At 40.8% G+C, this 72,089-nt stretch overlaps 1 protein-coding gene across 1 annotated transcript; it reads right to left on the bottom strand.

Moving 5' to 3' along the window:
* Positions 1 to 24,627: 24,627 nt before the first annotated feature.
* Positions 24,628 to 54,170, bottom strand: ANXA5 (annexin A5). Its single transcript, XM_087437676.1, has 13 exons — positions 54,015 to 54,170; positions 53,804 to 53,847; positions 42,577 to 42,661; positions 41,191 to 41,285; positions 39,911 to 40,024; positions 37,993 to 38,083; positions 35,364 to 35,443; positions 34,884 to 34,940; positions 29,712 to 29,805; positions 28,707 to 28,802; positions 26,871 to 26,929; positions 26,284 to 26,406; positions 24,628 to 25,162 (listed from the first exon to the last, which is right to left on the bottom strand). Exons 2-13 carry the CDS (start codon positions 53,810 to 53,812, stop codon positions 25,100 to 25,102), a joined length of 966 nt encoding a protein of 321 aa, XP_087293802.1. The 5' UTR covers positions 53,813 to 53,847; positions 54,015 to 54,170; the 3' UTR covers positions 24,628 to 25,099.
* Positions 54,171 to 72,089: the final 17,919 nt, after the last annotated feature.

Here is a 72,089-nt window from a genome sequence, read left to right as displayed (position 1 = left end):
GGGAAAAAATGATGAGTCTCTTTACTGTACTACCTCTTTTTCTCTTGCCAAACTCTTTGTAGACATGCTCATCCTCCTGGGGTGAACTTAGTCCCAGCTCCTGTGTTAGGGTCCGTGTCCTGCACAGCTGCACACTGCAGCCCAGCACTGGAGGTCTGGATCTAGGTTCTGCTTCCTCGAATATGCTCATTTCTGCATGATTTACTGGATCTTGTCTGGTAAAATGCTAAGATCTGACACAGTTCACTGCTGCTTCTGTATGCTTAACTTACTGCCTCAAAAACATAATGTTCAGGGGCCGCCCCGTGGCTTAGCAGGTAAGCGCTCGCGCTCTGCTACTGGCATTCGGGGGTTCAGATCCCGGGCGTACACTGACACACCACTTCTCCAGCCATGCTGAGGCTGCGTCCCACATACAGCAACTAGAAAGATGTGCAACTATGACATACAACTATCTACTGGGGCTTTGGGGGAAAAAAAAAAAGGAGGAGGATTGGCAATAAATGTTAGCTCAGAGCCAGTCTTCCTCAGCAAAAAGAGGATTAGCATGGATGTTAGCTCAGGGCTGATCTTCTTCACAAAACAAACAAACAAACAAACAAAAAACATAATGTTCATAGGATATCTATCCCCGACTCTGGCTATTTCTTCTCGTCTTGAACAAGATAAATATCATACACTTAGTTCACTCATACTGCCCACATCCAAATTCTGTGCTTCCTTTTCTTTCCTTTTTATATGACTCATATGCTGAAATCTGGTAGTTGGTATAAATACTATGAACCCTAAATAAACTTTGACCAATCAAACTGTGATAACTAAAGAGCAGTCAGATTCAAAGTCAGGGTCAGAGATTCAGTTGACTATGTTGTGTAAGGACTGATTAAATGGGAAATGTCCTTCCACATTGTCTCACATCCCAAGTTATGTATCTTGGCCTTGTGCATAGACAATTGTTCTGTCTCTTGTTCTTACACCACTTGATAAGTAGCTTTTGATCTTCAATACATAGTGAGTGATAACACTTTGACATAAAACCATCAGAGAAGAAGATTCTTTCTGTATTCCAACAAGTCTATGCCATCACTTTAAAAGACTACTGTGTTATCAAGGAAACAAAGATGAGAGGCAAATGTATGTAGTGAATATCTTTTTCAGCATTCTTGACTAAATATTGGAAACTATTTACATTTTTAATTCTAGTCTCATCTTAGTTATAACTTAGTTGCATGGACTTCAAAATTAAGGGCTCACAGGGGCCGGCCCCGTGGCGTAGCAGTTAAGTGCATGCGCTCTGCTGCTGGCCACCTAGGTTCGGATCCCAGGCGTGCACCAACACACCGCTTGTCAGGCCATGCTGTGGCGGCCTCCCATGTAAAGTGGAGGAAGATGGGCAAGGATGTTCGCTCTGGGCCAGTCTTCCTCAGCAAAAAGAGGAGGATTGGCATGGATGTTAGCTCAGGGCTGATCTTCCTCACACACACACACACACACACACACACTAAATAAATAAATTTAATTAAAAAAATTAAGGGCTCACATATTTAGGAAAACAAGAGACAGGTTAAATATATGACGTATTTTGTAAAACTATTCACATTGGAAAATATGGTAAGTGGTTATTTCAAAAGGAGAATGTTGCACACAAATACCAGGAAATCACATGAAAAGACTGATGAGTCCTTACTGGAATTAAATTCCAAATTCAGGAATTTAGTTGGATTATCTGTGCTCAAGAGGATTGCGCCCTCTAGGGGTAAAGCTTGGTGCTTCTCCCTCTTGAGTTCCTCTTCATTCATTTATTAAACAAATACTTTGTAAGCACTTCCTTTGCGCCAGGCACTGTGTTGGGCCCCAGGGACAGAGCAGTAAGTCAGATAGTTGTAATCACTTCCCTAAAAAATCCTGCAGTCTAGTTTTTCACTCTGTTCCTTTCTCCGTAGTAAAGATAATTCCTGGGTCATATTCTTCACCCCACATTTAGCAAGAATCTCTTCTCTATATACAATCCACTTAAAATAATAATAGATATTATTATGTTCCAGCAATTTTAGAATAGTTAAGTTAACTTATAGGTGGGAAACTGTGCCAGAAGAATTATTCTACAAAAGATCTTTTGTTTCCCCCCCACAAAAGCAGAATTGCACAGGACAAAATAATAGCCATTTCATTGCTAAGAAACTCAAATAATGATTTTCTCCCTCTTTAAAGATCATATTTAATGAACAGTCATTTGAACTTTTTAATTGGAAAAAAATGCAGATATTATTTGTCACCAAGTGTATTTTCATATTGTTTTACATCCAAGACTGTTTCTTTGTTGACTATACCTTAAAATTAACTCTTATTGCAAGTAAATATATGAAAATGTTCACAGAGTTGACAGAGGGCCTTAACTGAATTTGGCTTCATTGTCCTCTCCCTTCTGTATCCTTTCCCCTATCAAACAAGAACTTACTCCCAAGGCCTAGAATATTTTAATTCAATTTTCTTTCTCTCTCCAAAGCTTGCATTGCAGGTAGTCCAGAGCTAAACAAATGAAATAGAATAGTACACAACAGAGTGTTCCAATACCTACATAAAATTAATACCACAGAAAGATAAGGGTTATTTTCAAAGTTTAATTCAACTTCACAAAACCCTTTTATTTTCAGAATAATTAGACTAACTGCCCAAATAATTTTTGCCAAAAATTTAGGTCTATAAATTATGTCTAACATACCCAATGCGAAGTATTCTGCTGCCATTAAAGATGACATGTACACAGAACTTGTAACAATATGGAACTTCAGGAGACTGATCAACCTGGTTGTCAGGGGAACTGTAATAATCAGGGTTTGATCAGAGAAGCAGATCCACTAGGAAATATATGTAAAAGGCATTTATTTGGGGGATTTATCCCCACACAGCTGTGGGATCCAGTTAAACAATCTATGTGAGTTTGTTGTTTCTTTGTCTGGTGCCTGAAGCTCACAAGACAGGAAGTCAGAAAGGCAAGATGGACACAAAGTGGAGGAAGCTAGGATAAACTAGAACCCGCTGTCAGAGTCTAGAATTTTAACCTACTTATAAGCTAATAAGTTAACTTTCTACTGTTCCATGGATTCTGGCAGAAGACATGAGACTCCGGGGTCAGAGATAAAGTACTCTGTTACCCATGCAAGCAGCATGAACATCATGTTTGTCTTGGCTTCCGTTGCCCCCAAGTCCCATAGGGTAATGCAGAGGGACCCAGAGGGATGCTGCACATACAGTGAATTTGCAGCACAGCTAAGAAACACTGAGTTTGGAGAATTCAAGTAAGTATAGCAAACAGTAAACAAGTCCATTCTTTGTCCCAGAAGGAGGTATTATCTCATCCTTAGGGTTACCTGCTGTAAACACAATCCTGAGAAATGCGCAGGTAAGTGGAGACTTATATTCTCGGCTTACCCAGCAACATCAAACACACGCAGGGCCCATCATGCATTGCCTCTCCCAACACCTGCGAACTGATGTGGAACCCATAAAAACGGACCGGAACCTGCCTTGGTCTTTCACCACCTCCAAGTCTCCAACTTTGATGATGGGTGTGCCCTGCAGGAGACACTGGGCCCTTCATCATAAAGCTAAACAAACATCTGGCCCAGGAGTTGGGGAGGCTAAAGGGGGATGAGGCAGGAGCGTCTGTTGATGCAAGCCCAGCTGTTGTCCTATGCCAACCAGAAGAGCTAGTGGATGAGCGACAACATGCATGATTACAATAGCGCCTCACTAAACTTCAGAGCCTAAAAAGCAAGATAACTGCTATTCCACTTCCGCCTTCAAACCTTGTGCAAAATATCTCTTGTGACCAATGCTAACTCAGAACTATATAGGAAAGTAAATTCTAGAAAATACAATTTCAGCTCAGCTAAGTTAACCTAATACAATCCACCATAGACCATGGACATATGGCCTCCATGTCATCTTCCTTCCATGTTTGTTAAGCCTCACTGTCCTTCTTCAGACCGTCACTCTTGTTTTGTGAAGGAATGGCTGAGAACCAAAGGCACAATAGAAACCACTAGCCATGTTATTTCAGTGGTCCCCGAGACCACCCTCAGTTTCAACGATTCTCAAGGAGGACTCAGAGGTCTCAGCCTATAGCCATACTCACAGCTTAGATTTATTACAGTGAAAGACTACAAAGCAATAGCAGCAGAGGAAAAGTCGTATGGAGAGAGTCTGGAAGAAACCAGGCACAAACTTCCAAGAGTCCTCTCCTGGTGAAGTCCCATAGGACGCACTTAATTGTCCCAGAAATAAGTTGTAACAACACCTGTGAAGTGTTGTGTACAGGGGTTGCTCATCAGAGACTCACTGCCTAAGGTTCTTAGTGGGGGCAGGTCATGTAGGCACTCTCTTCCTAGCACGTACCAAAATTCTAGACTCCCAGAAGGAAAACAGGTTTTCAGCCCAAACCACATTGTTTGTACAGCTCAGGCACAGTGACCACGCTTACCACTTGTAGCCATGATGGGAACCGTCTCAAACCCAAGTTCCCAGACGCCAGTCAAAGGGCAACCAGGCAAGCCCGCGTTTCTACGGAGAGCAGTCTCAGCGCTGCTATGTGAACTCTTTTCTGCACACATGTCTTGAGATGACAATGACCTTGCATTATACAACTCTTGCATTGCTCTCTTTTTGGGGGGTTTTGAAATTTTATACTCCTCTTTATTTTTTTAAAAAAACTTGAAAAAAGAAAATACCTCTTCTCACTCCCGTTTTCCACAAAAAGGATTTTTCTCTGAGCTCCTCTCCTAGCCTCCTCTTTTCCCTTTACTCTCACTGATCCTGAAGAGGTGGAGTGACTGAAATGACTGCAAAGTTTGGGGGAGGAAAACTGAGTGTGCGTGGTTCAGAGCACCCTTGGGACCATCCTGGCTTCAGGGCACTAGTGCTCCTCTCACGGCCTCCTCCAAACAGTGTGGCTGGCTTATCTGCCTATTTCTAACTCAGTATTAGCAAACCCGTGTGGCAGACCTAGAGCCCCTATCCCAGCAATACAGGTAAATTTTGGACCTCTTCTGCCTCATTTTTTGTTGTAATTTATTAACTTGATCAGAACCAAGTGGGAAGGAAGGTTTCTGTACATTGGAGTCCCTTCAGAGACCCCAACAGGGAAAAGGAAGGACTATTTCAAAAATGCTACACATTAGTTGGTAGAGTGTTATTTTTTTCCTTTCTTTATATCCTCAATCTTCTAAAATACAATCCTATTGTTTTTATAATAATAAAATATTTTTATAATAACTAAATCAAAATTTTTATGCTCAGAAGAAGTTTCTGATGGCTTTAAAGTCAGAGAGGAGCTATATAGCTAATCTTCAATAAACAGGGCAAAAATCACAAGAATAACCCTGAAACCTTCTTAAACCATAATCCCATACGATTAGGATATATGTGCTCTAGATGGATAACTGAATTTTAAAATGCTATGTATTGAAGTTGAAGCTGATTTTAAAACTTTTATGCCAGCCTTAGTTGCCTTTGAATTCCTTCAGCAGAAGATCTGAAAGCAAGAAGCTTTTGTAGAAATGTGTTGTAATCAGTAGATTTACCTTTGTGATTCAATTTTGCAAGCGAAAGTCCTCGTTAACATCTTATCCTGCACTTGTTTATTCAGCTTAGTGTTTATTACAGCACGGATGTCAAGCTTTGATAAAGTTCTCTCTTTCAAGCAGCCAATTTTTCTGAGCCTTGGAGCAAACTGCAATTTCTTCATGTAGAACCATGTTTTATGAAAGGAATGTGTGATTAAACATTAGAACCAGATTCATTGTGGTGAGGTGCTCAGGATCTGAGAAGTACAAGGAAACCCATCTCCCCACCATCTCCCATTACAGGTAAAGAAATATTAAGTGCAATGTTACGTGGAAACACCAAACCCCTTTCCCCCGATATTTTTTTTTTCTCTCTCTCTCTCTGTTAAATTTATATTAGCTAAATGGTGTATGATGCCATTCTCTTAATAGAGCTAGCAGTAGGGATGATATAACTGTTTTTTTTATTGGTACTTGCATGCATATGGTCGGCATCACACCCACTTCATACATTCTCCATTTCCTTTTGCAGTCACACAGAATGAAAGACTAGATGTATATTGATCAGAGCTCAGGGTTACTGTGAAAGAAACTAGCTTAAGCAGGATTCATGTGCCTTAGGCAGGGATGGATCAAATTGCTCAGAGAACTTCATCAGGACTTAACTTTCTCCATCTCTCTGCTCTGCTCTTTTCTTGGCTTCATTTATTGGCTTTATTCTCAGCAGGCTTTCCCCCATGCAATGTAATGACAGCCACCAGCAGACCCAGGTTTATGTGGGTCTTCTCAGCATATAAACTCAGAGAAAAGATAAGTAACCTGTTTTCCCCCAGGGTCCATATTAAAACCTGAAAACGGTTTTAACTAACACTGCTTGGGTCTCCTATCCATCTCTCAACCAAGATTACTGCCTGGAGGAAGGGATAAATGCAGTCACAAGATAAATGGTCTCTCAATATGACATAGTGTCAGAGAAGAACTTACCAAAATACAGAAATACAGAAAGGTCAAAAAACAAATAAGATGCTTACTAAAACATGGGATGGATATCCCTTCCCACTTTCCTCTTCACCGGATGATAAGGAATGTTAATATACTAGACAGCTCTTGGCTGGTTTCCTATGGAGGTAGGCACCCAACAGTCCTAACTGTTCTTTGTAGCTCTGCTACACAGCTATAGTTCATGGGTGCAGGGGTGGTCAGCTGACACAAGCTGGGCCACTCAAATACTGTCATTCTCAATATTTGAAAACTTGAACTGAAAGACAAAGAGACGAGGAGTTGTTGGAATGGAATCATAGTAATGGCAACACATAAGGGAAGAAAAATCCATGTATTCCAGCTGCTGAGGTCCCTAGATCCGCCCTGCTTCCATCATGCCCAGGATTTAGTTGTTCAGTTAGTTTCTCTTGATTCTTTGAGATGAATCAGCATTGGTTGTCTATCCAACAGCCATTTCCTCCCCCACCTCTTCCTTGATAACAGAAGCCCTAATTGGTCACGTGCCCAGGAACCACTGGGCCCCTTCCCAGATGCAAGGCAGTGAATCATGGTCTAAGCCAGATATGGGGGGGGTCTCATTCTCCTTACCACTGATTGGTTTGTACATAGCACATGCATGCCAATAGGATCTGGGGACAGCTGGGAAGTTTTTCTCACCTCGCCCAGCCCCCCTTCTCTGGATGTCATCATGTCTGCAGATGGTTCCTGAACATCTAGAGCCACATTAAAACCATGAGGAGAGACTCACCAACGAGCTGTGGTTCGAGAGAGCAGCAAGATGGAAAGTGTCTGGGTCCCTGATTGAGCTACTGAATTAGCCTGCTCTGGAACCTCCAGACTTCTTGTTACCTGAGTTATTAAATGTCCATTATTTACGCCAGATGCAGTGGGATTATTGCTTACTTTTGGGTTAAATCAAATGAAGTGATATATCCAATATACTCCCAATCAATTCCTTTTCTACGTAAGGTAACCTGAGTTCATTTCTGCTACTTGCAATGAAAGAATATAAACTAGTAGACTGTGTAACCTGCATGTTTCAGGTTTCACCAGCCTGCATGAGCAAATGAGATCACTTTTACATTAGTCCTCCAAAGACTGATGCTCTTCTCCTATGCCTGTTTGACTAGCAGGAAACTCATCTTTACCTGGAATTTCTTTCCTTTAATGTTTTCTAAAATCCCATTGGAATTCTTAGATTTGTTAACAAATTTTTACTAGTTACTTTTCACCTGCCAAGGAGCAAGGAGGTAATTTCAGCAATGATTTTTTCATTGGCTTTAGTTGTCTGGTTCTCTGATGATAAAAGGAAGGTGTAGATTGTAGAAAATTTGGAAAATAGAGTAAAATATATAGAAGAACAAAAATTAACTATAGTTTTACCGTCAAGAAATGATCACTTTTATAAGCTAGCCTATTTTCTTTCTAGTATTTTCCAATATTTTTATTGTCAAATATAACAACTGTATATAAGTGTGCATACTATAAATGTAGATTTTGATAAATAATTACAAAAAAAACTCTTATTAGCCATCATCCAGGTCAAGAAATATAAAATTACCATCACCTCAGAAGCCCCCATATGTCTTTCCCCAATCATAACCTTTTTCTTCCTTCATAAGTAACCACCAACTTGACTCTTGAGATAATTATTTCCCTTGCTTTTCATTATAATTTAATCATTTATATATGTATCACTAAAAATGTGATTTTAATTTTGTCTGTTTTTTGAACTTTATATAAATTAAATCATATTATATGTCTTGTAAATCTTGATTCTTTCACTCAACAATACGTGTGCAAGATTAATCTACACTACTGAATGTAGCTGGAGTTCATTTATTTTCATTGCCATATAATATTGCACTGTATGGCATGTAGAATTTAATTCACCTGTTCCACTCTAGATAGACATATGGGTTATACTGAGTATATTTCTTGAATATTTTCTTTCCATGGTAGAATTACACTATCTCTAGAATTTTATATTCTATTTTCATCATTTACCACTATAGCATAAGTATTTTCTGTGATATTAGATACTATTCAGAAATATTGTATCTAATTACTGCATAACATTTCATTACTAGAGCCTAGTCAAGTACAAAAAAGGCTTACTATATACAAGAAGTATCTAGACGAATTAGATCATCAAAAAGAAACAGCTTTAGACTTAGTAGTATTTAATAGTAAATAAAAAATTAAAATAGCACTGCATTTTAAGAAGAGAGAAAAATAAAAGTAGAAAGGAGAATAAAACTGTAGCAGAGAGTGACCAGATGCTCACCAAACACATTTCCTCTTCTGAGCACACACTGAGGTTTAACTAGTCTCCCTTACAGCTGGATCCATAACAGAATTCTGCCACCAGAACGTGGGAAGTGATGTGTGCTAATAAAACCTCCCACACCTCATTCTGCTTTCTCTTTCCCCATTCATTGGCTGAAGAGAGACAACTCCAAGGACATAGAGAAGGACACAGTCACCAAATGGAAGGAGCCTTAGTTCCAAAATGACCACATGGAATGCTGCCCAACCAGAAATACTCACACTGAAATGAAGAGGGATGGATTTTATAAGGTTAAGCATCTGAGAACTCTGGGTTTATATATTACAGCAACTGGGACTATTTACCTTAACCATTACAAAACATTTATTGAGTAATAACTATATTCTATGCACTTTGTTAGATGTATTACTTAATATTTTCTTATTTAATCCATATAGCAATTCTATGCAATAGTTCTTATTAATATCATCTTGAAGATAAGTGATTTGGTCAAGAAGAGTAAGTGATTCTCCCAAGAAGAGTGAGAATTTAAATCTGAATTCCTCTGATGGCAAAGGCCATGCTCATTACACTATTTCACGTTGCCCCCTTTAAGTGTGTTTTATAAAGAGGTTATACGAAATACATAGGTACTATGGTTCATTCATTCAACAAGCAGTCATTGAGTGCCTACTATGGACCAGGCTCTGTTTCTGGCACATACATCAGGGAGCCTTACATCTTTTCTAAAGTATATCCCTCTTGTAAATACAGAAATTGAAAATTAGTTGTTGGTTATATTTTGCTAATTTGATAATAAATTGTATTTTTGTATTTTAAATATGAGTACCATATATTTCCATGCCTTGAGTGGAGGAAGGTAAGGTGGGCTTCTTGATGGGCTTGGGCCTATACCCCACGTCCAGTTCCCATGAGGTTCCCTGGAATGAGGCAAGACCTTTGATGCAGCAGCTGATGGAAGGCAAGAAGGGGTACAGAATGTTTTAGAGCTGCCCCTTCAAATGAACCACCCAGCAAATTACTACAGCAGTCTATCGAGATCACTATGGCATGTTCCAGACTACCTGTCTGCCTTAATAATAACTTACATAAATAGCAACCTACTTCCTAAGGAGAAAATAATCTGTGAACATACATCCTAAAATTATAAATTCACAAAGCAATGTCTACCATCAAAAATGGATTTTTGGGGCCGGCTCTGTGGCTTAGCGGTTAAGTGCGCGCGCTCTGATGCTGGCGGCCCGGGTTCGGATCCTGGGCGCGCCCCGAGGCACCACTTCTCCGTCCAACGTGAGGCCGAGTCCCACATACAGCAACTAGAAGGATGTGAACCTATGACATACAACTACCTACTGGGGCTTTGGGGGGAAAAACTGAATAAATAAAATCTTTAAAAAAAAAAAAAAAAATGGATTTTTGAAACCTTCCTTGTATGTCCAGCTTCAGCTAATAATCAGCTGAACCGAATACTGTAGACGCTTCAAATTTGCCCCACAACACTAAGAAGTAGAAATTTCTTGCTATTCTCTTTTTATTAAATCAAATTAAGTCTGAATGTAAATTCCCCAACTTTCGTATTGATAAAAATTTCAGATAGCATCATGCTTTGTCCACTCCCCCTCCCTTGACACCAGGCTTACACAAGACAAAAAACAAAAAAATGTTTTAAGGGCTTCAGCGGTGATCAGTTCATCCTAGTTCTGAAAGATGAAAGTTTGGGTGGCTCCTTTGAAGGCTCAGCTCCAGAACATTTCCAACTCTCATCCTCTTCTGCCTTCCATCAGCTGCCCCATCAAAGGCTTTGCCACATTCCAGGGCAGCTCATGGGAACTGGGAGTGGGAGACAAGCCCGATCCCTCAAGAAACGCCCTCTGTCCTGGCTCTCCGTATGGCCCCACCTCACCTTCCGCCACTCACAGCCTGCCTTCCCACTCAAGGTTGATCCTGCATAATCCCCCCATCCCACCTCCATCCCTGCCTCCTTCTTGCTGATAAACAGATGAAACAGAGATGCTTCTCCGAGCTCAAACCTGGAGGAACACAAATGCCAACCTTTCCTTTCTAGGTTGAGATGGGTAACTGAGATCTTTATTCTTTCCTTGTGAGTTTTCAGCAGCAACATCATCATCAACAAAGAAAAACAAGAAACTAGTAGTAACTTCCCTTGTCACATATACATAAAAACAGAATCTAGCAATAGACTTCAATAAATTAACACTAGTCATTTTACTTAAGATTTTAATATTTTAATAAAGAGCTACTGGGATTAAGATCCTCGCATCATCATTCTCCAACTACACAAGAAATGTCTAGTTCATTCCTCCCACAGGTAGTGCCACACCTTTTGTTCAGCAAATATTTATCACATGTTTTCTATATGCCAGCCATTGCACTACAGGCTGGGAGTATAAAAATCCTCATGCTTTAGCATTACTCTGTCCAGGTATATCTTTATGAGTACTAACTCATGTAATTCTCAATAAAGTACACATTACACATGAGGAAACTGTATCAGAGAAATTGAGCGACTTGTTCAGCATCATTTAGCTAGTAATTGGTGGAGAAGGGATTATAACTCAGGAAGTCTGGCTGAAGAGCCATGCTCATAATGAGTACCTTAATGAGATATATTATTTATCTCCTTACATACAGCATTCATATTAGCAGAGTGATTGCCAGAACCCCCATTCACATCTCCACCGCTGCCCCCTGACACTTCCCTTGCCAGCATACCTTCCCCTAAGGCACATCTAACTGAGATGCATCCCATCCTCCAGGCTTCTCCAAACCAAGAGCCCTGGTCTTCACTTCCCCCAGGCAAGATAAAGACCTTTAGCACCCTAAGCATGTTTTGGTGGGCACCCTCACCCAATATGTATTGAAAAACACAACTTTATGTTTTTGAAATGATACATAACTTAGCTATACCATAAGAAAATCATTTTGTTCTAAATTTTCAGATGTAAAAATTCTACAAAAGTTTATTGCAGCTGAATCAATATATCCTCTCCTTCTCTCTTTCCTTCTCCTTTTCCTTGTCTCTCTTCTCTTCTCTTCTCTCTCCCTCCCTCCCTCTCTCTCGTATCCTTACACGAGCTTAATCTTCATGTGGGTAATCCAGTCCAGCCCAGCCCAGCAACAAAATGGACATGCCCACCAGTGGGGACTCCCCCACTAGACTGTAAATTCTTCTTAAGTAGAGATGACCACTCTCCACAAAGAGAGGTGATTCTCAGCATCAACTATTCTCTGAAACTTCTTGAAGTTATTATGATCTCCAAAACTCTGTTTGGCTCTAACCAACAACTCCACTTTAGCTGTTATAATCATTTTTTTAAACAAAGAGCAATGAGAATACCATGACCTATGGCTTCTGTAGAATTTTTGGCTTATTTCTGCCACACACTGTGTTCTGCTTGTTAATAAATGTACACATTATCTTAATTAGAAAGATAAAGAACTATATTTGAAAAAAGCACATAAATCTATTCCTTCACACCATCAACAAAATATCTCCTATTATGTCTTTCTCCAATATATATACTTGGGCTTTTTGTTAATCAAAATTAGAAATAATTAAATCTATTACCAAAAATGTATCAGTGCCAACTACACAAGGACTATTCCAGGCAGAGCAGAGTATAAGGCTCAGAAAGGCTCTTGGAAGACTTACATTCTATTGGAGGACAGATCTAAATAGGATGATTAAAAGTGCAAAGTCATAAATTTCCACCTACTGCATGATATTGATAAGACATAGAAGAATGAGAGATCTCTTTTGGCTGAAGTGGTTAGGAAAGTTTTAAATACAGAGTTGGGGTTTAGCTGGGTCTTGAAAACTGAATGGATTTTCACAGGGAAGAGAAGAGGGCAAGGCATTGAGGTAACAGACCGGTGAGAGCAAAGCAGGAAAGCAGAGGCTGTGGTTAGGAGGCTGTGACTAGCAATTAAACTGTCGAGGATGCTTTGTGTAGAGAGAGCAGTGGGAGCCAGCACCGGAAAGATGGTTGGGGACAAAGTAAGAAGAACTTTCAACTACAGAACAAAGAATGCAGTCTTTAAAGATTTGACCATGGGGAGCTACTGAAGGTTTCCGGGCAAGTGGAGACATGATGACTCTGGTACCGGAAAAGTAAGCTGGCAAAGATTACAGCAGTAGTTCTTAACCTTTTTTTTCATTATCTCCCCCACACACATACAAGGAGCTTTCATTGACATTTTTTTCCCTAATCATCACTCCCTGTGAAATTTTAATACCACAGACATACTGTGTATCTACTTATGTACTGTGTGTATTTATCTGTGCTTTATACACAAAAAGAGTAAATTTTGTTCAGCCCCCAAGAACCAATTTTCACCCTCTTAGGAGTGATATTGCCCCATTGAGAATATATAGATTGTAGGATATGTAGAATTGGAGGGCGATATGTCAACAGATAGGAGTACAAAGTATTTCTATATTCCTTGTAGCATTGCAAGCAAGGAAGGAAGGGGAGAGGAAGCTGGGGCCTCATGAAAGAAATCATGTTAGGTCAGAGCAGCTTGGAGGCAGACTCAGCTAACAGCAGGAAGGGCAACCAGGAGGACAAGGAAGAATTCAGAGAGGTGGCCTCCTCAGGGGGGACGCGGCAGCAGTTTGCACCTGGATTTCCAGAAGATGGTGAGGGCCCAGGAGGCAGATGGCACACAGAACAGGGAATCTGCGATGGTGATTGGGGCATGCTAGTTGTGGTTGTCTTGGAGATGTGCTACACTGTGTCTGACTCACATGACTGCCAACAGGCAAGAGAAGAGGCTGACCCGAGGCAAAGTTGCTAGAAACAGGAAGGAAGCAGAAGTGAAGTCCTGGGACTCTGGGACATAAGGGACAGGAGAAGTCGGGTGTTCAGGACAAATTTGGGGCCCAGAGATCAGCACTAGGACTTCTGCCCACAGCCCAGTAGGACAGCTATGACCACCTTCAGTGAGCAAGGTACAGAGGTGGTTTAATTACCACCTTCTTTATGTCAGCCTGATTGGCCTGGTAATAGAAATAGGGCTGAGACTTCTGGAAAGGAGAGACACTGGTCGTGCAGAGGAAAAGAGGAGGCAGAAGAGAAGATGAAAGGTGAATGGGGTAAACGAGCTTCATCCCCATCTATTACAGCAGGGAACCAATAGGAATACTTGAAAGGAATGGATGAGGAAATTATACACATAGTATATAGTAGTATAGTATATACATAGGAGTAGTATATATATAATGGTAGTGTGTGTGTGTGTGTGTGTGTGTGCATGTGCGCGTACATGTATATCAGAAATACAGATGGAGCTGCCTGGGAAAAATTTAAATGGAAAATGATAAAAATGTTTAAAGCTTTTGACACCACCAGCCCTGGGGGAAAGGAATGGGAATGCGGAATGAGAGGATCAAGACTTCGATTATTCCTCATACTTCTATGCTATTTGACTTTTTAAACTGGTGTATTTATTGCTTTGATAAAAATAAAGAAATTCTTCCTTTAATAAAAGAAGTCATTTATGTAGTCCAAATAAGGTAATTAGTTCCAGAAATAGGGTAGCAGCAGGAATGACAAGGAGGGGGCAGATGTGATAGACGTAATGAAGGAAGAATTGTCTGGACTTGATCATTAATTTAACATGAAAGACAAAGAAAGAGAGGATATAAAAAATTCCTAAAGTTTCGAGACTGCATAAGCAGAAGGATTTTAGAACCACTACAAAAAATAGGGAATTTGGGAGGGCAAACTTGTCTGTGGAGATATGACTATAGTTTTAGACAGTTATGTGAGAAGATAACAGTAAAAAAAAAAAGTGAATTCAAATTTTTAAAACATTCCTTCATTTCAAATATCAAAACCCAGAAGGCAAATTCTGCAGAAAGGGATTTTTTTCCCCTATGTGCACTTCAGCTGCATATCTAATTGTTACCAGGTACAAAAAAAAAAAATGAAGACAAATGTACATCATCATCCATAGAAAATATCCCAAGACTCTAAAGGGAAGGAGACGTGCTCTGTGCTCCATGCTCCGTTGAAGGGTTGGGAGCAGGAGAGAAGGTGGGAATTAATTAGACTACCAAATACCATAAGGGAGAGGACAAACCAGTGCTTTTGAAAACCAAACCAAACGTCCTAAAAACGTTTGGGAAAACGGTGATTCTAAACTACTAAGTGACAGATGAGTAACTAAGTAGGGGATTAAAATTTAGATTCAGTTTTTGTCTGAGTGTTGGGGTGAGGAAGATTGTGTAGGAATACCCTCCGATGCTGAAAAATTAAAAAGTTCTGTGTAAATAGAAGTGCAGTTTGAATGTGATAGAAGTAAGTTTATGCCAACAGCACCATCCACTGGGCACAAAATAGATGCTGCAGACTTGGCAGGGGATTCTTCAGAGTGCGCGTGCGTGCACACACACACACACACACACACACACACACACACACACGTTCGAGGAAGGACAACCATCCCCAGAAGTTTTTGATGATTAAAATTAGGTAAGAGTACAAAATCAAGTAGTGAATGGTTTTCCTTATTTATGTCAGCTAAATTAACTAAGGGTATATTATTTGGAAGTTCCCCCTTATACCTAGGATGTGGAGCATCATCCCTACCCTAACAAAGAGAAAACGCTGTGTATACTACAAAAGCATTTCTCGAAACCCTCTGCGGTAGGCAGAATAATGCTCCCTACCCCCATCCAAAAAAAAGAAGTCTGTGTCTTAATCCCCAGAATCTGTGAATATGTGACCTCACACAGCAAAAGGGAATTTGTAGATGTAATCTTGAGATGGGGAGAGTATCCTGGATTATCCAGCTGAGCCCAATGTAATTAACAGGGTCCTTAAAAGAGAAAGAGTTAGAGTCAGAGAAGGAGATGTGAGGACAAAAAGCAGAAATTAGAGTGAATTGACCCCTGGCTTTAAAGATGGAGGAAGGCCCCAAGAGCTAAGGAATGCAGTTATCTTCTAGAAGCTGGAATAGACAAGGAAATGGTTTCTCCCGGGGGCCTCCAGCAGGAACACAGCCCTACCAGCACTTGTATTTTAGCCCAGTGAGGCTGATTTTTGACTTCTGACCTCTGGAACTATAAGATGATAATTTGTGTTATTTTAAGCCACTAAGTTTATGATAGATAGATAGATTTGATGTCTGTATATTAAAAATTATATATATATACACACACATGAATTTGTAGTTTAAAACTTTTCCAAAAAAAGTTCCAGACCCAGATGACTTCACTGGCAAATCTACCAAACATATAAGGAAATTTTTCTTGCCAGTTCTACATAAACTCTTGCACAAAATAGAACAGGAAGAAATACTTCCCAACTCATTCTATGAGGCCAGCATTACTCTGGTACCAAAACTAAACAAAAAAATTTCAAGAAAAGAAAGCTACAGGCCAATATCCCTCATGAACATAGAAACAAAAATTCTCAAAAATATATTAGCAAAGCAAATCCAGCAACATAGAAAAATGATAATACATCATGACAAAGTGGAGGTTATCCTGGAAATACAAGATTGTTCAACATTTGAAGATAAATTGATGTAATAATTCACCTTATCAATAGAAAAAGAAAAAGCCAAGAGTACGGTTCAAGATGGTGATGTAGGAGGATCTTGAACTCACCTCATCCTACGGACAGACCAAATCCATAGCTACATACAGAACAGTTTCCTCCAAAAAAAACAAAAACTAGCTGAGTGACTCCTACGTGTCAGGCAAAGGAGAAAAAACCCACATAGAGGTTGAGACATAATCTCGCCGTAAACCCCACCCTCAGCGTGGAGACCCACAATCAGTACGGAACTTAAAACCCCGAGCTTCTCCGTGAGGAGTGAAGGGTTTGAGCCCCACATCGGGCACCCCAACTTTTAAGACCTGCACCTGAGAGATGAGCCCCCAAAGTATCTAGCTTTGATAACCAGCAGGGCTCATGTCCACAAGACCCACAAGGCTATAGCGAACTGAGAGAGTTCTTAAAGGGCTGGCAGAAACTCACCCACCCCAGGGCTCAGCACAGAGATGGCCGACTGAAAAGTGCCCAGACTTTCTGTGAAAGAGGCTTATACGCTTAAAGTATCAGCCTGAAGGACAGGCATCTAATTTAACACATATCTAGGGGCCTACTGAAATACCCTCCAAAGATGGAGGCCAACAGGTACCATCATTGTACTCTCCCTCTGCCTCACTCCCAGCCACTGGTATCTCCTGGAAAGAAGCTTGTACACATGTACAGTGCCCCGATTTTTGCAGCTGCCACCCAGGCAGGGAACGCCTCTAAATTGCTTGGTTCTGGTGGCCAGGGGGACTCGCATTTGTGGGTCCCATGAGACTGTAACTAATGGAGAGAGGGTTCTTGGCAGGCTACCACCCCCAGGGCACTGCACAGACAGCAGACTGAAACACACCCCTAGCCTTTCTGTGAAAGAGGCCTATTTGTCTTAGAGCTTTGGCCTGAGGGGCAGGCTTCTGGTTTGACACACATGTAGGGGACTACTGAGGTGATGTCCAGGGACAGAGGCCAGTGGGTGCCATCTTCACACTCTCCCTCTACCTCACTACAGATCACCAGTATCTCCCGGGCGGAGCTTGTGCACTCATCTGGCACCCCAGGGGGCTACTGCCCAGGGGACACCTCTTGATCACCTGGCTCTGGTGGCCAGCAGGGCTTGCACTCATGGGTCCCTCAGGACTGTTACAAATGAAAAATAGTTCTTAACCAGCTACCCACCGGGGTACAGCACAGAGACAGCAAACTGAAATGCACTCCCAGTCTTTCTGTAAAAGAGGCCTATTAGCTTACCTTCACAGCTGTGGCCTGAAGGGGAAGGCTTCTACTTAATCACACATCTAGGGGTTGACTGTAATCCTCTCCAAAGATTGGGGAGACCAGTGGGTGCCATCTTCACGCTCTCCCTCTGCCCTACCCCAGGTCATCACTGATTCTGAAAAAGCAGTCTGTGTACGCATCTCATGTCCCAGTTTTTGTGTCAGTCACAGAGGACACATCCCTTGATACCCTTTCTCTCCTCGCCAGTAAGGCTAGCGTTCACAGGATCAACAGGACAGTAGCAAATAAAAAAACAGTTCTTAAATGGCCATCACCCCAGGGCTCAGCACAGAGGGAGCAGAGAGCAATGTCCATCTCCCAATCTTCCCCCAAAAGAGGTACAGTCATGTGCCACATAACATTTCAGTCAATGACAGACTGCATGTATGATGGTGGTCCCATAAGAATAGGATCATATAGCCTAGGTGTGTAGTAGGCAACACCATCTAGGTTTGGGTAAGTACACTCTATGATGTTTGCACATGATGAAATTGCCTAATGATGCATTTCTTAGAACATATTCCCATTGTTAAGCGATAGATGACTGTATAGTTGCATACTTTAAAAACTGCTGTCTGAGCGTCAGGCTTCTAATTAGCCTGAATCTAGGTGCTGACTAAGATCCTCCCATTTGGGACACTGACAGGTCTTGGCACCTTCAACTACTGGGAGCCACTAAGAATGAAGTAGCCTGCTTGGACAATCACAAAGCTTTGAGAGACAATGAAGAGCTAGGACAGAGTCAAATGATAAGGTTCATCTCCTACACAAGGCTATCCCTTCAATATTGAGAAGGGTGGCTATTTTATCTAATGCATAGAAACCAAACACAAAGAGTCAACGAAAATGGGGAAACAGAAGAATATGTTCCAAATGACACAAGATAAAACCTCAGAAAAAGACCTTAACGAAACAGAAATAAGTGATTTACCTGATAAAGAGTTCAAAAAAATAGTCATAAAGATGTTCACCAAGCTCAGGAGAACAATGGATGAAAACAGTGATAATTTAAACAAAAAGATATAAAATATAAGAAAGTATCATACAGAAATCAGAGCTGAAGAATACAGTAACTAAGCTGAAAAATACTATACAGTGGTTCAACAGCAAATTAGATGAAGTAGAAGAAAAGATCAGTGAACTCAAAGACAGGGCAGTTGAAATCATCCAATCAGAAAAGCTAAAAGAAAACAATGGAAAAGAGTGAAGATAGCTTAAGGGACTTATGAGACAACGTCAAGCAGACCAATATTCCCATTATAGGTCCCAGAAGGAGAAGAGAAAAGGAAAGAAAAAGTATTTGAAGAAATAATGGCTGAAAACTTCCCTAATCTGGGGAAGGAAACAGACATCCAGATCCAGAAAGCCCAGTGTTCTAAATGAGAAGAACCCAAAAATCCCACATCGAGACACATTATAATTAAAGAGTCAAAAGTTAAAGACACGGAGAGAATCTTAAAAGCAGCAACAGAAAAACAACTTGTTACATATGGCTATCAGCAGATTTTTCAGCAGAAACTGCAGACCAGAGAGTGGCACAATATATTCAAAGTATTGAAAGAAAAAAACTGCCAACCAAGAATACTCTACCTGGAAAAGTTATTATTGAGAAGTGAAGGAGAAATAAAGAGTTTTCCAGATAAGCAAAAGCTAAGGGAGTTCATCACCCCTAGACCAACCTTACATGAAATGCTAAAGGGATTTCACTAAGCTGAAACAAAAGGGCACTAATTAGTAACAGGAAAATACACGAAAGTATAAATCTCACTGGTAAAGGTCAATATATAGTAAAATACAGAATAATCTAATGTAACGGTGGTATGAAGCTTATAACGCTAATATGAAGGTTAAAAGACAAAAGTAGTAAAAATAACTATAACTACAATAATTTTTTAATGGATACACAAGAAAAAAGATGTAAACTGTGACATCAAAAACATAAAACATGGTGGGGGCAAAAATGCAGAGCTTGAGAAAACATTCAAACTTAAATTGTCATCAACTTAAAATAGACTGTTACTTTTTTTGACACATGTATAGGTATTTCTACACTTGTTTCTCTAAATTTTAATGGAATGAATTGATGTCCTCAGAAATTGAATACATTTGACTTGAAATCTTTTAAAAAAATAAACTGTTATAAATATAAGTTATTTTATGTAAGCTTCATGGTAACCACAAAGCAAAAACCTATACTAGATACACGAAAGAGAAAAAGAAAGGAATCTAAGCCTACCAATACAGAAAATCATCAAATCACACAGAAAGAGAGCAAAAGACAAAAAAAAGAACAAAGGAATTACAGAACAGCCAGAAAACAAATAACAAAATTGTAATGAGTTCATACTTATCAATAATTACTTTAAATGTAAATGGACTAAATTCTCCAGTTAAAAGACATGAAGTGGCAGAATGGACTAAAAAAACAAGACCTATCTACATGCTGCCTACAAGAGACTCATATCAGTTGTAAGGACACACAGACTGAAAGTAAAGGGATGGAAAAAGATATTCCATGCAAATGGAAACTAATAGAAAGCTGGGTGAGCTATACTTATATCAGACAAAATAGATTTTCAAAAAAAGACTGTAATAAGAGACAAACAGGGTCATTATATAATGATAAAGAAGTCAATTCAACAAGAAGATATAACATTTGTCAATATTTATGCACCCAACATAGAAGCACCTAAATATACAAAGCAAATATTAACAGATCTAAAGGGAGAAATAAACAACAATATAATAATAGTAGGGGACTTTAATACCACAATTTTATCAACAGATAGATCATCCAGACAGAAAATCAATAAGGAAACATCAGCTTTAAATGACACACTAGACCAGACGGTCTGAACAGATACATACAGAACATTCCATCCAAAAGCAACAGAATACACATTCTTCTCAAGCACACATGGAACATTCTCAAGGATTGATCATATGTTAAACCACAAAATGAGTCTTAATAATTTAAAGAGATTGAAATAATATCAAGCATCTTTTCCAACCATAATGACATGAAACTAGAAATCAATTATAAGAAAACTGGAAAATTCAAAAAAATGTGGAGATTAAACAATATGCTACTGAACAACCAATGGATCAAAGAAGAAATCAAAATAGAAATAAAAAAATACACTGTGACAAATGAAAACAGAAATACAACATACCAAAACTTATGGATGCAGCAAAAGCAATTCTAAGAGGGAAGTTCATAGCAATACATGACCACATCAAGAAACAAGAAAGATCTCAAATAAACAACCTAATTTTACACCTCAAAGAACTAGATAAAGAAGAAGAAATGAAGTCCAAAGTTAACAGAAGGAAGGAAATAACAAAGATCAGAGCAGAAATAAATGTTAGAGACTAAAAGATAATAGAAAGAATCAATGAAACTAAGAGCTGGTTTTTTGAAAAGATAAAATAGACAAACTTTTAGCTAGACTCACCAAGAAAAACCCAGAGAAGACTCAAAATCGGAAATGAAAGAGGAGACATTACCACTGATACCACAGAAATACAAAGGATCCTAAGAGACTACTATAAATAATTATACACCAACAAATTGGACAACCTAGAAGAAATGGATAAATTGCTAGAAACAATACAATCTTCCAAGACTGAATCAGGAAGAAATAAAAAACCTGAACAGACTGATTACTAGTAAGGAGATTAAATCAGTAATCAAAAACCTCCCCAAAAACAAAAGTCCAGGACCAGATGGCTTCAACAGTGAATTCTACCTAACATTTAAAGAAGAATATCAATCCTTCTTAAACTCTTCCAAAAAATGAAAGAGGATGGAACACTTCCAAACTCATTTTATGAGCCTATCATCCCCTAATACCAAAACCAGACAAGGACACCACAAGAAAAGAAAATCACATTTCTGTTAAATTTATTCCTAAGTATTTTCTTTTTTTGATGCAATTGTAAATGAGATTGTTTTCTTAATTTCTCTTTCTGATAGTTTGTTATTAGTGTATAGACATGCAACAGAGGGTCGGCCTGATGGCATAGCAGTTAAGTGTGCACGCCCCACTGTGGCAGCCCCAGGTTCGGATCCTGGGTGTGCACCGACGCACCGTTTGTCAAGCCACGCTGTGGCAGTGTCTCATATAAAGTAGAGGAAGATGGGCATGGATGTTAGCTCAGGACCAGTCTTCCTCAGAAAAAAGAGGAGGATTGGCATCAGATGTTAGTTCAGGGCTGATCTACCTCACAAAAAATAAAAAGTAAAAAAATAAAAAAATAAAAAATTCTAAAATTTGTATGGAACAACAAAAGACCTCAAATAGCCAAGGCAGTTGAGAAAGAAGAACAAAGCTGGAGCTATCACACTTTCTGATTTCGACTATATTACAATGCTATAGTAATAAAAACAGACATATAGATTAATGGAACAGAATAGAGAGCCCAGATAAACCCACCCATACATGGTCAATTAATTTACATCAAATAAGCCAAGAATATACAATGGGGAAAGGATAGTCTCTCCACTAAATGGTGCCTGGAAACTAGACGGCCTCATGCAAAAGAATGAAACTGGACCACTAACCTACACCATACACTAAAATTAATTCAAGATGGATTAAAGATTTGAATATATTACCTGAAACCATGAAACTCCAAGAAGAAAACATGGTTAGTAAGCTCCTTGACATTGGTCTTAGTGACGGTTTTTTGGATTTGACGCCAAAAGCAAAAACAAACAAGTGGGACTACATCAATCCAAAAAGCTCTGCACAGCAAAGGAAACCATCAACAAAATAAAAAGGCAACCTAGTGAATGGGAAAAAATATTTCAAACCATATATCTGATAAGCAGATAATATCCAAACTACATAAAGAACTCATACAACTCAATAAAAACAAAAAACAATCTGATTAAAAATGGGCAGAGGATCTGAACATTTTTACAAAGACTTACAGATGGCCAACAGATACATGAAAAGGTGCTCAACATCACTAATCATCAGGGAAGTGCAAATCAAAACCATACCGTGATATTACCTCACACCTGTGAGAACAGCTATTATCAAAAAGACAAGAAATAGTAAGTATTGATGAGGATGTGGCAAAAGGGGAACTCTTGTGTACTGTTGGTAGGAACGTAAGTTGGTGCAGCCATTATGGAAAACAGTACGGAGGTTTCTCGAAAACTTAAAAATAGAACTCTCATATGATCCAGCAATTCCACTTCTGAGTATTTATATGAAGAAAACAAAAACACTAACTCAAAGATATCTGCACCCTCATGTTCATTATTATTATTATTATTATGTTTATTATTATTATTGGCATTATTTACCATAGCCAAGACATGGAAGCAACCTAAGCGTCCAGTGATGGATGAATGAATAATGAAGATGTGGTATATATATACATACACATACACAATGGTCTATTATTCAGCCATAAAAATGAAATTAATCTTGCCATTTGCAACAACATGGATGGACCTTGAGGGCATTATGCTAAGTGACATAAGTCAGACAGAGAAAGACAAATACTCTAGGATCTCACTCACATGTGGAATCTAACAAGCAAAAACTTATAGAAAAAGAGATCAGATTTGTTGTTAGAGGAGGTGGGGTGTGGAGAGTGAGGAGCTGGATGAAGGTGGTCAAAATGTACAAACTTCCAGTTATAAGATACATAAGTACTGGGGACGTAATGTACAACAAGATGACTATAGTTAACACTGCTCTATGGTATATCTGAAAGTTGTTAAGAGAGTAGATCCTAACAGTTCTCATCACAAGGAAAAAACATCTGTGTGTGTGTGTCTATAAGATGACGGATGTTAACCAAACTTATTGTGGCAGTGATTTCACAATACGTGTAAATCAAGTCATTATGCTGCACACCTTAAACTTACAGTCTGTATGTCAATTATATATCAATAAAACTGGGCAGAAAAATATAGGCAATTGATTCTCAACTTGGCTCTGCATTAGAATCACCAATGGAGCTTCTGAAGACAAAATCCATTGTCATATGTACACACACATAATTTTTTTTTTCCCCCGCTGGGAAAGATTCTGTTGCCGGGAAAGATTCTGTTGCCAATCTTCCTCTTTTTTTTCTTCTTCCTCCTTAAAGCCCCAGTACATAGTTGTATTTTCTAGTTGTAAGTCCTTCCAGTTCTTCTGTGTGAGCCGCTGCCACAGCATGGCTACTGACAGATGAGTGATGTGGTTCTACGCTGGAAACTGAATCCTGGCCGCCGACGCTGAGCATGCCGAACTTTAACCACTAGGCCATCAGGGCTGGCTCCACACGTAATTTTTAAGGCTCCCAAGGTTATTCTGAAGAGCAGCCAAAGATGTAAAAAGAACAATATCACCACCTAACAGTTTTCAAAGTGAGAGTAGTCCATTTATAAAAATGTCTCATTTAACAGCCACCACTTGCTTTTAAAAAAATGCATCTATAAGGGTGTAAGTGAAAAAGGAAATCTGACACCAATTCAAAAAGCAGTTTGAAAGCAGAAAACTAAAGGCAAATAGAAAGAAACTGCTTTTTTCTAACAGATATTACCTGCTTTTTTATCTCAAAGAAGGAAGCAGATGAAAATAGGAAAAACAAGTTAATAGGAAAGAGAAAAGTAGCACTCTGAATTTTTAGGTTCAGTTTTTAAATTATCTTTTCTACCTTAATAAGCAACTACATCATTAAGCATCGCCTTAACTGATGCCCACATGAACACGCTACAAATAAATCAGAGAACCTCAACCTCTCCCTCACTCCACACCGCAGTGAGAGCTCAGTCTGGGGCGTTGCCTTTCAAGCTGATCACCCAAAACGCCATCTGTAGATTCAGTTGTCCTCTAACACCATTGTCAACTGACTAGTTTGAAAAAAGACAGCACTGTTAAATAGACAGATAAAATAAATTTTCTAAACACGCACTCACACATAATTTAGGGGGAAGGAAATGTTTATTCTTCATTAATCTTTTGAATGCAACCACCATAATTTTTCAGGTTTAATTTAGTAGCAAACTTGATTTGTAACACTTCCAGTTCACAATTTTAAGGCTAAGGTTCCGATTAAGGTAATACGGTTATCAATTTAATATAAACGAAGTTTTTTAAAAAGGCTAAAAGCAGTCTGACCTCTTAAAAGAAAATATAAATGACCAGACTTTAGTCTTACTAACGTAAGTACACTTCAGTACTACAACAGTCAAAGAGAAAGATCTTAATTGAAAATCAGAAAGAAGCACTGCTCTTTTCTTCTGTAACACATACGTTTTGGTCATTAGCATGCTAGTATGAATAAGGCAACGTGTCAAGCACTGGCATACAAAAAGTGTAGCGAGATCTGCTGAAGGAGGGCAGTGGCGGTGGTGGCAGGCAAGTGCAGGGATCCCTCTCCAGGCGGTAGGTACATCAGTCATCTTCTCCTCCACAGAGCAGCAGGAGCGCTTTCTTATAGTCCCCAGATGTGTCACTCTGAAACCCGAATGTATTCTGTTAACCCCATGACTCATAGACGCCACAGAAAATAAGAAACCAAGAAATATCTGGCAACCAATTTTATTCATATGACTTGTCTCCCAAGTGGGTAATCTCTCTGCGTGTGACTTTCACATCAGGAATGTTATACAGGGAGTTTCTTCCCAGCGTAACTTATGTTTAACTTTCTAATTTTACCCCTTAAAGGCTCAGTTCTAAGAAAGTGCAGTATGTTCTTCGCTCCAGTAACACAGAGAACAGGGAAGCTTTTACAACTATATTGAAATCAAGCTTTCTAAATCAACTGTAAGTTTCTATCACATAGTATACATGAGGCTAAGGGGCCAGTGCTGGGACTGCCTGGCTGTTGTGGCTCTGCCTCAAAGACTGAAGGGCAGGATATGCTTCACCTCTGCTTGTCTCAGACACAGAGGTGTGTGATGAATTCATGTTTCAAGCTACAAGTGCATGGGAGAACTCTAGTGCTCTTCAGCCCAGCCATACCACAGACACACTAAGTGAAAAGCTTGCTCAATTGAAAGAGAGAGAGAGAGACAGACAGACAGACAGACAGAGAGAAAGAAAGTCAAAAGGCCTTAAGCCAAATTTAATTATAGGCACAGTGTCCCTTGCTTTTAAAAGAACAAAAATGATAGTAATACCTAAGCTCTTTACTTATTCCCGATATGATCTGATTGGTTCTTTCCTGAACTACAAACCAATACCAGAGACAAGGTGATAACAGACAATAAAGAAAGGAAAGACAGATATGAAAGAAAGGAGGAACTAATAAAGACAGCCGGAACCGATGAAAGAGAGAAAGAACACACACACTATTATCACGGGCAAGGGGCTGGCTTTGTTGAGTCATCCATCACCACTACTAAATAATGCTGCTAAGCTCACCAGAGCCTCAGCCTCACCCAGAGCCAATCTTTCACTTGGGAGCGACCATCCGTACTTCAGGAAACGTTCTGCTCAGCTTTATAACTCACAGCTCTAATCACACCACTAAAACTTTAAACTTAACACAAGAATTGGGCTCCCCCATCCATGTCTTGCATGCTATATGATCTGCTGTGGATTCCTAAACATAATTTAAAGAAGGGTTCTACTACCTTAATCATGGAATAAAGAGAGGTGGCAAAATTCTTCCTAAACTCCTTCCTAATGTTAAACAGGTCGATCTCACTCCTGGAGACCACAATTCTGATGACGGTATGATCATCTGTCCCAGCTCCCTTTGAAAAGAAAAAAGGAGAGAGGCACATTGTTTAAAAACATCAAACAGGGCCGGCCCCGTGGCTTAGTGGTTAAGTGAGCGTGCTCCACTGCTGGCGACCCGGGTTCGGATCCCGGGCTCGCACCGACGCGCTGCTTCTCTGGCCATGCTGAGGCCGCGTCCCACATACAGCAACTAGAAGGATGTGCAGCTATGACACACAGCTATCTACTGGGGCTTTGGGGGGAAAAAATAAATAAATAAAATCTTTAAAAAAAATAAATAAATAAAAACATCAAACATAGCATCAAACTGCCCTGAGTTGGGGTGAATCAATAAAGCAAAACAATTTAGTAGAATTGAGCTATACATTTTAAGAAGAAAGAAAAATCCCAAAGTCTATTATCTAAAACATAATCACAGATGGAGAAAGATAACAACCAGCAAAATTAATCAGATTGAAGATTCAAGGTATGCACTCACCTTCATAGCATAGTAGAGGGTTTCTGCAAGGTAGGCAGGTATACTTCGAATAGATTTCACTAAGAAAATAAATAATAGTCAGATGCTATTCTGAGATGAAAAGGATTAATTAAAAACCAAAAGCTGCCTCATGCTTATAGCTCTACTTATTTACAAGTATAAAAGTAACACAGGCTAAAGAAACGGTCATTTGCAAGCTGATCTGATCTCCTTGCTCACCAAGTATTTTCTAAGGGGCTCTACTTAGAGTTTTGAGTTCTGCACGGAGAAGCGTGTAGGACAAGGGGCGCGAGTCTCTTCAATACCCCTTTGCTCTACGAGCACCTTTTTGCTACAGCAGTTTTGGCAGCCTGGGCTGTTATGCCACAACCTTCATCCTCAATAAATTATACAAACATCCTGGAAGTTTTCATTCTAAGACATTCAAGCAAATAATACAAGATTATTACTCTATCTAATCTCTGACAGACCTTGGACCCCTCTTCCTGTAATCCTAATCTAGGAATTCTCTCTGTATTCTTTAGCATCCATGATTCACAAAGAGCAGCACAAGACCTCCCCCTTTCAGGAGAAACACCCAGATACACTGGTAACAGAAAAGAGTATCTCCCCTGAACACATACACATCTACTGGATGTTAGGGCTGCTCAGACCTCAGTCTGCTTAGTTTCAGAAACCTATGATATGAAAATTTCTTAATACATAAAAATAAGAATCCTTAATTCTTTTCCAATGCTTAAGAAAAACTGCCACCAATAACTAAAAATGTCATAATTTTTATGTGTATTCTAATTATGAAGGGGCTAAAAGTTTTCTATTAAAATTCACCTAAGGCACAGGCCAGCCCCGGTGGCCTAGTGGTTAAGTTTGCATGCTCTGCTTCGGCAGCCCGGGTTCAGTTCCTGGGACACGGACCTACCCCATTTGTCACTGGTCATGCTGTGGAGGTGGCCCACATACAAAAAGAGAAAGACTGGCACAGATGTTAGCTCAGGATGAATCTTCCTCAAACAAAAAGAAGATTGGCAACAGATGTCAGCTCAGGGTAAATTTTCCTCAGCAAAAAAAAAAAAAATTCACTAACTGCAGACTCAAATGAAGGGCTGTTAGTGCTGGTTCAGCCACAGCTTTCGCTTATTCGCCAGTAGACAGAGAGCACAAAAACTTAAGCTCAACACCAAACACCCAGAACAAACAGCAGAGAGAAGTTCACTTCAAACTCATGTGAACACTAGGACCACCGGGAACTCACAAACTAGAGTCTCCCTGAATTTGGAGACTACAGAACACTACAATCAACTGCACAAACTCAGTTCTCCAATTTCTTCCAGGTTATTCTGGAATATTTAGCTAAAATAAAATTCCAAATTATTTAATCTGAAAACAACCATCATCGCATCTTCCATTATATCAAAGATACTTTTTCTAAATCACATGCCAATTTCTCAGTCTGCCTCAAAGCTGTGAGGACGGTATTCAAAAGAATTCTAAAATTCCACAGATATTAGAAATAACACTGAAAAGCCTCTGAGGTAAAACCCACAACATTTCAGGTTCATGATGAAATAGTAATTATTTTTAATGCAGCTTCAAAATAATTTTTAAACAATTCTCTTAGTATTTCCACAGGATTAGATGAACTAACCAGATAATCATGTATTTTCAACATCAAAACAGACTTTGAGAATTGGAAATTGAGGAGTTTGCTACACCCAAAGATCATGTCAAGTTCTTTTCATGAAGAAATAGGTGGGTATTCTCAGACAGAGCTTCCACTGCATAAAATACTTTAGCTCTTAACACCATAAATATTATATACATTGTAAAATTACCTACCGACAGCAAGGAGTAGTTGCTCCAAATTACCAGAAGTCTCTCGGTCAATGGTTTCTTCAATTTGAAATCCTGATATAGTCATGTATTTGTCAAACACTAAAAAAATGAAAATGATTTCTTCATCACATAAGGATTGCTATTTCCAGAAAGAAAGTATTTCCTCTGACCAGGTATTATCCTACCAAACACAGATCTCCCCTTTTTCCCCCTTTTTTCTTGCTGACAGAATCCTGATTTTGTTCAGAACCTCAGTGTGCCAAGCCCTAAACAATGGCTTCTAAGTGTTCTCTGTTCACTGATTTTCCAGCCCCCCCTTTCTAGTGAGACCTAAAGGTAAATCTGCTGGAAAGAATTCTCAGAAATCTTTCTGTTTCCTCATAAAAAGTGATAGACAGATATGACTGTTTACCCCTTTCTTTTCTTCTTGCTGTGAAATGGTTGATATGTTTGGAGCTACAGCAGCCATCTTGTGACAATGAGGTACTGAGTATGAGAAAGAAAACCGAAACACTAAGGACAGTGGAGCAGAAAAACAGAAAGAGCCCAGGTCCTGCCAAATCAGCCAAGGAATCCTACCCACAGAAAGCCCAATTTTTAAAGCTGCTATTAGTATGGTTTTCTATCACTTGCCATTGAACTCATTCCCAACTGATAATACCACAAGTATTGATGAATATCCAGAGAGGAGGTCTTGGTACCACTATCTAGCAGGAAATACACGTAGTGAGCCACTACTTAGTGATCTGTGACTATGAGAGTAACACTGTAGAGGCCCACCTCCCTTGTTGCCCTCTGACAATGAAGGCTGGACTAAGGATCTCTAGTTTTGTAAAAGCTACAATAGCAGCAGAGAACTATGAGATTTCTCAAGGTCACCAAAGGAAGAAATAAATTAATTGATTCATTCACTAAGTGCCCATTAAGTAGCAGGTCTTTTGGCATACTGGCTCATGTACTCTCAAAACTAACCCAAGTATCTGTATCACACAGATTTTTTTCACTCACCCCTTCTCAAATGAGACACACTACGTGTTCCAAAGATAGTGATGAACTTTTCTTCATCTGTCCCCCATTTAAGTTCTCCAGCCCGAAACAAAGCCTGTGAAAATTTCAACTTCAGTTAACAAACCGTTCCTCCACCTCATTTTTAGGTTCTTATTGTGTTTTACTCCCTGAATGTTAATTTACCTGACTCATCATTTTACACCTTTCATTCCTAATGTTTCCTCCTCGGAAACTCAGCCCACTGAGTCTGGAGCTACTTCGGAGCCTGCCACTCAACTGGGCCACAGGAGACGAACAGGTCAAAGCAAGAAAGCAGAGCAATGGTGCAGGTTAAATGTTCCAAAAACGTCTGCCGAGACTTCCAATCCTCCAGGAGCGATGGTGTGGGTGGCAGACAGTTCTGATCACCTCACTGTTGACACAGCCATTCAGACTGTGGAAGAACTGAACTAGGAGCTAAGCTGTCTGCACTCTGTTTTACTTTCTCTGTAGCTGCTCAATAACACATGATAAAAATTAAACTCCACATTTTTCTCTTTACAACTGACATTGAACCAAAGCTAGCTACAAAAAGTTTTCATATTTCTGAAAGATCACAATGTATGTTTAAAAGGTGGTGGGACTAGCAGCCATATGGCAGGCACTTAACATAAACCTGTGGAATAGTTTGAATGTCCATATTTACTTTTTGATATGGAAAAGAATATATGCTTTCCAGTGTTCATATAATTGCTGAAAAAATAAAATTATATACAAATATCAAATCTGAGTCCACTTATTGAGATGTGGATAATTTATTAAAACCCAAAGAATCAACCTTTAAAATGTCCACACTACTCTCTTAGTTATTCGCTTCAAGGTAAGTATAACTATTAAGCAGGACGAATGCAACTTGCTGAGGCTGCTGCTTTGAGCTGGCCTCAGGCCCACAGTGGCAGACCAGGTACGGACAGGAGGTGGTCACAGCACACGTCTGGATGTAGAAACTTTGATCACAGTATGTTTAAGGATGTAGATTACAGTGGTATCGGTCTATTTTTTATTATATTTACAGAGAATAAAAAAATAAGACATCTTTAAATTCAATTTTGAAATTAACTTATTTTAATGATAAAAATAAACAGTATCAATCCTGGTCACGTGAGCATGGTCTTCAAAATTGGAAAGAGAGTTATCACGAAAGTCATACAGGTATCTAAACTTTAGATTATGCTACAGCCCTGCCTTAAAATAACTTTTTTAGGAGCCGGCCCAGTGGCGCAAGCGGTTAAGTGCTCGCGCTCCGCTGCGGCGGCCCGGGTTCGGATCCCGGGTGCGCACTGACACACCGCTTGTCAAGCCATGCTGTGGCCGTGTCCCATATAAAGTGGAGGAAGATGGGCATGGATGTTAGCCCAGAGCCAGTCTTCCTCAGCAAAAAAAGAGGAGGATTGGCAGATGTTAGCTCAGGGCCGATCTTCCTCACAAAAAAATAAATAAATAAATAACTTTTTTAATCTAATTACAAAAATAACACACATTCATTGAGAAATTTTATAAAACAGAGAAAAAACATAAGAAAATAAAAATCACCATGAATAACAACATCCTGAAGATACTAGTTACTACGTCTAGTATGTTTTCCACACACAGGTAAGATACACATACATTAACACCGGAAGGGGGAGGGTTCGTCCTGTACAATACTGCAGGCATTGCTGAAGCACTCCTTTCTTACAATTGTTCTATGTTTCTAGGAATTTTCTCTAGTAGGTACAGCAGTTGAGCCTGCTGCATGGGAATAATTGGTGAAATGGCTATTTTTACCTATAATCTCGTAATTTTCTTGGAAGAATTATGTTTGGGATCAATATCTATTCTAAAACGATTATTAAGTAAATCATATGCAATAATGACAATGTCTCTTCACGTAGAGCAATGATATTTAAAAGTTCTCCTTTGTCTTGTTTTCACTAAGGATCTTTTCTTGTAAATGAGGATGCCCAATATCCACAGAGCTGTTGTGGACGAGGACCCTCACACCTCCTCACCCTCCCCCTTCCCTCAGAGGGGGCTTTACAGTCTAGCCTGAGCACAGTCTCATAACCTCTGGTTCAGTGCAGAGTACAGAGGCTTTGGAGTCAAAAAAGACCTGTCTTATCTGGGAGTCTTAGATGAGTTAATCTCTTCTAGAGCCTCAGTGAACTCACCTACAGAGCAGAAATGATGTGTCGATAGTCATTAATGGATATAAACTTATGTAATGAATGCATTGAACAGTGTCAGGTAATCAACAGCACATGCTCAATAAATACTGATTCCCTTCTTCCCCCTCCTGCCCCCAAGAGCTCAACTTTTCTCCAGAGAAAGCATAAAATAAGGACTCAACAGGGGCAGAGGTAAAATCAGTTTAACACAGTAAAATTGTTAAAAATTAAAGTGGATTATCTACAAATGTTCAATTCCGAGGTGAATGACTCACAGTGGCTTATCAAATCCCTGAAATAACAGGAATCCTCCAAGTGCCAGGTATCAGTAGAGAAAAAAATTCAAAAGCTTATGAAAGGGCCCTTCAGTTAGCTTACTCTCAAATTAAGAAATCTTAAATTCCCACTAGTGATAACAGTCCAGCTGCCCTTGCTGCAAGGTATAAATGGGTGTGTTCCTTTTTATGATGCTGAAAGGATAATTGTTTTCAACAGCCTCAATTAAGTAACACATTTTTTAAAATCAAAGACTAATAGCCATTGTAAGATGTTCTGTGTTGTTCTGGTCACTGAAAAGGTAAGGAAAGGCTGGATGCCATTCAAGGGATATTTTAAAGTAACTTCATCAGACAGTTTTCAGATGTACCAAGTTTCCCTGTCAGGGTCCTGAATGGTCATAGCCCCACATAACAAGTAAGTGACACCCCTACAGCCTCGGGACTCAAAGTGTCGTCCCAGGACCAGCACGGGCATCACTGAGAGCTTGTCTGAGATGTAGAATCCCAGCCCTCCCCCCCCAGCCCGCACCGGGACCTACTGAGTAGACTCTGCAGTTTAAGGAGACCCCCAGGCGTTTCATAGGCACGTTAGTCTGGGAAGCATTGGTCTACACACTTGAGTGCAGAGGAGAGAAATCAAGGAAAATGAGGTGAAAACGTCATGTTCCTGCTCAGTGGCCTCACACTGCAGCAATGCTCTCATTCCATCACTGGCTGTGCTGGGAAATCTGCCCGCTAACAAGGCCTCCCTGCCGTCTCTGAGCCCGCTGCAGCTGTCTTCCTTCACCGTTACCATTGACAAGCATCGAGAACTCCTACTCCTGAGAGCAGGCGTGTGAGAATCAACACCGCCTCCCACCAAGCTCACAAATAATTAACGCCTGGAAGGATGTGAGGTCGTCTCAGCAATGAACCAAACCGCTAAGAGCTGGGGGTACAGGTCTGTAGGGCTGCTCCAGCCCCTGCCCCTCAAGAAGACAGAATTAAGCCAGATCTGTGCTTCCAATCAGAACCCCTTAATACTGCAGGGGAATGAGAGAGAGGGGCTAACAGACGAGGACACTGAGACCGTTGCTGTCTAGGGAAAGAGAAAGAAAGGGCTTTGGGGTCAGACAGACCCAGGTGGGAAGCCAGCTCCACTACTACTCAGTGGGGGCCACGGGCTGGTCTCTCGAATCCCTCCCTGAGCCTCAGTTTCCTCATCTATAAAAGGGAAGTTATCCCCTCTACCATAGAGTTCTACACTCACCAGTTATTTATCGAGTGCCTACTGTATGCTAGGAGCTGGGAGTACAAATTGAATTGACAGCTCAGAGTGCCCTGGGTAGGCGGTCAGGTAAAGAGGCAGCTTCAGTATAAGGTGGCACGGACTGTGACAGGAAGCTTGAGATGCTACATACAGTCTTCCCTGTAAGGAGCACCTGACATACACTGCGGGGGGTCAGGCCGGGCAGCCTGAAAAGTAGCTAACCTGGGGACTGAGCCTTGAAGAGGAATTAGTCAGGTGAATGGGGCAGGGAGGGGCAGGAAAAGAAACAGAACGAGAGCAAGCGAGACTGGAGGCGTAAGCAAGCAAGGGATGGATAACAAATAAAGAGCTCAGAAACCAGATTTAGGGGCTTGGACTTTATCCTGAGCACAGTGGGAACTACTGAAGGGTTTTAAGGTTGTAAACAGGGAAGCAAAACAATAGGTTTGCATTTTATAAGGGACGGTGAGGCGAGCGTCAAATACTGCTGACAGCCCTCAGGAGACGTTCCATTTCCTTTCCTCTCTCCCTCCTCTTGGAATGCTGTCATCTCCTGCTAGGCAAAGAGATGACAACATTCCAAGGCCATTATGAAACCAACTCAAAGAATAATGCTCTCCTCATTCCTAGTAGCTAAGTCAGATCACACACATCCAATGGTTGTTCAATAGAGAGCAGTCAAGTAGAGAAGTGCATCTGCCTCCTCCTTCACAATGGTGTATGACTAACAATCAGAAATATATATTTTATTAGTTGAAACATGTGACCAGAGAGACAGGGCTCTGATATGTGACTCTAGGAACACACGTAATTCCTTTGTTACCAACTTCCTGTTTTCAAGTCTCATGTTTCAAATTCTCTAACACTTATTCCCCTCATTTCATTATGTTATCAACCGCACTGAGATTCTACTGGGATTTAAAAGCCCCCAAGTGCAAAATTTCATTTGGGAGTCACCAGACAGCAGCTGATAAAAGAACAATCCTATTTAGAATTCCATCAAAGGAAAGGTGGAGGAATTTCTAAATACCACAATAACTTGTCATCTATTCTGTAATAAAACACCATTTATCACTAAAATATTTTATTCTTTCTTCATCCTCTCCTGCCAAGAGACCTACTGCCTCATTAGCAGCAGAATCAATAACACCTGTTTTTTGTGTGTAACATTCTCTATTTTGTAAATGTTCTATAATCACAAAAAAGTAACCTATGCAGGTGGAACTCATTATTTATATGTAATTTATTTTATTTCATTTCAGTTTTTGGATAAAATATTTTGTTGACCAGATCAAAATGAGAGAAATCGACTTACATGAGCCTGATGAGTTGTAAAGGACCCATAAATAAGATTATTTTTAGATGTTATTACAACATACATTATGATTTTTCGTTAGCATGGATTCTCTTGTTCATTTATATGTCACAATAAAGTCATCACATACCAGGTCTCACTCACCTGAGCATCTTGTTCGACCTGCGCTTCATCAATTCTACCATCAGGGTCTCTGTTAGCCTATAAGAGATGATATGTCTCACTATTGAATTACATGAGCATTTTCAGTCAAAAGGAAAAATGGTTCCACCTAATGGTTATGCACATAAAGCTGTTCCTCTTAGGAATAATATGCTTTTATTAAGATCACTATCAATCCTACCATATTTCACATTATCACACAGCACTGCCCAAGAGCAATGTGACCCTCTTGATTTTAAATTCTGTGAAGAAAAGAGGATAGTGATATTCAAAAAAGCATGAATTAGCTATTAAGAGTTTAGGTCAGATATTCTGAAACACAAACAAACACAGGCACTATACACCAGAATCAAGCAAGTAACAGAAATAATCAAAAGAATTTTAAGTGACCTTACTTAACTAGATTCAGATCAGTCCAGCTTCAGATTTTAAATCAAACCATAAATAGTCTCCACCCAGTACCTGAAGGAGCACCACCAACATCCTCTGGTAGAACCCTGAAGTATCCCCCACCACGTCATCTTCCAGGTTTGAGCCATATTCTGCAACAGAATAATTTCATACTTATTTATAGCTTTCAACTAGAAAAAGATATCTTGCCCCATTAATCAAATGGGAGAGACACAAAGGAAGAAATACCAGATTAGCATAAACATTCTCTACTCTGTCCCTGAGTGCTCTAAAAACTGAAGGCAAATGCTTCAAGTGAGTAGCTGGACAAAAAGAAATTAAAGTCTCCCAAAGGCACTCGATTTAAGCCTAAATCCTGATTCAGCCATTTAGAAATGCTCTCAACCAATGTGGTTATTAATCTGTAGAAACACGATGGTACTGGAAAGCCTCTAAAATGGGATCAATCATAATTTTAAACTGTTTTGCTTTGTTTCAAACGTTGTACGTGATTAGTTTCCAAAGGTCTTCCATCCTCTCATATTCTGAGTTTTCTTTCTTTAGGCAGGGCCATTCTTTCCCCTAATAAGATGTTTTTCCTCTGTAGCAAATAAAGTTAACTCTGACAGACAGCAGTGATATTTTAAAATATGCCCCTTCCCACCTCTATTTCTAGCTATTCAACATAATTCCATAGGAAAGGGGGAAACGGAATCTACAAAAGTCTACAGCCCTTTTCACTAACTCGCAAAGAGCTGCTACTGAAGGAAAGCAGGTATTACTCTAGGGCATTTAAATATTTAATCATTTGAAAGCAAACAAACTTTAAAAGCCCAAAACTTCTATTTTAAAAGATCTAAGAGTTACATGTTTATTTCAACTAGTTACCCAAATACAAAACCTTGAAGGCATCCCTTCTTTCTCCCTCTACTCCAACATCTATACATAATTAACTATGAAATCCTCTCAAATATTTCTCCTCTCTGATTTCTCCCCTCATACCTCCCACCATCCTAGGCTGGGCCATAATGGCCTAGCTTACCTCCCCACACACACAGCTACCTCATCAGCCTCCTGATTCAAATCTCCTTCCTCCCTCAATTGTTCCTTCAATACTCCACTGCCCATTCAGGAACTTACAGTACCTTTGACTCAAGTCCAAACTTCTAATCCAGTCATTCAAAACCATCTATAACATTACCTGTGTTTATTCAATTCATCTCTCACAGTGCACATGCACATAATTCTCCACTATGGTCAGGTTCTCTCCATTCCCTCAATGTACTTTTCTCACTCCAGTCTCCATGCTATCACAGAGAGAGACCAAAATACCAAAAATGCCTTCTTCACCTACCCAAAACCCACCTAATCTTGAAATCGTGTCTGATTGCACCACAAAGCCTCTCCTAACATCCAAAGCCATGATGACCTCTCTCCTCCAAATGAATTCTTGCATTAAACATTTTTGGTGTTTAGATTTTAATATCCTTTAACTATTGCAGTTTTTCTAAGTCATGTCACCCCTAAAAAGACTGCAAACTCCTTGAGGACAGGAGCAAAGTTATGTACAACTTTTGTGCCATTCATAACAGCCAGTACACTGCCAGACATGTAGCTAGTGCACAATCACACGACTGAGAAGGATGGACCATCTGTAGTTATCATTCCCTGTGGCACTCCATTTGTCATCCAGCAGTACAAAGGCTCGTTCACCAATGTCAACATCCCCAAAGAGATCTCTGAATATCACATCAAATAAAACTCAAAGGTGACCACCTGCAGTTGAGATATGTGTCACATCTGTTTTAGTGGTTGGGACCTGTCCAGCTACAAAAAGAGAAGCAGAGAGAGAGATCCAGCACTTCGGAAAGGTAATTATGTAGTTGCTGTCAACTCCACACTGTTCTGACTTGCTGGGTTACAACGTCATTTCTAAGATTAATAAACTAATGCCCAGATAGGAACCCATTTTCCTAGCTAAAGGCTGGCGGGTCTGTTGACGGAGCTGACAACCTGGATGGTCTGGTCCTCCTCAATCAGGTGGGGAAAGAGACTGTTGTTACAGGAAACCTGACGAGAAAGGAAGTACACTCTACCTTTACTTTTTATTTCATTTACTTGGTTCCATTCACAGGATATGCTTCAGATTGAAATATAGATTTTTTTTTCACAAAAAAAGTAAGGCACACCAAAAAGACAAATCACACTGCAGAGCATTCAAGCACTGCCATTAGCTAAAACGACACACATTTACTCCAACCTTTTCATTGACTCTTATTTGGATGAGGTTTCTTTTTCCCAGATTCCAAAAGTGCCTTTTAGATAATTCTTAACTTCTACTAACATAAAACTGTAACTTCTACTAACATAAAACTGAATATTTTTAAGGAAGAAAACCCACTTACATCTTAAAGTTAATGTAAAAGAAATAAAACCTGTATAGCCCTACACTGCATGCAAATCCTACGTCAAGTAAATTCCATCTTCATCGGAAGCTTCTTATAAATACTAAAATAGTTACAGGTCTAGTAAAAGGCAGTCTTTTTTACTGAAACAGAAACCTGGCTCGAATTGTTGCTTATTCATTCATTCATCCAGCAATCATGTACGGCCTGCCCCTGCAACTATGAAGAACTGCATTCACTCAGAGAAATGAAAAAGTGACCTTGGAGACAAAGGAAACATAATCCAAAACATTTACCTTCTTCATAAACTTGTTTTATGGCTCTCAGTTCTGCAGGTGTTCTTGAAGCAATGATTTCTGTCAGTACTTTTTCATTTGTCCCAGCTCCCTGTTTAAAGATTTATTTTTAATAGAGAAAACACGTCAATAAAATTAAAAAGAAAGCTATTTTCCTAGAATAGATGTTACCCAAATAGCATAATTATATAAATATTATCCAACACAATACACACTTCTTTGTATACCAGTTCTATTAGTTACAGAAATAAGAAATTTCAAGTTAATTTTCTCGCCAAAGACAATTTTATCCTTTTCTAATGAAAAATAATGTTTACTGTATGTATATATGTGTGTAATATGACATATAACAGACTATATAAATTTATCAGTTTAATTCTAAATAGTTTAAAAGTAAAACAACTTAATGAAACATGAAATAATAAAAAAGGCTGAAATGGTAAAAAAGAAAACTTTACAAAAATTTACATGGAGAAGCACTGATACTTAAACAATCTGTACCTCAAAACATAAACCCCTGCCACCAAATGAAGTTCTCTATGGATCCACAGGGAAATTCTCCACCAAAGGTAACAATAAATATAGCATCTCCTAGTTACTGGGAATTGGATCAGTATGAAGAAATTGAGACTCGCTTTCTGGATTTTCGAAAAATAATTAGTTGGTTTTCCTTTTTCTGATTATAAGAGTCCTACCTACACTGCTAAATTAGAAAATACAAGCAACAATATAACAACTTAATTTTAAAAGACAGCACATTTAAGCCCCATTCTCTTTAATATTTCTGTTTCTCTACCAAAAACCAAACACTGAAAAACCTAGGTTTACGCTCTGGCAGAACTTCAGCTACTGCTGACATTTCAGAAGCATTTCGCAAAAATAGCCTTTTTTCAATAACCTGAGATTTTGTTTATTCCAAAAGAAATATTGTAGGAAAATTAAGAAAACAAGCACAGCAAGGCTCCTAACTTGATAAACCCTCTTCTCCTTCCACTCCCTAAGTAAGAATCCCCACGCCACATCATCTCCTTGTTAAATCTCAGTTTACCCATTCAAAATCTAACCTCTATCTATTTCCTGTCCCGTAAGTCTAAACAAATGTTTCAGTGTAGTCATATTTATACAATATTCCAATATCAGTCAATGAAATATACATTTAGTTATTTGCTAATGAAATTATAACAAGTTTACCAGCTACCTCATTTTAGTGTTTAGATGTATAGGAAAGAAGGCAAGGGTACTTGAAAATCTTTCTTACGTGGAAATTCTCCCTGAAGCTTTATTTTTTGAACCTACAATGATCAACACTATTATTGTTCCATAATCAGGCAGCTTTCTATTTTAAAAGATAAAATACCTAGTCTGTAACATTTTAAAAACACATCTCAAAACTAGAAAACAAACATGAAAATAAAATATAAAAAGCTATAAAAAAAATTAAAATTTTAAATAGCCACTATTATTGAGTTAACTAAACAAAAAGATTAAACGATACACTTGCAATTTCCTACTTCCTTTTCTTCTTATTGCCTCCTACCCAGTTCTGTCCTCCAAGAAACTCTCACTGAAATAAATCAAATATTTTTTTAACATAAAAAATAAGCTGGGGCCGGCCCGGTGGCGCAAGCAGTTAAGTGCGCGTGCTCCACTGCGGCGGCCCGGGGTTCGCCAGTTCGGATCCAGGGCGCGCACCAACGCACCTCTTGGGAAGCCATGCTGTGGTGGCATCCCATGTAAAGCAGAGGAAGATGGGCATGGATATTAGTCCAGGGCCAGTCATCCTCAGCAAAAAGAGGAGGATTAGCAGATGTTCGCTCAGGGCCGATCTTCCTCACAAAAAATTTTAAAAAAAGCTGAAGTAATTACCAACACAAAATAACATTATTCGTGGCAGGAATGTCCCTCGCACTCCTTTTACCTTAAGAGCGTGCTTCAGTTCATAGGCATCATAAAGCCGAGAGGGTTTCATCAGAGCCACGATTAATTTCTCAAATTTTCCAGTCAATTCTGATTTCAGGTCGTCCAGAAGGTCCTAAACTCACAGAAAATACAAATTTGTTAACCAGGCATAAATTGTAAGGAGACTTTTCCTGAATACGAATGACAGCCCTTTGCTCTAATGAATTCTTTATGTTGCTATCTCCACGCAGACGTAAGGCACCTGAGCTACACAAAGCCCGTAGCTTTGAATAATGTACTTTTGACAACTGACCAAAAGCTTAAACTAAAGCCAAGCCACTTACGTATCAAAGCATTTGCTTTTAAGAGATGTTTTTCTTAACTTCAACAGTTTAAAACAATGACTACTTTAAAAGTGGGCTAAAAATATTTTATTTTAAAATACTGTTGTTGAGAAAAATGTATCTTAAAAAAAATATCCCCCCAAAAAAACCATAAATGCATTTATACAAAGGACAAAATCTGGCCTATCATACCAAACATAACAATTTTTTCTTTTCTCTCAACATCTAGTAACATTCTAATACATAATGGATGCTGTCCATTACTATGCTCCTGACTACTGAGGGACAGCTGCTACTGTGGGGAAATTGTGTATATAATTATGGAAAGAAAAGCAGTATTTCCTCTCCATTTCAGCACACTGGGAAACTAGAAATTATGTTTAAAATACTTTCTTTTTTTTGGTTTGCATTTTTTTCTCAATAAAATGAGGAACACAAATTTTCAGAACAAAATTACATTTGAGTTTTTCAGATATGCACTAATTCACTTAGTAACAAATTTAATTTTTACTTTGAATTGTTAATCAGATAAAAGCATTTAAATCAATCAATTAAAAACTCATTGATTAAAATACCATTCCCAAAGGAACCAAGACTCCAACTGTGTCATAACAAAAAATATTGTAATACAGGTTTGCACCTAGAAAATGGATAATAAAACAATCCAGAGTGGGAAGCACAGAAGAAAAGAAGAGGGGCAGGTTGTCACCAAGGGGTCTTTTGGCACCTCTACAGCCACAAGCAAGGAAAACCAATTACGTGAGGATAAGCTGGGGGAGCATTATATATCAACGGCTGATAATTAAAAAACTGGAAGGAAAAAAAAAAGAGGAGGAGGAGGAAAGTCAGAATCATAAAATAAATGATGTTTACAAAAGAATATTAGTAGATTTCACAACTAGTCTAAAGCATATAGCTGCTCTCACATCCACCTTGGGATGAAGTGCGGTCTTACCCTGCCAAACAGAGTTTTAAAAGCCACAGCAATTTCCTGGCGCTGAGCATTACTTCGGGATGTCAGCAGAGTCAGGATGCTCTCCTCATCCGTGCCTGCAATTTACATTCCAACAATTACACCTTGGCTCCCACATGCCCACCCTCCCAATAGCCTTTGTAACCAGCTCCCCAGTCACTTTAATTCCTTACCTCATAAAAATATTTTTTATATATTTTATTAAATAATTTATTGAACTCTAAAATTTACAATATATAAAATGTTATTATTTCCAACATATACTACCCCCTATTCCAACATATACTACCTTGTGAAGTCAGTGAAAAAATACTCCTGACTTTTTAAAAACTGAATGCACCTCGCTTTTCTTGCAACAAATAGTTACTCAAATGATGGCTATTCACAAGGCACAATGTGTGGGTGTTACAGGGGACTGAGAGAGGAGAAAGATACAGACCCTTCTTGAGGGTTACAGACAATTTAGGATAAAAAACAGAAAAACACACAAAGGCAGAATGTGACCTCAGGAGAGGTCTAAGTGCTAAACAGGGCTCAAAGGGGGTTCTCTTAGATGATAGGAGGCAGAAAGGAGTTTTGGGAAAAGCTCCATGGAGAAGGCGACACCAAAACAGTCTTGAAGGATTTTGATAGGCAGCGACACAAGGAAGAAGGACAGGTTTAGAATGCAGGAAAAGCCCAGCAGTAGGAAAATACAGGGCTTTCATGAAGAGCAGATCGTCCAGCACGGCTGGATCAGAGAACACATAGGCGGTAGTGTGAGCCCAGTCCCACAAGGAGGGGAGGGATACCATGGAAGGCCCTGCAAGGCCAGAAAGCCTGCACCTAATCCTGCTCCAAGAGGAAATCTCAGAAGACGTTCAGAATGGAGAGGGACGGCGTCAGAGCCAAGGCTAAGGAAGGTGGATCCCTCCCCACAGACACGAGTGCAAAAGGAGCCTCAGGACAGGGGATCAGATATCTGTGGAAATCCTCAAGAAGAGACGTTTTTAAATGGCTAGAAAGGAGACTGGGGAAAGAGAAGACAGTTGAATATAAGTTGCAGAACTGAACATCTGATGGCACAGAGAACAGAGAGCTACAGAGCTGATCACTCAGGGGTGTCTGTGTATCTACTCAATCAGCTACCATACAGGAAAAACTGAAAAGCAAAGAGGCTGAATTTACTTTCTCTTCAGTCCTAGAGACTAAACATTAGGGATGGTCAGTCATATTATTTTATTATCTTAATCAAGATGTATCTATTCTCTTTCTATGCATTTCAGATCAAAATATTCTAAAATTAAACCTTACTGTAAACCAACGATTTTTTGTTTGGAAAAACAAATGTCACAGTTTTTTAGAACAACAAAAGGAGGCTGAATTTACCCAGGCCTTTCATGGCCTTCCGCAGAGCTTCTGCATCAGCCCGCTCATCAAATCCCAGGAAGTCAGTCACGGTGCCTTTGAGAACCTGAGACAGGAAACAGTGAGATTATTCACAGCACGACTAATACGACAAAGCAAATAACATAGCCAGCAAGCTGCTTGCTCTGTATCGTGTTCGGTCTTTAAATAAATTTACCATTTGATAAGATCTATAACCCCATTTGAAGTGGGAAGTGTGGATGAGCAGGACCAATTCAGTGCACAAGCCACTGGGGCCCACCCGCAGCATCAGAGGGCCTCCCCAGGCCCCCTTCCCTTGGGCATCACCCCAGTGACCAAGCCGCAGCAACATCCCTCGGTTCATGGAGGGCGTTCCTTGCAGGTTCTTTCCCACTAAGTCTCTCGCCACTTTCATCTAGGAGCAGCTGAGCCTGCATTAAAACTTGATGCCCACCCTGCGCACTGAACTCTGAGCAGTGCTCTTCTTACAGGACTTCCCTCTAGTCCCGTTTCTTTATATTTACTTATGGATTTTAAGATAACCTGGCACAGCATGAAAAGAGATTTGCTAGTTCATGTGCCAGAAGAATACAAATCTTTTCATTCAGAACTTGATAAAGGTATATTGGAAGATATTTTTATAAAGTTTCCTGTTACACACTATTTTATCATATAAAGTGCTCTTAATCATCAAAATATAGTACCGTTTCTCAAAAAAAATTGTAATATCATTAGATCTTTAGAATCAGAAGGCTTTACTGATCCTGAGTCATAAATTTTTATCTATGATAAAGGGAGGCCCCAAGCATTTACTTTTACCAACAAATGTTTTTGAAGTCCCTCAAAACTCCTGTTAAGGTTCCACCTAAGACTGAGGAACAAGAGCTCTAAGGGGGTGAGGTTGAGAATACCTGTCTGGTTTACAATCACGTATTTTGTTATGAATGCCTGGAAGCACAATCACCTACAAAGAAAAAAATTTCTCTTCCCCCTCAGCCTCCAATCACTGCACTTGCCAACAATATCATAATGCCAACCAAATAAAAAGAGATGACAACAGAGAGAGAGAGCCATGGGGAAGAACTTCTACAGGTCACAGAGCCAAAGGTCAGCTCAGTGACCTTCTCTCTTCACTGGCACTAAATTATGCCTCCTGAAAAGGGAGCACTCAGGGACGCAGGAGACAGTGACAAAGATTCTCTCCTTGACCAAACTGCAGACAGGCTCCTCTGAGCTCACTTTTCGACTAGGCCTCATCCTCAGCCTGCCTGCTAGCCCAGTTGTAGCAAGAATCCTACTAAGTCAGTTTAGGGAGAATTCCCCAACCCTTGATAACTGGTAGAGTCCCGCATCCCCCATCTTTAATGTATAAGTCCGTGGGCTGCCTTTAGCAAGAATCCTATTAGGCCAGTTTAGCAGGAATCCCCCTACACTTGATGGCTCCTCTTAGTAACTTTCCATCCACTGACCTCCTCCCCCTGCTGGCTGGCTATAAATCCCCAGCTGTATTTGCTATATTCATATCTGAACCCAATCTCTCTTCCCTATTACAATAGTCATGACTCTATTGCAAGAGTCTTGAACAAAACCTTCCTTACCGTTTTAACAAGTGTCAGAATAACTTTTTCTTTAAAGTGGTCCTTCCTCTTGTTCAAGGAAAGAAGGAAGGTTGTTCTTTCCTCTGAACAAAGAGTCAGCCATGAGAGAACCTACAAGAAAGCCTCAGCGCTGTGATTATGAGGCCAAAAGAACACAATCCAAGAGGAGGGGTGTTTCTCAGTTTGGTCTCCCAGCCCTAGAGCGCTGACTTCCCTCTGTCTGTAGCAGCTGTCATTCCTTCCTTCCCTGAGCTAAACAAAGGACTGGAGCCAACTCAGAAGAGGAGAGGGAGGATAAAGTCTCGCTCCCACTTATTTCATGGGAAAGGTCAGGAAACTAAGCCAGAGCTCTTCATTCTACCAAGTAGAAAATCCACCCACGGCCAGGCTAGTCTTCATTTCCACCCTATTTATAAAAAACACAGATGCTTAAAAACCAACAAATTCCCTTCCACTAATCCTATAGCTTGAGCCACATGAAACTGATGGTTGAATACTGGCAATTTCATATGGTTCAACATAATTAAAAGGATGAATAGGTCGGGAAAGAAATTACTAAGATTTGAGAAGACGACCCTTCAAAATCAGCATGGGTTGGGAAAGTTATATCTCTCAAGTCAAACTGTAGTTTCTCTATTTAGTGGGACCACTTCAAATGGATTATAAAGATACCATCAATATTACTGTAAAAATGACTAAATACCCCAGGTGCTCTCAATGTGAGAACTTAGTACTGACATGACTTAGTTCGCCTGTTTATTCATTCACTCAACAACCATTTTTTTAATGCCTTCCACGTGCCAAGTATTGTACTCATCACTAGGAAAACATCATGACTGAAAAGTCAAGAGAGAATGACAGGCACGTAAAGAATCAAGTACAGTAGAGTATATACACACAGAGGTTTGATCAGGGTGATATGAGCACACACAGGAGGGACTTGGTTGGGAAGGGTATAAAGAAAAGAAATCAGAAAAACCTCCCAAAAATGTCTTGAACGTTGCCTGTGACTTTCCCAGGCAGGTTCAGGAAAGTAAAGAAGAGCAGGAAGTTACTTCAGCGTGCACAGAAACATGGAAGAATGAAACAATCTGGCGCTATGGACAAAGGGTTAAGTATTTCAACAGACTGGAACAAGCCGTAAGTTGGAGAGAAAAACAACAAGGGGAAGGTCTCAGAGGGGAGCAAGGCGGGGCTCGAAAGCCAGGCTAGGAAGTGCAGACTTCATGCTGGAGGCAAGGGAAGCCCTGAGAGGACATTTAAGCAGGGAAGAACGTCACCTCTGCACAGTGATATTACTGGGGCAGCAGTGGAGACAATGGCACGGACCGTGCAACCAGTGGAGACAGGATGACTGTTTAAAAACTACTAAGAAGAAGATAAAGAAGAACTGATCTAAGCCAGGAGCAGTGGAAATGGACAAAAGAAGACAGACAGGAACGGGGTCAGGGCAGAAGGGAACCATTTAGGATGATTCCATTTTTGGACGAGGAACAGGATGGCTGGTTTTGCATTTCTCCACAGCAGGCGTCTTGGAAGAGAAGCAGGCTTGTTGGTTACGGGGACACAGAGGTGCTCACTGGAGCCGTGCGAGGAGGCTATCAAGCAAGGCAATATTAATGGGGGGAAAAGAAAAGCCAAAGGAGAAGGGAAGGTCACCTACAATCAGAATGGCAGCTAGTATCTGCTGAGGGCGGCAGTGAGCCAGGCACTGTGCTCGGAGCTTCATATGGATCATCCCAGTGAAACCTCATTTGACAGATGAAGAAACACACTGGCTTAGAGAGGTCTGGCGAAGCTCCCAGGTGACCAGCAAGCAGCAGAGCTGGGCCTTGAACACAGGCCATGAGAACTTGGGCTCTTAACCACAATGCTACTCGGCCTCCCAAAAGCAAAGAGAAAATCCAAAGAGGGTGACGGCATCAAAACCGAAGGAGAAAGATGTTCCAAGAGGAAAGAGAGAAAAGGCAGTGTGCAGCACCACAGGGAAGTCAAGTAAGAGGTAAGACGGAGAAAGGTCCCCTGGATTGGGCACCTAGGAGGTCTTCGGTGGCAGAGAAGTCCTGATTGTAGGACCCTGAAGGGTGAATGGAGAGCATCGCATGTGCTCCCATTTTACTAATGATGGTTTTTTAAAAACACACTTTATCCAGTTTGTAGGCTGTGAAGACGCAGCTAGTAGACAGAGAAGTTAAAAACAAAGGACAGGTCAAGAACAGAGAAGATGAGAGAGATTTGCCTTCAAGAGACATCTGAACTCTGAGACTGAAAGAAATGATGGGAAAGATGGAAGGAAGAGAAGGATCCTCAGAATCTCAGCTACTAACTATGAAGAAGAAATAACTGCTGGTTGTATTTTTGAGAGCTTTCCAGAAATTGGGAAATACTTTTGTTATACTCCATTCGATCAGTCATGGTGAGAGCTAGGAAAGCCACGCAGCGGTATTAGGGACCAGACATGACACAGATGTGAGTCATAAGGGCAGAACCCTTGTTTGGACATCCTGTCCAAACCACATCCCTGCCCACACAAAACGGTCTGCTCTGGGCCAATGTGACTTGACATGACTCACAGGAGGGCTTCCCTGCTTCCTGAAGTCCCCTCTGGCCTCAAGTTAAACACTCACACCTTACCCAGGTTAACTCCACCTACAAGGAGGTACCGTTCCCTTCACCCAGCCTCAGCTTGTCCTCGTTCCCTTTATCCCCTGCCACCCCTGCCTTACCAAGGGAATTATTACCTATTCTCAGACAATACGGGGCCAAAACATATAATTCACTCTTTTAACTCTCACCTTCCAAGTTATCCATTCTTCTAGCTCTATAATTTTGTCAGCTTTTTTTGTTTGTTTGTTTGCCCTAAATGAAAGAGTTCTTGTCCTTCAAGGACTGGGTATGCCAAAATAAAATGAATAAAATGAAATCAAAAACAAGTGAAGGCTGCTTTTCTAGACACAGAATTAAAGACACAGGAAAATAATACAGAAATAACAACTTCAAACTTAAAGATGAGAAAGCAGTCACCTGTCTGGAACATTTTAAACTGAAGCTTTCCTGAAGGCACAGAGAACTAAATCCTCTCTGAATTTGTCTTCCAGTTCAATGAAACCAATATAATCAAACACCTACCCAATGGCCCCCATATACTAATCAGAAGCCAGAAATGATACAGCAAACTACTATAGCTGAGCAACTGCTAAGCAGCTGTACAGTGATTTTTAAGTATGGTTTTTTTGAGGCTCAAGTTCACCCTCTGGGGCCACCAGGAAAGATGGGGAGTGGGGAGACCAAATGGACAGAGTTCCCCCTTCCCTCTCCAGTCACAGCAGTTCAGGTCTTAGCTGATGGACACAGTACAGGTCCATTAACATTTCCTTTGATAATGGGCCCCACTGATGAGCAAAGAAAAAAAAACTGAAAATCACTGTACTAAGAAAGAAATGAGATGAGCCAAAAAAGAGAGAAAAGCCAGCGTGACACGATTATGATTTGAGCTGCAAAGTAAAATAAAAATCAGAAAAAAACTAGAAGCTCGAAGACAACTGACAAACACATACAATCAGATCTCAAGCCCTAATCCTCACCCGTGCTCCAAATCCATCAAAAAAGGTGGAAGTTAGAGTTCAAAGCCTTAAATTTGAATCGGCTGTAACTATTGCTTAGTTTTGCATAACTTCCTTCCTTTTCATGTTCCTTCTTATTCTTGTTTCTTTCCATTCTGTCTGATTATCCTACTACCTTTGACCTCTTTCTTAAAATCAAGTGTAAGGGGAAAAAAGCATCACTATAAAATAGCTTAACTTACAAGCAGAGTGGTAGAAAAGAAGTTTTTGATAACTTAACAAAATAAAGATTTTGTCAATATGATTTAGATTTTTGTCGTGTTTCTTTAATTCTCCTATGGCAACCTGCCCGCCAGTATAAGAATGTCTTCCCTCGGCAAATATCAATAAAATGGAAAGTTAAACTGTCCATGAATAACAGCAATGCCTTGAGTCTAAGTGGTCAAATGCACTGGCCTCCACTGAGTACACACAGGTGGGGGGGGCGAGGGGGGCAGCTACTTTACCTGATTGCTCAACTGGGCATTCTGCGAATCACACTTGAAAAGCTTTATCACTGACCAATTCATGCACATCAATGCTTCAAATAACAATCAAGTCTATAGATTTCCCATATTAGAGATGTGTGTGCACAAATTCACAACTTTATTTCCTTTTGTACCTAAACGGGGCAGAAATCTGATGAACATGGCTGGTCCTACACAAAGGTAAGAAATAAGTTAACTTCAAATCTTACTTAGTTGTAGGAAGAGATGAATAATACATAAACAAATGGATGACCTGTAGAGATGAAAGGGGATTTAAAGATCATATATACCCTGCTGTTTAGTAGGTAGCACCACCTCAATGTTTTACAAGGAACTCAAATTCAACAAATCCACCACTAACTCTGTCTTTCCCCCTGCCTCAAACCTGCATTTCTTTCTCAAAGAAAAACACCATCAACTACCAGGTCAAGCAAGCCAGTCATCTTGACCCTGACCTGAGCCTTCACCTCCAACTACCACGCACTCATGAATCAAATTTGCCCACTCTCTCCTACAGTACCCTGCTATCTCAATTCCCAGCCACTGCCTAGTTTAAGACCTTGAGATTTTACTGGGATTATAGCAACAGATTCCTACATGGTCTTTCAATATCCAGCTTTTCTCTCCTCCCCTCCCTCAACCTCTGCACCACCGCCCCACCTCTGAAGACCCCAGAAATGAAACATCACATTGGCACCAGGGTGATCTCTGTTAAATACAAATATGACCGCGGCACACCCCAACTTACAACTTCTTAATAGCGCTCCACTACCTACAAAATGCTTCATATTCTTTAGCTCCGGCTCCTGTCTGCCTTTCTGGAATTGCTTTCCAAGACAGGGCTCCATCTCCTCACCTGACTGCAGCTTCACTCCAGCAACATCATACTGCCTGCAGCTCCTGGTCCTGCCAGGCTCCCTTACAGCCATGAGCCTTTACTTCTGCTGTTGTTGCCTCTACACAGAATGCCCTCCCTCCTTTGTCCCATACGACCAATGCCAGTTTAGTAACCTCAACTTCTTCTTCTGTGAAAAATAAATAGTAATAATTATTTCCAAAACTATATTATGAGCACTAAATAATGCATACTGTTATATCGATAAATCTTAGGCACAACTCAAAAGCTTCAGACATTCATGAATGCACGCATGAATGGAAAGTGAAGAGAACAGTTAGGAACTGGTGTCCAAAGAAGTGACAGCAACTGGAATATGCATTCCTTCCAATTAATCAATTGCTTATAGGTTTACATATTATATAAACTACTAAACTGAAAAGCTGAGTCCAAGAAACACTTAAAGCAAAGGTCTTAGGAGCACTAATTTAAAAAAAAAAAAAAACTGCTGATGTTTGTGAAGTTTTAGAATAGTATACAGATTATATGAGTAAAATTTATTTCAGAAATGGATCCATGATATAAAAATATTGTTATATTTCTACCACTTTACACTTCGAAGTCACTAAAACAAGAAAACCACAGACTGTCACCTCTAACTAGCTTGCCACCTGTGCAGGTCTTCCAAGGGGCACTGATGCTGGATAAGGGAATTAAAGGTTGCTGAATGCCAATGAACTGCTCAGTGGCTTGCAAAGTTGCCAAGCAGTTTTGGAGCTCGTTCTTGCTCTGCATCCAAAATGAAGACAAGAGTCAAAGGAATCAGAAACTGAGAGAGACTAACCAGAAGCAGCACAGGCCATGGGTAACAGGTAACCCTGATCTAAGATCCCAAGAGAGGATCACCTCTACAGAGAGAGCAGGCCTTAAACTGAATGGCATGAGAAGACACAATCAATACCCAGTCAACTTCTCTCCAACGGATCTCATCTCAGATTTACTCGCTGACACTGATCCTGCTTGTTCTGCACAGGGCCTTTGTAAATTATCAAAGCACAATGATTTCCAACGAAACAAAAAACTTTCTAATCAAACCTTGCACAGTTTTAAATACATATCAGGGAGATAACTCCAATGTTTATGAAGTTTCCAGTGAAAAATTATGAAGCCTGATTTTGCCTTGATGACATTCCTCCTGCCCTGAATATATTAACTGTTTATAAACAACATTATAAATAAAACTAAGTTCAGACTGCCCAAAATCTTTTTTTTTTTTTTTTGCTGAGGAAGGTTAGCCCTGAGCTAACATCTTTGCCCATCCTCCTCTATTTTGTATATGGGATGCCGCCACAGCATGGCTTGATGAGCGGTGCACGGGTCCGTGCCGAGGATCTGAACCCTCAAACCCCAGGCCACTGAAGCGGAGTGCATGAACTTAAATACTACGCCACTGGGATAGCCCCAGGAAAATCTAATTTTTTAAAGTTTCATTATCTTAAAGAAAATTAAAGACATAAAAGCCTTAAATTGAAATAAAATAAATGGATCATTCATCCATGAAACAGAGCCAACTCTTGATTTTTCCAAACAAAGAATACAAAAGTACAGAATGTACTTTTAAGTAATTAAATAAAATAAATCAAAATATCTATGAAATAATTTGGCTCTAACTAAACAGTGAGATAAAAAAGAGAATAAGAGAGAAATAGGTCAGAACCCAATTTAAGAAATCCAACCCAAAATACGCTAAGTCAGATTGAGGAAATAACCCTAAAACCTAATGAAAATTTCACATTTATACAATCAGAAGTTGACTATAAAAAGAAAAAGATGAAAGGATTCAAAAATATTTTATTATATATAGATAATTCAGGCAATTGTTAACAACTCTGTGGCCATTCTTAGTAAATAGCTTGAACCAGCCTGTATCCAAATTTACCACAGTAAAAAACGTTACTGATCCAATAATCATAATTATTTATTACCCATTTAGCAAAGTTTACGCTAAAATAACACAGATGCTGTGGTTTCAAACCATATAAATGTAAAACCATTAAAATGAATTGTTTCAAACGTATAAAAAAGTAAATATTGTCCAGGAATTGTTTACATGCAGGTACATGTGTAATTTATATTTTTCTTGTATGTCATGGAGAAGACACAGTTAACCAGTGTGTTCTCTCTGAGAAAGACCGGGAAGCCTCACATTAGACTACTTCTTGCCTTCGTAACAGTCAATTGGTAGAATCCCACATATTTCAATGCTAATGGACGAGGATTAGGATCAGAAAGAGAAGGGCAGAGCTCAAGTGGTGGTTACCCCACAAACGCCTCCAGCTCTGAATGTATTCTCCCAACACGATAATATAAGTCACTTTTTACATACTTCCAATATTTGCCATGGCTTTGTCCCCCTACACTATCACGATTAGGGTAAAATTTAACTAAAAAAAAATTGCATTGATATAAATTATATTAATTATAATAATTCACATAATAAACAAAATATTAATATAAATATGCAAAAGAGTGTAAAATATCTAATAATACTTATCTATATAAAAAAGGAAAGTCCAATGTATCTACAAAGATCAATCAATCAACACTCTCTCATTATCATGCCCATGATCTGCCTACAGGATAACTGATTCCTGGACTTTTGCAGACTGTTATAGGTAGGGTGGTCCCAACGTTAAGTAAAAAGAAAAAACACTGGTATGGAAGACATAATTCATAAACATGAAAAATTACTGCTATGGGAGGCTACATAATAATTTTTCAATAAATAAGAGACATGAACATTTCACAGTACATTTTAAATTGATGAAATGTGCCCCTCTAAGACTGGGGCATCAGATTCCATTACTCTACAGATGGCCACAGGGTGGAGGTCTCTGGTTGCCATACCACAGGTCAACGAAAGTTACTACCATAGAAGCCGTGTGAAAATAAACACTGCAGCTACTTCAGATTTCCTACAACTGCACAGGAGTACAGTAATCTTAGACAACAAAAGTGCAATTCCATAACGTGGGCATTCTGCGCACCATCAAATTTAAGTATAAAGACAATAAAACTCCATCTTAATATTAGATACTTTAACAAAATATTTTACTGCCATGGTTCCAAGGATAACTGATAACAAACCTAGCACAAAATTCAACACTGTACCTGTCTTAACATTACTTGTAACTTTTATGATTAAAAACTGTGGTTTTGAAAGAAAACAGTCCCCGTGTTATATTGTAATACAGATCATGTACATAACTTTATAATGCAAGCCATCATTTTCCCAGGTTTACACTACCTATTTTCATTCTTTGAAATTATTAATGTCACAATTGAAAAAATGTGTTCATTTATGCTACCTTGGATTACGAGTTTACATAATTAAAAGGAATTGATTGAAAAACTTCGAACATCACTGGGTAAACAAAAAAAAAAGATTTGAGAAACAGCTGATCGAGCAAGGATAAAGGAAGTTATTCTTTGATGCTTGCTAAATCATCATTTATATCACCACACCAGCATATCAAGATAGAAAAATAATTCTCAGGGAAGGAAAGTTAATTCCACATAAAAGTATCCTGAACCTAAACCAAAGTTTCCACTGAAGTAATATGAGAATTGGTTTATTGTAGTATTTCTTAAGTGCAAAAGAGGAAATAAGAATGAAAACATTGTATAAATTTAATAAAGTTACCAACTCATCTTAACCTTCCCATTTTCTTTTGAAAAAGGCCATGAAACCTTATTCAATTTTGATAAGTCAATCTGATAAAAAAAAAAAGTGAACTATAAATGAGACAGGGCATTGTTTGAGCAGTTAAAACACTTGTTCAAAAAAAATTATCTGGACTGACAAGCGAGTTAGATTGACGAGATTTGGAAAATTAGTTTTGGGGTGGAGTTGTTAAGCGCTGATATTTTATTCACAAAAGAATGTACAACTCGGTCAATTTTTAAAGCCCGCTATATACATGAAACGATTTTCTCTTTCCCATGTTTTTGATAAACGTTAAGAACAGCAAAGAAAGCCAATATGAGGTAATCAACTGCTGAAACAATCCCAGCGCAAACTCAATTCAGAACTCCTTCCACGAGTTCACGACTTGAAAAGCAGCTCTTCTGTTTAATCTTTTGTATGAAAGGAAAAAAAAAAAAAAAAATGAGTGCCGACGACGGGAGTTGCTTTTAGTAAAATCGGGCTGAGCAACTGGAAAAACTTCCACTGGAGCTCTACTGCAAACAGCCAATGCCCACTCACTGTATTAAAATACAGGAAACTTGGGGAAAAAAGGGAGCCAAGAAAAAAAAAAAATGTGCGTTCGGCTCACATGACCGGGATGAGCTGTTGCTGCTCTGGTTCTAATTTTAGCGACCCGCCGGCTTGGGGGGGGGCGGCTCTTACACACTCGCGCAGGAGAAGGGAGCGCGCAGAGGCCCGGCCACGTCACCCGCTCTGCGGCCGCCGGGCGGCTTCCCCGGGACCGCGCGGGTTCCGCCGGACGCTCCGCGGGAAGAAGCAGGGACACGGGAAAGGGGTTGGGGAGCAAGGAGCAAGCAAGAAAAGTGTCAGATTTCCCGAAGCCAGATTCAGGTCACTCCTCAACTTTTTTAGCTTGCAGACAAATTCTAGAACTGCTTGGGTGCAGCAGACGAAGCTGGGGAACCCGAGCGCTGCGCGGGCACGCCCGCCCTTACCTGGGTCATGGCGAGTGCTCTGGTCGGGAGAAGGTGATGCAGGACTGCAAGGGAACAGACACCGCGGGGTCAGCGAGCCAGACCCGCCCGCCGCCGCGCAGCCCCGCCCTCCCGCAGCTCCCGGGACAGCTCCCCGCCGAGCGCCCGCGAGCCCCGCGCCCCCGCGCCCCTCTCCGGAGGGAGCCCCTCCCCAGGCTAGCAGGGCACTCACCAGACAGGGGGACCCTAGTGCCCCGAAACTCCCGGAGAGCGGCGGCGCGCTGGGCAGGCAGGGATGCGGGCGGAGGCGGCTCCAGGCGGCTGCTCTCGGCACGCTCCAGGCAACGGAAACACCACCGGCCCGGCCCGCCCCCGGCTCTCCGCCCCGGCCTCAGCGCGCCTGCGTGGGGCGCGGCTCGTCGGAGGCCACCTCGCAGCCTGGGCGGGGCCGGGCTGCCGCTGCTGCGTCGGGACCGGGAGGGGGCGCCACAGCCCCAGCGCCCCGGGGACCGCCCGGTCCTCGCGCGGCGGGAGGGGCGTGGGGAGCTGTCCGGGAGTCCGGGTTTTGGGTAGCAGGGGCCTCCCGTCCCTCTGTGGCCACAGGACCGGTGGCCTCACCCGGGTGCTGGGACGTAGCGGTGCATGGGCGTCTTTCTGGAAGGCCAGACGAAGTCGCTGCGGCCAAGGACAGCGCGTCTTTGGCCGTGGTCTAGAACAAGCATGAGGCGTTGAGGGCCATTTCCCAAGTTTGTTTGTCTTTATGTGTGTGTGTGTTTTAAGTGTCAATGGTTGCTTCCTAGATGGCCCTCTAGGGCCCTCTAGATGGCATAGCCCTTCGGTAGCTTATGTGGGATATTTCGAACCCTCTGCCTGGGATCAATGTCTATTTTGGAAACTAGCCTAGAACTTTAATATAGCTTAAATTTGAGCTCTGTCCTATATATTAGTTCGACATAAAATATATGAGCACAGGAGAGGGAGAGAGAGAGGCTGCAGAGTATTGTACTAGGCTGGGGCAGAAAAATCCAAGATAGACTGTGGCCGTCTGAGACTTACTGGTGTGGGGGAGGGGAGGCACCAGGGCGGGGCGACCAGGCGAGAGGACAGAAGCTTGCAACACCAGACACAGTAAGATATTCTAGGATGAGAAGAGCAGAGTGCTGTGGAGATTCAGGATAAGAGAGAAGAATCTAGTTTGCTTTGGGAAATAAAGAAGAGGTTTTGTCATAAATTAAATGGAGAAGTAATGTGACTCTTTGTATAGAACTTATTTGTTTTCATATGTGAGCCACATGTTTATCAGGCCCCGATAAAGTCACAGCAGAGCGGTTGTTGACTGGAAAAGAAGGCAAATTTGCAAAGTATGTGGAAAATACAAAGTACACACACCCTCCCCTTTTAGCTTGCCTTCCTTCTTCCCAAGAGCCTCTTCTCCACCCGCCCAGCATCCTATATGGCCTCAGGCTCCCACTGCAGCACCTGCCCAGAGCATTCCTGACAGGCCCGTGCATCTGAAGGCAGCCCTTTCCTCTGCTTCTTTCTTCGCTCATGCTGTTCACCTTCTTTCTGCTGTTCACTGAGAGTAGCTCCTTTAATCTGGCCTCGAGGATTCTTCTTCACACGCACATCCACTTGAACTCGTTTGTTGATTGCCTCTCTCACTTCCTACTCTGAAAGTAATGGAATTACACCAGACCTCAGAGATCCTGTATTTAATAATCTTAATTTTATGATGCCCATCATGGGTTAATGACTTGCTCTGTGTCCTGCAGCTTAGTGAAAGAACCAATGAATTATTAGACCCAGTGTCTTGATATACCTCCATTGGTATGTCTTTCACTTTCAATTACAATAGTCCCCCTTATCTTTGGGGGTGATGTTCCAAGACCCGCAGCGGATGCCTGAAACCAGGGATAGTACTGGACCCTATATATACTATGTTTTTTCCTCTACATACCTATTTGAAGTGCGACGGCAAAACTAGCACAAATTTCTTTTTCCTTCTTCACAATTTCACAGATAGAAGATTCGTTCTTACCATAGATATCAGCAACCTCAGCATACGATTTTTTTCCTTTCCTTACTAAGTCGAAAACTTTCACCTTTTCGCTTAAAGGAAGCACTTGATGGCATCTCTTTGGTATGTGGGAATTGCCAGCATCACTACTCTTGCTCTTTGGAGCCATTATTAAGTAAATAAAGGGTTACTTGAACACAAGCACTGCGATACATGACAGTCAATCTAATAACCTAGAGGGCTACTAAGTGACTAACGGGCGGGGAGCTTATACAGTGTGGATCCACTGGACAAAGTGATGAGTCACATCCCGGGCAGGACGGAGCCACACTACTACTCGTATCCATCCCCACACTACTCAGAATGGTGCGAGATTTTAAAACTTATGAATTGTTTATTTCTGGAATTTTCCATTCGGACTGCGGTTGACCGCAGTTAACTGAAACTGCAGAAAGCAAAACCGCAGATAAGGGAGGATACCTGTACACGATTTATTCAACTCCTACTCTGGGCCAGGCACAGTTCTAAGTGCTAGGGATAGGATAACAGTAAATGAAACAAAGTCCCTGCCCTTATAGCTAATACATTCTGGTGGAGGAGACAGACAATAAACAAATATTATATCCAGTATGATGTGTGCTATAAAGAAAATAAAGTAGGGCTAGGGAATGGGAATGAGGAAACACTATTTTGCAAAGGTGGTGGGAAGGTGTTCTGAGAAGACTTGAGCAGAAACCTGAATTGATACAATGTAATCGTATTTAACTATTTCCTGAGCACCTGTGGAGAAGGTGTACACAAGAGTTTACACCTTAATGTTATAAAGCATGAATACAAATACTAAAGCGGAAGACAAACTGTAAACCATGAAAGAAATGCATGAAATGCAATCAAAATGCAATTGGTTTCAGAGGAGGGACAGCTAAATTTTGTCAAGGGATTTAAACCCCAGTGGCCTAATGGTTAGGTTCAGCGCACTCTGCTTCAGCGGCCCAGCTTCGGTTCCCGGGCTTGGACCTACACCATTTGTCAGTGGCCATGCTGTGGCGGCAGCTCACATATAAAATAGAGGAAAATTGGCAACAGATGTTATCTCAGGGCCAATCTTCTTCAGCAAAAAAAAAAATTGATGTAACATTTGAATTAGGCTTTGAGGGAGGATATTTTATCAGGCAATGAGGAGAAGAGAGGGTGATCTGGTTAGGTGAACAGCAAAACCAAAAGAAGGAAATGCCTTCATGTGTGTGTGAATTAACTTTCTAAAATGGCTAGAGTGGGAAGGGCATGAAGAGAAACCACCACCTAAAGATTCTGCTTTGAGTAGTGTATTTAATTGATAGATTTTGAAGGACAGATGTTTTTTAACTACTGGGTGTTATAAACAATGAGCACTTTAGAAATCACCTTTACCAGCTCTTAACACAGGTGTCTGTCATCCATCCTCAAAAGCCCCTGATCAGTGTCCAAAAGCCATCTTCAGAATCTCCATCAGATTCTCCGGTTAACTCTTTCATCCTCCAAATTAAATTTTCTCTCTCCGTGCACTTAAAATTAAAGTCCTTCTTACTCAGTGTGTTGTCTTTATGTTGTGTTAATTTTAAGTATTGCATAATAATTTTGGTTTGTTTGCTGTACTCCTCTTGGGTACAAATAACGGATTTCAGCTATTTTCTGATGATCAGGTTGCATCCCTACCTAAAATTTTCTTTTCATTGGGGACATAAACCCAATGTCAGATGACTGATTAACAAACACACTTTTGAAACTCAATTGATTTGTAAACTTGGGATTGTTCCTATTTCACTCTTTCCCTCAATTATTTGGATCATTCGGGAACCAGCCAACTTATTCTAAACAAGTCACCGAACTTCTTCATGTTGCAGTTTCTCAACTCAAACATTTTGATCATATGTTCATTGACCTACTGTTTCCCTTGATTACACTGATCCATAAAGAGACAAAAAATGAGTCATAGGCTTTGTATAAGTAAGTACAAGACAACTTTTCCCTAATTTGAGAAGACCTGGAGTCTTGTTCTTTAGAAGAATATAAAATTTACAACTAGTTTACTCTTTAAATTAATTTTGTTTAGTACATATATTTGTTACAAATTATGATTGCTTAAAGAAGAAAGAAAGGAGACAGGAAAGTGAATTGCAAGAGGCACAGGAAACAGGAGAGAACGCCTGAGGAGGTAGGGGGTAGATACAAAGGGAAGAGAGGAGCATCCTGCCTCTCAGACCAGAGCTGGACAGAGTGCACCCTCTGAAGTCAGAGGGAACTGGGTTCAAATCCCCTCTCTGCCTGTGTACCAGGGGTGTGATTTTTCTGATGCTCCTTATCTAGAGTGGTGGTTAGGATTAAAGGAGCTAATTTGTAGAAATGCCTAACAACGGTAGAAGGATTGGTTTCATTCCTCCATGGTTCTTCCTCCTTGAGAAACTACCATTCTCAGCTCCTATTCTGAGGATTCAGCCCCCATCTCATATTAAAAACAAAATTAACCTCCTCTGGACCCACCACTCCACTGCCGCAGGTGTCCTATCACCAGTCTCTCAGATCCCAACTTTTTGGGGCCATCCTGATGCTTCCTGGAGCCATTCCCCTTCTGCCTCCTATTCGTCCTCAGCCAGAGTCTTCCATCAAGGGCCCCTATTAACGTACAGCGAAACTACACCCCGACCCGCCACACTCTTCTCCATACACAGGCTCCACGGTCCCCATCTGATGGTGCCAAAGACTCCAGGAGCACCACTTGGAATTCAATTCAAGCCACTCACCTGGCCTCACCTCATCCATCCTTACCCGGGATGAGAAGTAGGGGTGAGGCTGCGTTTCTCAGCAGATCCTGCTGTGTCTGTTTCCACCATCACCTCTACAGCCCAGAGGTGCTACTGGAATGTAGCCAGCATTCCAGTGCCTTCCCACCCTTGCCCTTTAGATTTAAAGTGGCAATAGTTTCTTTAGGGGAAATAGGTCCAAATTTGTGCGGTACATTGGGTTCTTGTCCCCCAGGATAGAAATCAAGAGAGACAACAAACGGGAGTAGAAAAGTAAAAGTTTATTAGCTTGTGCGCAAGGAAGGCACCAGGGAGCCGGCAGAAATGAAAGGGGCAGGTGACTGGCTCCTTAGGGAGCAGGATTGCGGGGCTTTCTCTTAGGCAAGGGCTGGGGAGGGCTGCCTTGTCATGGCACGTAGAGGCGGGGTTTTTCCTGCACTTGCGCTGTTCTTTGACATACCACCACATGCGTTGCATGTATCATTAGCGTGCTAGCTCTCCACCCCAGCTGTGATTTTTAGTGTGGTAATGGGGCTAGGGCCACCTTCAGACAACTCCTGGGCGCCAGGACACATGCGTAAGCCCGGGAAAGTCTCCAGGCTGCAGAATGTGGATCTTGGTGGTCTCTATCTGATTCTCCTAGCTTGCGGATTGGTTAGAGGCCTTATCTTGTTAGGCCAGGGGCCTTATGCTGGTTCAGATTTTCTTTCAGAACCTCGTCCTGAGCCCACAGTGCTAATGTCCCCTTATTGAGATCCATGTGCTCACCAGAAATTAAAGCAGAGACTCCTCAGCAGATTTTTAGCTTTAGATGTCCTTCCACTGTTTTTATTCAAAACAATATTTGTATTTATTCAGTAAAATGTAAACCAACTTCTCTAGCAGGAGACTGGAATGTAGGTCTCGGATAAATAATTAGGTAAAAAAGATTCTCATAATCTTTCAGGCAGAATGTTTTAAGCTTGATTAAGATCTCCAGAGCTATTAATAAAAAAGAGGCGATAAAAATATTCAGCCTACTGATAAAAGGACCAGCATCTGGTCTGTCTTGTTTATTGCTGAATCCCCAGCACCTAGCACAGTACCCTGCACTTAGTAGCTGCTCGTTGAACATTTTGATTGGATGAGTGATGGATGAATGAATCCATTGTGGTGTGGGGTTCTTATTTTTAACAACAATTGCTATTAACTGCAAACCATTGATGTTCAGAATGATGAGGAAGAAAAGAAAAAGAGCTAAAAGGAAACCATGTAAGAGAGAGTTCCGCCAGAGGAATAGATGTCTTAGAGAGGGGTTCTGAATTCCAGAGAGGACTCCTCCCTGGGTGGGTAAAGTTTTGTTTTATGATCTTACTGGTGTGTGACCTTGAACAATGATTTGATTTTTCCTAATTTGGGGCGGTGGTTAGGATTAGATGAGTTCATTTGTTTAAAGCCTAAAAATAACAGGAAGACTGGTTTCAATTTCTCATTCCTGTTTCTCCTTCCAAAAACTCTCACCACTAAACCCCACCCTCATCTTCCATGGGGATGATTCAGTCCCCACCCGTCCTGCTCAAAAACCAAAATTAAGTCCCTAGGAATCCACTGCTCTGCAGCTGCCGGCCTTACCTACCAACAGCCAACTTCTCAGCACTCGCAGCCTTTCCCCCCGCCTACTCCCACTCCAGCAGCCAGGTTGTGGTCCTCTCAGCATTGGTTTCTTTATCTGGGATTTTTCTTTATTCATCCAACAAATTTATTGTGTGTCAGACCCTGTCATAGGCACTAAGGACACAATGATTAAAATATATATATATATATATATATATATATATACACACACACACAATCTGTCCAATCAGAGCACTCAGTCTAACAGATTAAATGAGGTGACACAGCAGAGTCTGTTAACTTTAGGGTAAGAGGTAAGAGAGAAGGCAGTAGGCTCATACAAGGAGAGCCCATGCGGGGCGGGGGGGGGGGCGGTGCATGTCCATCCCAGAAGTCAGCCTACCGGGGATCAAGGCATGTGAGGGATGGAACGACAGTGTTAATTTTTTCCCTTCTGCAATCCTATTATTTGGATGAGATGAGAATGAGGGTTCAGGGAAGAAGAAAACTGAGAAGAGGGATTTTACCTGAGAAAGGGGATGAAGAGGACTCGCCTTCTTAAAGGCAGGTGAAGGAAAGTGTGTAACAGTCACTCTCTCACAGGCTGGATGCTGTCATTCTCTGAACGGTTCCTCCTCCAAAATCTTAAAATAGAGTTCCCACTCCCTGATGGCTTCCTCCTGTTCTCCATGTTCTCTTACCATTCCACCCACATCTGAGTAACTCTCTGACTTCATCCAAACCTCTAGCCTCTATCTTTTCACCCAGCCCACCATCCGTTCTCCTGCTTTCAGTTTCTTCTGTATCCAACCTATGGATAGCGAGTCATTTCATCCACCACCTTGTCATTATGCCCACCCTTCTCACTCCAGTCTACTCTCCTCACACATCCAGCTGACCCCCACCCCACCACCTGCCCCTATGTGCAGGCTGCTGAGTGCAATTGGACACAACCAAATCATACCGCAGATGGGCCTCACAACAAATTGGGGGTCATCAGTCTCAATAGGGCCCTCAGCGTTTCTTAGCAACCCTTTAATATGTGCCTGCTCAGCTCTTTCTCCATCCTTCATGATATTTATTTTACTCTTTCACTGTTCTTCTTAAGATCCTAGCCTTCACTCTTGCTCCCAGCGGATGGCTTTAATTCCTACCTAACAAGCCTACTAGCCCTGACTTCTCATTGCCACACCCATCCTTACCTGCTCATTCCCACTCAGAGGGTGAGAGGACCCTCTCCTATCTAAGGTTTAAGGTTCATCCTCCAGGGTGATGATCTTGCTCTCACCTGTATTTAAATCTTTTCCCTCTACCAGCTTCTTCCTCTCAGCCTAAATTAACAAAGCTGTTTCAGTCAGGACTTTCACTTGCAGGTGACAGACACCCAACTCAAGCTAGCTTAGGTAAAAAGAGGGATTTTTTTTTTTTTTTTGGAAGGTATGTCTGGTAAGCTTTTTAACTGTAAACAACAGAACCTATTGTAACTATCTTCAGCAAAAAATTATCAAATGACTTTAGGTAGCTGGCACAGTGTCTGGCAGGCCCAGGAAATCATGCTTGGTGGCCATGCAGCTTGGACAACGCCCAAATCACACTGCCAGCTTCTCCAGTCAAGAAGCTGAAACTGAGAACTAAGCAGTTAAAAAATCTTCCCTAGAGCGAAAACTCCAGGTAAAAACCCCTACCTTTTTCCCTTTGAGGAAGTGGATCTGAATTCTAACTCCCATCTCCTTGTCTGGCTGCCTTTAGATAATAAACCCTCTTTCCTTGCCACAAGCCTGGCGTTTCCAGTTTTTGGCCCTCCTGTGTGGCGGGTAAACGAACCTGTGTTTGTGTTCGGTCACAAAGCCACCACTGGCACCACTGATGCTGGGCACGGGACAAACCTGCTAGAACTTCAGACCTATTGCCTCTGAAAGTTTACATCTCTCCACCCCACTCTGCCAGCACCTCCAGAAGGTGGATTCCATGGAACGTTTGTATCCTTATATTGCTGAAGTGGTCTCACCACTGTCACACCACACACACTACTGGAGTGCCCAGCATCATCACCACCTCTTTCCAGGGTCTCTTCTCCATTATGGAGGAAAAGCTGGGAACTACATTGCCCAGAATCCCTTGGCAAAATTTCCCAAAGAGAGGTATTTGCCAAGATTTGGAAGGCAATAGAGAAGGTGCAAGTTGCAATCAGAGGCATGGGCTGATGTGAATGCCCAGCAAGTTTGTGGAAAGTTCTTGGGAATCAGCAGCTCCTAGTATCTTCGAGGCTGCAGACCAAGACAGTTGCCGGACTTTGTGAGGATGGCAGTAGCTTCCTGGCAATCTCTTGAGAACCTCAACCCTCTTTGGTACTTCAGGGTGAGCTCTTCAGTGCTGGCTTCCCTGACCTGCACTCCCCAGTTTGTCTAGCAGTTGGTGAAGCCACTAATGCCCTATGTTAAACTTTTCATAACTGTATTATGTAGAGTGGCTTCTCTTTTCTTAACTGAACTCTGACAGATTCAACTGAGTTGGAGTGCAGCAAAAATAAGTACGCTGCTGCATAAATCTGGCCGTTAACAGTAAAAGATTATGAACAAGACACCATCAGCAAAACATACCAGGAGACATCAATTTGGGAGATGTCTGGTGGAGTGGCTTCTCAAATCTCCCCAGTCTTCACGGGAGACGTGCCTGGGTTACTGGTGATGGTATTTTGTCTATTTAGGGCAAGGTCCTGCCAGATTGATCCAACCACATCACTGTGAAACTACAGCACATTACCTTTCCTGTCACAAACCACAAGGACCTAACCCCTAAGTCTGGATGCTTTCTTTTTTTCTGCCATCATCATGAGCCTGGTATTTTATCCACAATTTTCCCATGAGGTTCGCAGTTGCTCTGCAGTTATGTGTTATGTGTAGGACCCAAGAGGGACCGAGTAGGGCAGGCCTGGCCCAGCCCTGACAAGTTTTCCCTCTGCTGACTCAGTCTCCCATGATTGGTTCTGACTGGTGGAACCTAATCACATGCCCTCCCTAGCTTCATGGTGCTTGGGAAGTGAGTTGTAGCATCAACTTTACAGAAGCAGGATCCTTCTTTCCCACATTAAGTTCATAGAAATTAAAAAAATAAAAAAAACAGAAATACCAATAAAGTGAAAGTATGACCAATGACATGCTTATAGCCCTCTCTGTCTCGTTTTCCTTCCTCATAGACCAGCTTTCTCCTTGTGGCAAGAACACAGCTACAATAACCTCTGGCTCACATTCTCCCAGCTTGACAAAAGCTTTCTTTCCCAAGTTCAACCTGGAAAAATCTGATTGGACCAGCAAGGTCACAGACCCTAGTCATAGCCCCCACTACAATCACATGATCTGGTGGAGAATTTCCTAGAAAAGACAACTTTTGTAAATCAGGGTTTCTCAGTCACGGCACTATTGACATTTTGAACTGGATAATTATTTCTTGTAGGGGGGACAAGAGGAGCTGTCCTGTGCCTTGTAGGATGTTTAGCAGCATCTCCAGCCTCTACCCACTATTTATCAGTAGCACTCCTCCTGCCCACTGTGACAAAAAAATGTCTCCCAACATTGCCAGATGTTCCCTATGGGGCAAAATTGTTCCCAGCTGAAAACTACTGATCTATACAAGAGGTTCCTAGCTGAGCCATAGCCCCCTGTCCCATTTGTTACCATGTCACCCAGCCTGCAGCAGGCCTGGCCATAGTAAACCACACTTCTAAATCACCAAATGAGGTCTAGACTCATATATCTACCTGTCTGCTACTCACGCCTCAACCAGGACCTCCCATAGCTAACTCAAAACCAACATGCCCAAACCTAACTCATCATTTTTCCTCCAAGACTAACTTTTTCTTTCACATTCCCTGTCCTGGTTAAAGACCTCACTGTTAATCAGTCAGTCATGCAGAATCCTGGCAGTACTTCTGGATCTTTCACTTTCCCTTATCAAGCCCTTCCACCACCACATCTAAAGTGGTAGATTCTAGGAACACCTCTCCTCGTCTTGTATTGGCTCCCTCCAACCCATTTGCTATTACAATAGTCTTCTACTAGCCTCTTAATTTCTCCTCTTTCTAATCTGTCTTCTAAATGAAAATCTGATTGTGTTACTCTTTGCTTAAAATTAATAGATTTTTAGCAGATCCAAATTGCCTGTGGAAAATAGAATTCTTTAGCAAGGTATACTATGACCTTCCTGAACTTTTCCTCCAACTTTACTCCCACCTTCTGTTTTCTTGCTTACAAACTACCTAAAACTCCCTGGTTTTGCATTTATCTCCCATGCCTGCCTCATACACCCTGCCCTACATTCTCTTAGTTCACCTGGTGAACTCCTATTCCTCCTTCAAGACCCATTGCAAGCATCTTTTTTTTCTTAAGGCTCCTCTTTGACAATGTGTCCTGACATCTTGACTGTAACCTCATGAGATCCCTGAGCCACCTCCACCCAGCTAACTAGTTCCTAAATTCCTGACCCACAGAAATTACAAGATAAAAAAATGTTTGCTGTTTTAAGCCATGAAGTTTTGGGGTAATTTGTTACAGAGCAATAAATAACTAATCCAAACAGTTTACCTACAGAAGTCAACATGGATGAAATTCTAGACCCAAGTCCAAGTTTAGGGTGCTCAGTCTTTCTAACTCAAGCTTCCCCTGGCTTTTGAATGATACCCATGACCGGTCTTTTATTTCTCCAGTTTCATTTTGAAAGACAGTAAAAATAATTATGTTAAAGAATGTTTTAACATAACATTATGTTATTAATGTTTTCACATAACATAGGTAATCAGCTAGGAATGTAATTCTGATTTCATAAAGAAACCTCTCCACTATAAAGAAAAATTCTAAATCTTTTTACACAGTTAGTTTACTCATTTTAAAAATTAGTGTGTAGGAACAACTGAAATGTCCATCAAAATGAGAATAGATAAATTGTATATTCATATAAGGGAATGGTATTTAGCAAAAAAAAAGAACACAACATGGAATATCTCAAAAACATGTTGAACAAAAGAAAAGAGACACAAGAAATACATTCTATGAGATTCCATTTCTATGAGATTCCATTTATATGAGGTTCAGGAACTTGAAAACTAAGCAGTGGTGATAGAAATCTAGAGCAGTTTTTTGCAGGAATAAAGTTGACTAAAAGGGGAAGCAAGAGAACTTTCTGGGAGTAATGGAAAGGTTCTCTGTCTTATTTGGGTGATGATTATGTGGGTGTATATATTTATCAAAACTCACAGTTTACAATTTACTTATGTTCATTTCACTGTATGTAAATTCTACCACAATCTAAAAAAGACAACATAAAAAAATAGTGCATAATACCAAAATCAAATGATGTTTCCCCGTTGGAAGAGTAACCTCTCTTTTAAAAAAGTGTAAACAGGTAATTCAGAACACCAAGTAGAAAGAGCTTTCACATCACACAAGTGAAACAAATATTTTCCAAAAACTACCTTTGAGAAGAGTATAAATACCCACTGATTCTTAGCACAAGCCTTGCCCTCTCGCTCGGGCTGGATTTGGGTAGGCAAGTCAACATTCAGCTCTCTCCCTTTCTGAGACCGCTCTGTTCAGCAAACAGCGCGCGGGAAGAGCCCCTCCACTCGGCAGAGAGCGGGGCGGGCAGAGCAGAGGAACCGCGTCAATTGCAGCGTCAGAAGGCTCTGCGTGTGACTCAGCGTCCAGGCATCCCCCGGGGCCACAGGAGAGAGCTTTTGGCACAGAAAAGAGACTAAGAGGGAAAAAAACACATTGACAAGGCCTTCACAGTGGTGAACTGGGGCTGCCCGACGGACAGATGGGAGCTGCTGCTGGAACAAGCAGGGAGACTTGGACACACTTAGCCGGGACTGGGGCGGCCCAGAAGGGGGAGCAATTAGGCACCGCGCCCCCATCTGCGTGGGGAAGGCGGAAAAGGCAAACACGGGAGGCTCAGGGAGGCAGAAAGGCATCATGTGGGGGGAAAACCATTTTGTAAAGAATTGGAGCTTCTACCAAGTAAATACAGACGCCAGATTCCTCACCGGGTCTCCCAGGATCCGCTCTTTCCCTGCTGCTCAGCTCCCTTTATGATTCACCCTTTCCTCGGGATGAGGTCCAGACTCACGGAACATGGTTTCTAGGGTCTTGACCACTTGCCCCCAACACACATAGCACAAGCGCCCCTTACTTTTTTAAAATACAGCTCCCCCACCCCCGGCCCACCCGCACCCTCCCCACCTCCTGTGCTGCCAATGTTTCCCTGAGGAAGTAGCTTGGATGGCATTGCCTTCCCAAGTCTTTCCTAACCAACACTCCCAATCCGGGTTAGGAGCCTTTCTGTGGGTTCCCTACCTTCCTCTATGTAAGCCTTGTCTTCCTGTATTGTGGCTGCCTATTGATTTTCTTACTAACTATGAAATCTCCCAAACTACTGTAGAAAAGCGAAAAGAATACTTTATTACCAATCAAACCTTGTTAGTATTAATACTTTAATTAAACAGATGTTAAGATAAATAAAATATTACAGACACAGAATAGTATTAACATTGTTATTCTGGCTTATATATCTTATTTATGTATCTTATCAAAAACCATGTATAGTATTGCTTGGTATGATTCAAATGTGATATAATTAGTAATGTACTATACATGCTCTTTAGTAATTTTTTCAACCTACTTATGTTTTGACATCCTATTAATGAAGAAATTAAGACCACAAAGAACAAATCATAAAAGAAAAACTAATACATATAGCCATCTCTTGTTGTTCCCCAGATGCAAATCTCTTCTTACTACATAAGGATGTTAACTATAGGGTCTGTTTGTTTGTTTGTTAGGTTTTCTGCTGCTCTATACATAGTTTCCATTTTCTTCAAGTGTTTGTTTGATTTGGTTCTATCTGTCATGGCATAGGCTTCCCTTAAATGTCTGGTAATCCTTGGATGTCTGCTCATATTTAAAAATAAAGCAAGAGGGCCGGCCCCATGGATTAGCCGTTAAGTGCACGCGCTCCGCTACGGGCGGCCGGGGTTCGGATCCCGGGCGCGCACCGACGCACCGCTTCTCCGGCCATGCTGAGGCCGCGTCCCACATACAGCAACTAGAAGGATGTGCAACTATGACATACAACTATCTACTGAGGCTTTGGGGAAACAAAAAAAAAAGAAAAAGGAGGAGGATTATCAATAGATGTTTGCTCAGAGCTGGTCTTCCTCAGTAAAAAGAGGAGGATTAGCATGGATGCTAGCTCAGGGCTGATCTTCCTCACAAAAATAAATAAAATAAAATAAAATAAAGCAAGAAAAAAAATAACTGCAACAGACTGGTACACATCCCTAGAGGGTAATCTGGCTAGGTTGTTTTATTGGTTTTGGTTTGTTTCTTCGTTTTTGATTTTAGCTCACTTCTCATAGGGAACTCAACCACGTTCTCACCTAGAAAGTGACGGTTTGGCTGCCAGTTCATTTTATTTACAGGCTGCAACTAGTCGTCCCATTGTCAGCACCCCCTGCACCCCTGCTGTAATGTTTCTAACATTTCTGAGATCCTGTAGTTCACAGCAGCCACCTTCTCAACTTTCCTTACTGTCAGCTTTGGTTTCCATTGTTAAGTCAGCTTTGCCGCTAGTCCATCTGCTTTCTAGGTTCCTACATTTCATTGCTGCCACTGCTTACAGGTATTTCATCCTTTGCTTTTATAGGTTTGTACCTTTAAAAAAAAAAAAGGTACTGTCACTTTTATGTAATTTTGGGAGGGAGTGTGAGTAAATATGTGTGTTCACTCTGCCACATTTAACCAGAAGTCTTGAAATTTCCTCTTGCTTGTCTGTGTGGTGCCTGTTGGATCTGGAGGCAGCCGAGGTGAGGACTGCATCTCACTCATCATCATAGTCTAGAGTCTAGCATAGCCTGGCACACATTAGGAGCTCAATAAGTAAGTAAGGGCTTATTGATGAATACACATGTAGCACAATAATTTTTTTTGAAATATTAACCAGTGTTTGCTTTGTTTTTCTCTCCAGTATTTCATTTTCTCCTTTTCAGCTAGGGTAACCTGCTGTCATTGCTTCAGGGAATGAATGCATGGGACAACAGGAAGCAAACTACTCCTGGATTTTGAGTTTCAAAAGTTTAGGTCTTTAGAAAAATTGAAAGGACTTATGGCATAAACAAAATATTGGGGCAAAACATTGTGAAGCATACCTCTACCTCCCCCTAGAACTGGAAGATTAATCCAAAAGAATGTCAGAGCTTAGCTCCAGAGAGGCAGCAAAGCCCTATAGAAAAAATTGATAGTGTGTCTAGACAGTGGGACCATTTCATCCTACTAGAATGGCTCAGGAGCACTGAAAAGTTTCCTTTGCATTCAAGAGTGGAAACAAGGTAAACAGAGAAAGCCAGTGGATCTAAAGAGGCCTTGTAGGTAAGAATGAAGGTCAAGAAACTCCAGACCAGTCCGCTGAATGGGGAGACAGGATGATGCCCATGTCAGTGGATTCATCCTGGACAGATGACATTGAGCATTAGATCCCTCCCCAACCCTGATGCTTTGATACTTTGTAAGTCCCTTGTTACTTAAACACAATTCTAGGAAAACCCGCAAATTGACTGAGATTAAGTTTCTGCCACCCAAGTAAAATGGGAACCCAAGATTGAAATCAAGTAGAGTTATAAAAAAATAAAATTATATTTCCTCAATATCTTTATTGGTTAGTTGAAATTCAAATATACTACACAAATATGGTGATTATGACACCAGATATTCATTTTAAAATTCATAAAAAATTCATGAGTTAAGTATTTACACAACAGTAATATGATGAAATATGTTAATATAGCAACATGCTAAATTAAAGTACAGATTTATACTTGTGAATGACAAGTCATCCATAAAATCAAGCATGTGGTCCATAGAGCAGGCAGATTGCTTGCCTAAACTGTTTATATTATTTGTTAATCTTAACAGAATAAATAAGGAAATGCAGAAACATCTGTCAGGAGTGTGTGTTAGGACCTCGCTTTCAGCTGAAATGAAGGCCAGTGCTCTCACTGAGAATGACTAGAACAGCTGGATAAAATACACAAAGCAGTCTCTGAAGGCATTGAGGAATTGCTGGGGAAACTCAGACTTGAGCAACAAGATTCTGGAGAAGGAAGGAACTTGGAGAGAAGAGTTGGCATTCTGTAACTAATTTTTCCTTTGGGGCACTTGCCAATTCTGAGTACCCTCTGTTGGGCAAGAGGCCAATAATTCAGGCCATAGACTTTGGCAGATGGTCACTAAGGGTCAGAGAAGGCAGCAGAGTTTTTGGCATTTTTGAGAGCTGCAGAGAAATTGGAATCTTGGGAGGCTGGGATGCCAGTGAGAAGAGGGATGGAAAAAGGAGTCTAACAAACACTGGATCTGCTTTCCCAAATTCTGATGCTGCATGGAGCAGGGTATTAACTATGCGGAAAGCCTCTGTAAAGGAGAGCTGAGATTTTGCCATCTCAAAAATCTTACCAGGTGGAAGGGGCCACAGTGAGCACCCCAGGTCCTCAGGTGGATCCCTAGGAAGGTGTTTTAGTCGAGTTGGGCTGCTATAACAAATACCATCAAGACTGGATGGCTTAAACAACAGACATTTATTTCTCACAGTTCTGGAGGCTGGAAAGTTCAAGATCAAGGCACCTGCAGATTCAGTGTCTGGTGAGGGCCTGCTCCTGGTTCATAGACAACCATCTTCTTGCTGTGTCCTCACATGGCAGAAGGGAATGAGGGAGCTCTGTGGGGTCTCTTTTGTAAGAACGCTAGTCCCATTCATGAGGGCTCCACCCTCATGACCTAATCACCTCCCAGAGCCCCCACCTCATAATACCGTCACATGGGGGTTAGGATTTCAACATATGAATTTTAGGAAGAAACAAACATTCAGTCTATAGCGGAGGGCTACTCTCCAGGAACAGGAATGGATCAGAGATGGAAAAGAGCCTCACAAAAACTATAATGCACTATGTGACCTTCTGAAAAAGACAAAACTGTGAAGACAATCAAAAGATCAGTAGTTGCCAGGGGTTTGGGATAGAGAGGGATGAATAGGTGGAGCACAGAGGATTTTTACGGCAGTGAAACTACTCTGTATGACACCACCAAGAGTGAACCCTGATGTAACTGTGGACTTTGGGCGATAACGATGTGTCAATCTAGAGCCATCCTTGGTAAAAAATGTACCATTCTGGTGAGGGATGTTGATAATAAGGGAGGCTATGCGTGTGTGGGGGCAGAGGACATATGAGAACTCTGTACTTTCTGCTCAATTTTTTGTGAACTTAAAACTGCTCTAAAAATAATCTCTTAAAAACAAAACAAAAAACCTGTAATGCAGCCTACAGTTTGGTTATATCTCTGATTGGATTAGAGTGCTCAGCTCCCCATCAGAGGAAGGGGTGAAGCCTCTCTGGAGGAAGATTTCACCCCAAAGCTCCTGTGATTTTTAAAATACAGTGTCTGGCATTGGATCAAAACTTACCAGGCATTCCAGGGGACAGAAACAATTACTAAAAACCATAAAGAAAAAACAGAAACAGATAATGAGAAATATTGATGCAGATATTTTAGTCACAAAAAATTTAAAATAAGTATGATTAATATGCTCAGGAAAAACAGATGAAAAGAGTGTATGTTATTAGCTAAAACTAAACATAGGTATGAACTGTGGAGTGCAACATATACCAAAAAAGTGATAATAACAGTATTTTACATTTATTGAATGCTTATTTTGTGTCAGGCATTTTTCTAAGTGATTCTTTGATTTCTCACAATAATCCTGTGAAATAAGTACTATTATCACCCCCACTTTACAAATAAGGAAACAGAGGTACATGATGGTTAAATAAATGTTTATGGTCAAGATGCAAAGGAATGAAAGTAGACCATTATTTTACACCATACACAAAAATTTACTCAAAATGGATTAAAGACTTGAATGTGAGACCTGAAACCATGAAGCTTCTAGAAGAAAACATAGGCAGTACGCTCCTCAACATTGGGCTTACCAACATATTTTCAAGTACCATATCTGATCAGGCAAGAGAAACAATAGAAAAAATAAACAAATGGGACTGCATCAAACTAAAAAGCTTCTGCACAACAAAGCAAACCATCAACAAAATGAAAAGACAACCTAACAACTGGGAGACTATATTGGCAAACCATATATCCGATAAGGGGATAACATCCAAAATATATGAAGAGCTCATACATCTCAACAACAAAAAAACTAACAACCCAATTAAAAAACGGGCAAAAGACCTGAACAGACATTTCTCCAAAGAAGATATATAGACAGCCAACAGGAACATGAAAAGATGTTCAACATCATTAACTATCAGGGAAAAGCAAATCAAAACTGCAATGCGATATTACCTCATTCCCATCAGAATGGCTATAATCAACAAGACAGGAAACAACAAGTATTGGGGAGGATGCGGAGAGAAGGGAACTCTCATACACTGCTAGTGGGAGTGCAGCTACTATGGAAAACAGTATGGAGACTCCTCAAAAAATTAAGAATAGAACTACTGTATGATCCAGCTATTCCACTGCTGGGTATTTACCCAAAGAATATGAAAACATGAATGCTTAAAGATACATGCACCCCTATGTTCATTGCAGCATTATTCACAATAGCCAAGACTTGGAAGCAACATAAGTACCCATCAAGGGACGAATGGATAAAGAAGATGTGGTATATATACACAACGGAATACTCCTCAGCCATGAGAAACGATGAAATCCAGCCATTTGTGACAACATGGATGGACCTTGAGGGTATTATGCTAAGTGAAATAATCCAGAGGGAGAAGGTCAAACACCATATGATCTCACTCATAAGTAGAAGATAAAAACAACAACAAACAATCACACAGAGACACAGATTGGAT

This window comes from Ceratotherium simum, chromosome 12 (genome assembly GCF_057802395.1).
Source record: "Ceratotherium simum simum isolate JZ-2026a chromosome 12, ASM5780239v1, whole genome shotgun sequence".
Classification (NCBI taxonomy): Eukaryota; Metazoa; Chordata; class Mammalia; order Perissodactyla; family Rhinocerotidae; genus Ceratotherium; species Ceratotherium simum.
The sequence above is the reverse complement of the archived record's forward strand: the minus strand, read 5'-3'. Positions and strand labels throughout refer to the sequence as shown.

What these genes read in the sequence shown, in the direction of transcription:
- ANXA5 (XM_087437676.1), bottom strand. An exon ending in AGGTCGAACAAGATGCTCAG is followed by an intron (nt 29,806 to 34,883) that starts GTGAGTGAGACC and finishes AAATTTTCACAG; the next exon opens with GCTTTGTTTCGGGCTGGAGA. An exon ending in CTCTTTATTCCATGATTAAG is followed by an intron (nt 25,163 to 26,283) that starts GTAGTAGAACCC and finishes TTCGGGTTTCAG; the next exon opens with AGTGACACATCTGGGGACTA.